The following is a 72,089-nucleotide window of genomic DNA, read 5'->3' on the forward strand; positions in this document are numbered from 1 at the left end:
CGTCAATACCCTACATGTATTCAGGAAACACCTTTCAGGTGCAATGCAAAGCTCAGAAGGGAAGGAGCGCCATATTAATGTGCAAATTTTACTGATATGGTTTGCAGGTCCATGACCCACTGGGAAAGCCCCTGAGGTTCCAGAACAGCAGAACCCCTCTTAGGTAAACCTATTTTCAAACTACACCTCTCAATGAATTCATCTAGGGGGGCAGGGATCATATTGATACCACAGATGTGTCACAGAATTTTATACCATTGGGCAGAGAAGAAAAAGCAATTAAATTTTTACCACCAAAATTCAGTTTTAGCCCCAGATTTTACATTTTACAGTGGGCAAAAATGGCATGAATATGTGTCCCACAATTTCTGCTGAATGTGGCAATACCACATATGAAGCTGTACAGTACTGCTTACCCATACAGTGAGACTCTGGAGGGATGGAGCACTATTTGCCTCCCTGAGAGCAGATTGTCATAGAATAGTTTGTGGCCTCCACATGTTGAACCTCTAATGCTAGAAGAGCAGAATTTCCCCCAATTTTGAAAATTACCGTATTTTCCGGCGTACAAGACGACTTTTTAACCCCTGAAAATCTTCTTAAAAGTCGGGGGTCGTCTTGTACGCCGGGAATCGCCTTGTACGCCGGGTGTATATGGTGGGTGGGGGGGGGAGTGATCCTGATGACGACGAGGGGGCGTCTCACAGAAAAGTGAGTATCCCCCATTACCTTATCATAGCGCTGCAGCGTGGGGTCTCTGTGCTGGGAGCGGCGGCGGCTGCTGTGCTGTGGCGGCTCCTCTTCTGCAGTGTGGGGCCTGTGGGGCGGTGGCGGCGGCGGCGTATCTTCATGCAGTCGGGGCTCCTCCGGCATCTCAGCCTGGAAGCCCCGCCGGCAACTCCATCGGTACAATGCGCTGGCCTCCGGGAAAATGGCCGCTGCTTAGATTCAGATCTCGTTGAGATCTGAATCTGAGCATGCGCAGCCCCCAGCGGCCGGGCCACCGCATCGCACCTATTGAGCTGCCTCCGGGAAAATGGCCACTGCTCAGATTCAGATCTCGTCTCCCGAGATCTCGGGACGAGATCTGAATCTGAGCAGCGGCCATTTTCCCGGAGGCCACCTGACCGCATTGTACCCATGGAGTTGCCGGCGGGGCTTCCAGTCTTTGAGATGCCGGAGGAGCCCCGACTGCATGAAGATACGCCGCCGCCGCCACCGCCCCACAGCACCAGAGGCCCCACACTGCAGAAGAGGAGCCGCCACAGCACAGCACAGCAGCCACCGCTCCCAGCACAGAGACCCCACGCTGCAGCGCTATGATAAGGTAATGGGGGATACTCACTTTCCTGTGAGACGCCCCCTCGTCCTCATCAGGATCACTCCCCCCCCCCCAAAAGGCACATATTCACCGGCCCTATAAGACGACATAGGGTGTATAAGAAGACCCCCGACTTTTAAGAAGATTTTATTTTTTAACTGGTAAAGTTGGGGGGTCGTCTTATACGCCCAGTCGTCTTATACGCCGGAAAATACGGTATATCCCTTTGGGAATTTTTCTAAAGATGCAGTGACAATTTTGACTTCATGGGTGCTTTCCAGAAACAAGCAGCAATGGATATTGTTGAGTGAAAATTGAAAATTACTGTTGTAGGGCTCAGTATGTTGTAGTGACTAGCACGTGGTTCTGCCCAGCTCTTGCTTCTGGGGTCAAGCACCTGTAAATTAGGTGAGCTCTCATCATTACAGAAGTGCCAAACATGTGGACGCTAAATGTGGTTTAGGCACACTGTGGGGATAATAAGGGATGGGGCATTTGAATTTGGGAGAGCATAATTCATTGGATTTCTTTTGGGGGGCGAGGAGCCCTAGTGGTTTTCTAGAGCCTTTGTACTACCAGTAATGTTTCCATTATTTCTATTAACAGATGACAGTCGTGTGCAAGGGTTTTTTTTGTGGATTGAGTTGAAGCTTTTATTTTGGACATTTTGCATAATGTTTGGGATCATGTTTATCCTTTGCTCTACGATGAGCTCTTATGTCAGGGTTTCAATTTAAATCTAAAATTACATGATTCAGATGAAAACCCGAAGGGCCAATTCACTAGAATGAGGCAGCAGAGTTCCTCAAGACTCAATCTGACCACGGTTTAGCGTTGTCCTTTTTTTCATAGGTGCACAAAAGTATGACCAGCCGCACTTTAAAGCATGCTAAGGAAGACAGACCCCACCAGATCATAGGCTGGACAGCATCCACAGTGTGTCTATTTGCCTCACTATAGGGTATTTTTCACTGGGAGTTCCGTCTTAATCACATATTTCATAGATTTGCATGGAAATGCGGGTGTAAGAACTCAACATAGAGCTCAGAATAAATTAGAGCCGAACCTTACTGCAATCTTTGGGAGGCAGAATGAACAAATCAACAGCAGGTGAAGAATTGGTTTGTTTTATTTGTTATACCAGAGTATTAGCCCAGATGTTTTTTTTATTATGAAATCTGTCCTGGTGCCTGCACCAGTATATTAGCCCAAATTATTTGGATTATGAAATGTGGCCTGGTGCCTACACCACAGTATTAGCACAAAGGGTTTATGTATAGAAATGTTGGCTGGCACCTACACACACTATATTAGCCGAAATTATTTTGATTATGAAATGTGGGCTAATGCCTGCAACAGAGCATTAGAATAAATGATTTTGATTATGAAATGTAGCCTGGTGCCTGCACCAGAGTATTATCCCAAACAATTTTGATTATAAAATGTGGCCTGGTGCCTTCACCAAAGTACTAGCCCAAATCAATTTGATTATGAAATGAGGCCTGTTGCCTATACCACAGTATTACCATGATGGTTTTATGTTATGAAATGTGGGCTGGTGCCTGCACACACATTATTAGCCCAAATGATTTTGCAATATGAAATGTGGGCCAATGCCTGAAATGATTTTGATTATGAAATGAGGCATGGTGCCAGCACCAGAGTATAAGGCCAAACATTTTTGATTATGAAGTGAGGCCTGGTGTCTGCACCACAGTGTTAGCACAAAGGATTTATATTATGAAATGTGAGCTAGCGCATGCACACACTATATTAGCCCAAACGATTATGATTATGAAATGTGGGCTAATGCCTGCACCAGAGTATTAGGCCAAAATATTTTGATTATGAAGTGAAGCATTGTGCTTGCACAAGAGTATTAGCCCCAATGATTTTCATTATGAAATAATTCCTGGTGCCTGCACCAGAGTATTAGCCAAAGCAATTTTGGTTATGAAATGCGGACTGGTGCTGGCAACAGAGTATTAGCCCAAAATGTTTTGATTATGAAATGTGGCCTGGATCCTGCACCTGAGTAAAAGACCATATGATTTTGATTAGGAAATTTTTCTCCTGCCTGCACCACACTATTAGCACAAATGAGTTAGATGCTGGAAGGTCAATTTCACACAGGATCCTATATAGCTCAACTAACTGACAACAAACCACCTATGTAACTATCTGATTACGTTCATAAGCAGCAGGAGCAGCTTTTCTGCATTGTTACACTGACAAAATGGCACAAAAACATAACCTTGGATTTTATATGGAGAGGGAGATGGGACTTCAGCAGCCAATGACAGAATCCCTTGTGTCTGGTTGTTGTGGATGTTTTTTTTGCCCTGATTGGCTGCCAGAATCTCCATAACAAAAGCATTAGAGGAAATGCGATTATTTACTGAACTGTGTCTGTCTTTTGCCGGCTTTGAGGAAAAATGCCTGGGAACCCGTGCACAAATCCGAATAAACTACGTTCGTGCCAAATTCGCTCATCCCTAGTTATATATCACCCTAGAAATCACCTAGTACTCTATGGGTGACTAATTGAATCCAGAAAAAAATGTTAGAACTTTTTTTGATTGTTAAATACTTATGAAATGTAACAAAAAGCACCTAGTACTCTATGGATGAATAATTGAATCCAGAAAAAAATGTCAATGATTTGTCAATTAGTGACAAAATTTTATAGAAAGCAGCTAATAAGGTATGAATGACTAATTGAACCCAGACTATATTTTCAAAATTTTCAATGCTTTTTGGAGTGTTATATACAGCTGTGCTCAAAAGTTTACATAAATAATATCAGCTGAAATACAGAATTCTCTGAAAACTAATGGTGTGGCTGTTTCAAGATGCATAATAAGGAGGCACTTGAGGAAGAATGGGCTGCATGGTTGAGTCACCAGAAGAAAGCCATTACTGTGTAAATGCCACAAAGTATCTTGCCTACAATATGCAAAACAGCACAGCACAAACTTCTTGAACAGGGTAATATGGAGTGATGAGACGAAATTGAACTTTTTGGCCACAACCATAAAAGTTACATTTGGAGAAAGGTCAACAAGGCCTATGATGAACAGAACATCATTCCTACTGTAAAGCACAGAGGTGGATCGGTGATGTTTTGGGGATATGTGAGGTACAAAGGCACAACAAACTTGGTCAAAGTTGAAGGAAATATGAATGCAGCATGTTATCAGCAAATACTGGAGGCAAATTTTCACTCATCAGCCCAGAAGCTGCACATGGGACGTACTTAGACGTTCCAACATAACAATGATCCAAAACACAAGGCCAAATCGACCTGTCATTGGCTGCAGCAGAACAAAGTGAAGGTTATGGAGTGACCATCTCAGTCTACTGACCTCACTATCATTGAGTCATTCTGGGGAGATTTCAAGCATGCAGTTCATGCTAGGCTGTCCAGGAATTTACAGGAACTGGAGGTTTTTGTCAAGAAGAGTGAGCAGCTTTAACATCTAAGAAAATAAAGAACCTCATCCACAACTACCACAAAATACTTCAAGCTGTCATTGATGTTAGAGGGGGCAAAAGACGGTATTTAGAAATGAGGTATATGAACTTTTGGTCATGGTCATTTGGATGTTTTGGGTTGTCATTATGATTTAAAAAGAAAAAACACAGTGGTTTGACAATAAATGGCTTCTCCCCGCCACTAACCATGGGTGTAAAATAAATTTTGGTGTTATCATTTATATTATCTGAAAATAGCCAAGAAAGCCAAAATTCTGCCGGAGTATGTAAACTTTTGAGCACAACTGTACCACTGAAATTTAAAACAAAGCACATAATACTCTATGGATGATTAATTGAGTCTAGACCAATTTTTCAATGCTTTTTTTGGAGTGTTACATACCACTGTAATGTAGCAACAATCATTTTAAACTGTATGCATGGCTAATTGAATCCAGAAATCCTTCTCGGATTATAGTCTCCATATATTAGCGATATTACCTCTCCATTTTGAGGAACGTGATCCTGGTTCCAGCCACCAGATCTTGCAGCCTTCGAGTCAAGTGTTCCATCTCTACTGCCTGCTGGTTGAATGAGATGTGATGACAGGATGCAAACTCTTTGATTGACACCTATCTCCTTTGCTGGTCATAGGTAACAACCTCCCCTGGGATGCCAACTCTCAGTAACGTGAAACTACAGGGCATCTCTCCAGCCTTGTAGTGGCTGGCCTCCTTGTCTCTATGGACCAGCCTAGGCCCCAAAGTCTGCTCACCAGCTCCTGGATCCTGGTTCTCTCATCCGCAGTCCTCAAGTACCCCAGCGGTGAAGGCTGCAGCTTGGGTTCGAGTATTGCTGGTTCCGGTACAGCGGCCATTTATGGACTACAGGCTCCTACCACCTCCGCTATCACACCACCTTGGTCTAGCTCCAATATTCCTCTGGTCACTACTTGAGTGTCTAGCGGTTTTGCCATCTTTGATGCCCACTAAGCACGTTACAGTTTATGGATGGTTAATTTAATCCAGAAAGATGTAACAATACTTTTTCGGAGTGTTTTATGCCAGTAAAAGCACACAATGAAAGAACCAGGAAGGGGTTCAAAAGACAAAAAAACCTAAACCGCAAAAAAAACCTTAACGATATATGTTTTATTAATAATTATTAAAAAAGTATTCAAAAAACAACTCAAGCTAGGGTAATGACAAGGAATCAGGGAAGTCGTCTATCAATACATATAATATTGAGTTAACTCTATCTTCCCCTGGTAGGCTCTGAGATCTGATGGCCTACCTGTCAGCAAAGGTTGGCACCCTGAATTTGCGATGTGGCGCCCTTGCTCCACGATGGCTGTCCCTTCATTCCCTGTCAATCCCTATAAAATGTATATATACACAGAAACAAAACAAACATACAGATACACTTAGACCCATAGAATGGATCAAGTGCTTTTGTGAGTCCCAGTGATAGTCACACCTAACTAGTGATAGGTAATGAGTATATTGTATATATCAGTAGTCGGACTAAGTTTAGGATATTAGAGAGTTACATATATTGTATATATCCCAATCCCATAGATTCTGGATATAGCCCTTAATGGCCCTAGATGGAAGCTGTACTGTTCTTATTAGTAAAGAAGTGGTGTAGTACCACAGTCTATAAATGTTATCACATGTAGTATAGACCTATTCATACACAATAAGTGTGGGGATATTCAATGATGCATATATATTCATATTCAGCAAGGGAGCATAACACTGCAATCTGAAGTTGCTGATCCATGGATCCATCTATCAATGATGTGTGTCAGATCCAAATAGTCTAATACAACCACAAATGATGCTTACTGGTTCTATTAAAGTGCTCTTGTGCATATGTAAGAAACTGTTCAACCATAAAATCCTAGTGGGTTCAACGCAATATATTGACCTCTATGTAGGATACCAGCCAGCTAATTTGTGATACAGGCAATGATGAAAAATAAACCCAAGAGGGCACAGAGACTATCTACAAGGGGTGGATTGACACCCTCCTTCAGCTCATGCACCTATTGAGGTTCTCCAGAACCTGATGAACCCCCAAGGAAAAGATACGGGGGGAGAAACGCATTGGGACAAGGGATAAGCTGTGAAAATACAGCTGGGACGAGGGATGAGCCTTGAAAATTCTGCTAAGTTTTTACTTTCTTAGTCTGAGTCTCATAACATTTGAGCACACCTGTACTTTAACAACTGGGTTTATTTTTCATCACTGCCATCCTCTGCTGATAGGTTAGCCATCAAATCTCAAGGCCTACCATTGGGAGATAGAGTTAACCCAACATTATATGTATTGACAGACCGCTTCCCTGATTCTTTTTCATTAACCTCACTTGGGTTGTTTTTTTAACAGTTGTTATTTTTTTTTAATAATAATTATTAACAAAACAAATATATTTCTATAACAAGGAGGGAGAGGGAAATCGAAGTCAGCTCACGACTTTTAGAAGTGCCTTGCTTGGTTGTGTGCAGCCGCACGGCGCCATCTCAGTCCAGAGATAAATAAATAAAGAAGGATGGTTTATCAGGATACACAAAACACACCATGATTAAGGCCTCTAGATGGCCAAATTTTATATTTATAATGATGATACAATAAAGGTGAACATTTTTATACAACTGGAACTTCCATTTTTTAATTGGACACATGCCGCTGGAAAACCCTCCTTCTTTCTTTGTTGATATATATTTTTAAGTTTTTTTTTGCTCTTTAGGATTTTTTGAGTGTTATGTACCACCAGTATGTACCACAAAGCATGTAATACTGTATGGACAAGTAAGTGAATCCAGCACATTTTTTCAACGCTTTTTTGTAGTGTTATATACCACCAAAATGTATCACAGAGCACATAATACTGTATGGATAAGTAATTGAATCCCCCAAAAATTGTCACCACTTTTTTTGACTATTATATAACACAGAAATGTACCACAAATCACATAATACTGTATGGATGAATAATTGAATCTAGAAAAACGTTACCACACTTTTTTGTAGTGAAAGCACATAATACTCTATGGATGAGTAATTGAAGCAAAAAAGAAATTACAACACTTTTTTGTAGTGTTATATACCATCAAAATATACCAAAAAGAACATAATACTGTATGGATGAGTGTTGTGATCCTAATGGCAGAGGATCTCAGGGTCTTCAGCAAAGTCTGCAAACATAAAAACTAGCTCTTAGGGAGGTGGTAACTGAGCTGACCACATACCTGATCCTAGCCCACAAATAATAGCAGCCGGGGAACGTGCCTACGTTGGTTCTAGACGTCTCGCGCCAGCCGGAGATCTAACTAACCCTTTCAGAGAAAATACAGACCTCACTTGCCTCCAGAGAAAGATACCCCAAAGTAGATACAGGCCCCCAACAAATAATAACGGTGAGGTAAGAGGAAAGGACAAACGTAAGTATGAACTAGATTCAGCAAAGAGAGGCCCACTAAATAATAGCAGAAATATAGAAAGCGGACTTATGTGGTCAGCGAAAAACCCTACTAAAATATCCACGCTGAATATCCAAGAACCCCCGTACCGACTAACGGTATGGGGGGAGAATATCAGCCCCCTAAGAGCTTGCAGCAAAATCAGGAATCACATTATGAACAAGCTGGACAAAAAACAGAATAATACAAATAAACAAAAAACAAGAAAGCAGGACTTAGCTAATTTTGCAAAAATCAGGACCAGTAGACAAGAGCAACCAGACAAGGACTGATTACATGGATGCCAGGCAATGAACTAAGACTCCAGGAAGTTTAAATAGAAACACCCAGAGTCTTAACGAACAGGTGACTACCAAGCTGAGGAAAGAGAATCCAAGAGCCATACCGCGAGTGACCACAAGAGGGAGCCCAAAAGTATAGTTCATAACAGTACCCCCCCTTTAAGGAGGGGTCACCGAACCCTCACTACGACCACCAGGGCGATCAGGATGGGCAGCGTGAAAAGCACGAACCAAATCGGCCGCATGAACATCAGAGGCGACCACCCAGGAATTATCCTCCTGACCATAGCCCTTCCATTTGACCAGATACTGAAGCCTCCGTCTAGAGAGACGAGAATCTAAGATCTTCTCCACCACATACTCCAACTCGCCCTCAACCAAGACCGGAGCAGGAGGGTCAACAGCAGGAACCATAGGCACAATGTACCACCGCAACAAAGACCTATGGAACACATTGTGAATGGCAAATGACGCAGGAAGATCCAAACGAAAAGACACCGGATTAAGGACCTCCAAAATTCTATAAGGACCAATAAAGCGAGGCTTAAACTTAGGAGAGGAAACCTTCAGAGGGACAAACTGAGAAGACAACCAAACCAAATCCCCAACACGAAGTCGGGGACCCACACCGCGGCGGCGGTTGGCAAAACGCTGAGCCTTCTCCTGTGACAACTTCAAGTTGTCCACCACATGATTCCAAGTCCGCTGCAACCTATCAACCACAGAATCCACCCCAGGACAGTCAGAAGGCTCAACATGACCCGAGGAGAAACGAGGATGAAAACCAGAGTTGCAGAAAAATGGCGAAACCAAAGTAGCGGAACTAGCCCGATTATTGAGGGCAAACTCAGCCAATGGCAAGAAGGTCACCCAATCATCCTGATCCGCAGAAACAAAACATCTCAAATAAGCCTCCAGCGTCTGATTAGTTCGCTCCGTTTGGCCATTAGTCTGAGGATGAAAGGCAGATGAGAACGACAGATCAATGCCCATCTTAGCACAAAAAGATCGCCAGAATCTGGACACAAACTGGGATCCTCTGTCAGACACGATATTCTCAGGAATGCCGTGCAAACGAACCACATTCTGAAAAAACAAAGGAACCAGATCGGAAGAGGAAGGCAACTTAGGCAAGGGCACCAAATGGACCATCTTGGAAAAACGATCACACACCACCCAGATGACAGACATTCCCTGAGACACCGGAAGATCTGAAATGAAATCCATGGAAATGTGTGTCCAAGGTCTCTTCGGGACGGGCAAGGGCAAAAGCAACCCGCTGGCACGAGAACAGCAAGGCTTAGCCCAAGCACAAGTCCCACAGGACTGCACAAAAGCACGCACATCCCGTGACAAGGAAGGCCACCAAAAGGACCTAGCCACCAAATCTCTGGTACCAAAAATCCCAGGATGCCCTGCCAACACCGAGGAATGAACCTCGGAAATAACTCTGCTGGTCCATTTATCAGGAACAAACAGTCTATCAGGTGGACAAGAGTCAGGTCTACCAGCCTGAAATCTCTGCAACACACGTCGCAAATCAGGAGAAATGGCCGACAAAATCACTCCCTCTTTAAGAATACCAGCCGGCTCTGAGACTCCTGGAGAATCAGGCACAAAGCTCCTAGAGAGAGCATCAGCCTTCACATTTTTCGAACCAGGCAGGTATGAGACCACAAAGTCAAAACGGGAGAAAAACAATGACCAACGGGCCTGTCTAGGATTCAGGCGTTTAGCAGACTCGAGATACATCAGGTTCTTGTGATCAGTCAAGACCACCACACGATGCTTAGCTCCCTCGAGCCAATGACGCCACTCCTCAAATGCCCACTTCATGGCCAAGAACTCCCGATTACCAACATCATAGTTCCGCTCAGCCGGCGAAAACTTCCTGGAAAAGAAAGCACATGGTTTCATCATAGAGCAACCAGAGCCTCTCTGCGACAAAACAGCTCCTGCACCAATCTCAGAAGCATCCACTTCAACCTGAAAGGGAAGTGAGACATCAGGCTGGCACAAAACAGGCGCCGAAGTAAACCGGCGCTTCAGCTCCCGGAAGGCCTCAATGGCCGCAGAAGCCCAATTAGCGACATCAGAACCTTTCTTGGTCATATCCGTCAGAGGTTTAACAACGCTAGAAAAGTTAGCAATAAAACGACGGTAGAAATTAGCAAAACCCAAAAACTTCTGAAGACTCTTAACAGACGTGGGTTGAGTCCAATCATGAATAGCTCGGACCTTGACTGGGTCCATCTCCACAGCAGAAGGGGAAAAGATAAAACCCAAAAATGAAACCTTCTGCACTCCAAAGAGACACTTTGAGCCCTTCACAAACAAAGCATTATGACGCAAAACCTGAAACACCATCCTGACCTGCTTTACATGAGAATCCCAATCATCAGAAAAAACTAAAATGTCATCCAGATAAACAATCACAAATTTATCTAGATACTTCCGGAAGATGTCATGCATAAAGGACTGAAACACTGAAGGAGCATTAGAGAGCCCAAAAGGCATCACCAAGTACTCAAAATGACCTTCGGGCGTATTAAATGCAGTTTTCCATTCATCTCCCTGCCTAATGCGCACAAGGTTGTACGCACCACGAAGATCTATCTTGGTGAACCAACAGGCACCCTTAATCCGAGCAAACAAGTCCGACAATAGTGGCAGAGGGTACTGAAATTTAACTGTGATTTTATTCAGAAGCCGATAGTCTATACAAGGTCTCAAAGATCCGTCTTTCTTGGCCACAAAAAAGAATCCCGCACCAAGAGGGGAAGAGGATGGACGAATATGTCCTTTCTCCAAAGACTCCTTTATATAAGAACGCATCGCGGCATGCTCAGGTACCGACAGATTAAATAATCGTCCCTTAGGAAACTTGCTACCAGGAATCAAATCTATAGCGCAGTCACAGTCCCTATGAGGAGGAAGAGCACTGGACCTGGACTCACTGAACACATCCTGATAGTCAAGCAAAAACTCAGGAACTTCTGAAGGAGTGGGGGAAGCAATAGACACCGATGGGGAATCACAATGAATTCCCTGACAACCCCAACTTGACACAGACATAGCCCTCCAATCCAGAACAGGATTATGAGCCTGTAACCATGGCAGACCCAAAACGACCAAATCATGCATTTTATGCAGAACAAGAAAACGAATCACCTCCCGATGTTCAGGAGTCATGCACATGGTCACTTGTGTCCAATATTGCGGTTTATTCTCTGCCAATGGCGTAGCATCAATTCCTCTAAGAGGAATAGGATTTTCTAAAGGCTCCAGGACAAAACCACAGCGCCTGGCAAATGACAAGTCCATAAGACTCAGGGCAGCGCCTGAATCCACAAACGCCATAACAGGGTAGGAAGACAATGAGCAAATTAAAGTCACAGGTCACAGACAAAATAAATTTAGGCTGCAAGTTACCAACGGCGACAGGACTAACAAACTTTGTTAGGCGTTTAGAGCATGCTAATATAACATGTGTAGAATCACCACAGCAAAAACACAACCCATTCTGACGTCTATGATTTTGCCGTTCAGTTCTAGTCTGAATTCTATCACATTGCATTAAATCAGGCGTCTGTTCAGACAACACCGCCAAAGGATTAGCGGATTTGCGCTCCCGCAAACGCCGATCAATCTGAATGGCCAGCGTCATAGAATCATTCAGACTTGTAGGAATGGGAAAGCCCACCATCACATTCTTAATAGTTTCAGAAAGGCCATTTCTGAAATTTGCGGCCAGAGCACACTCATTCCACTGAGTAAGCACGGACCATTTCCGAAATTTTTGGCAATAAACTTCGGCTTCATCCTGGCCCTGAGAAATAGCCAGCAAAGCCTTCTCTGCCTGAATTTCAAGATTGGGCTCCTCATAAAGCAATCCGAGCGCCAGAAAAAACGCATCAACATTCGCCAATGCCGGATCTCCTGGCGCCAATGAGAAAGCCCAATCCTGAGGGTCGCCTCGCAAGAAGGAGATAACAATTTTAACTTGCTGAGCAGAGTCTCCAGACGAACGAGGTCTCAAAGATAGAAACAATTTACAATTATTCCTAAAATTCCTAAATTTAAATCGATCTCCAGAGAACAGCTCAGGAATAGGAATCTTAGGCTCTGACATAGGACTGCCAATAACAAAATCCTGAATGCTCTGCACACGAGCAGCAAGCTGATCCACACTAGTAATCAGAGTTTGCACATTCATGTCTGCAGCAGAGTTTCAAGCCATTCAGAGGTAAAGGGGAAGGAAGAAAAAAAAAATAAAAACTCAGAACTTCTTTTTTCTTTTAATCCCACTTCTGCAATGCATTAACTATTCAGTGGCCTGGCATACTGTTGTGATCCTAATGGCAGAGGATCTCAGGGTCTTCAGCAAAGTCTGCAAACATAAAAACTAGCTCTTAGGGAGGTGGTAACTGAGCTGACCACATACCTGATCCTAGCCCACAAATAATAGCAGCCGGGGAACGTGCCTACGTTGGTTCTAGACGTCTCGCGCCAGCCGGAGATCTAACTAACCCTTTCAGAGAAAATACAGACCTCACTTGCCTCCAGAGAAAGATACCCCAAAGTAGATACAGGCCCCCAACAAATAATAACGGTGAGGTAAGAGGAAAGGACAAACGTAAGTATGAACTAGATTCAGCAAAGAGAGGCCCACTAAATAATAGCAGAAATATAGAAAGCGGACTTATGTGGTCAGTAGTGTTGAGCGATACCGTCCGATACTTGAAAGTATCGGTATCGGAAAGTATCGGCCGATACCGGCAAAATATCGGATCCAATCCGATACCGATACCCGATACCAATACAAGTCAATGGGACTCAAGTATCGGACGGTATTCCTGATGGTTCCCAGGGTCTGAAGGAGAGGAAACTCTCCTTCAGGCCCTGGGAACCATATTAATGTGTAAAAGAAAGAATTAAAATAAAAAATATTGCTATACTCACCTGTCCGACGCAGCCGGGACCTCGGCGATTGTAAGCGGCAGCGTTGTTTCTTTAAAATTCGCGCTTTTACTTGCTTACGTGAATTCCCGGCTTCTGATTGGTCAGGGCGGCCATGTTGCCGGGACTCGGACCAATCACAGCAAGCCGTGACGAAATTACGTCACGGCTTGCTGTGATTGGTCCGCGTCCCGGCAATATGGCGCCGTGACCAATCACAAGCCGTGACGTCACGGGAGGCTGGACACGCGCGCTTTTCAAAATAAGCGCGTGTCCAGCCTCCCGTGACGTCACGGCTTGTGATTGGTTAATGGCGGCCATGTTCCTGGGACGCGGACCAATCACAGCAAGCCGTGACGTAATTTCGTCACGGCTTGCTGTGATTGGTCCGCATCCCGGCAATATGGCGCCGTGACCAATCACAAGCCGTGACGTCACGGGAGGCTGGACACGCGCGCTTTTCAAAATAAGCGCGTGTCCAGCCTCCCGTGACGTCACGGCTTATGATTGGTTAATGGCGGCCATGTTGCCGGGACGCGGACCAATCACAGCAAGCCGTGACGTAATTTCGTCACGGCTTGCTGTGATTGGTCCGAGTCCCGGCAACATGGCCGCCCTGACCAATCAGAAGCCGGGAATTCACGTAAGCAAGTAAAAGCGCGAATTTTAAAGAAACAACGCTGCCGCTTACAATCGCCGAGGTCCCGGCTGCGTCGGACAGGTGAGTATAGCGATTTTTTTTATTTTAATTCTTTCTTTTACACCTTTTTACATTAATGTTGTTTCGATACCGATATCCGATATTACAAAAATATCGGATCTCGGTATCGGAAATTCCGATACAGCAAGTATCGGCCGATACCCGATACTTGCAGCATCGGAATGCTCAACACTAGTGGTCAGCGAAAAACCCTACTAAAATATCCACGCTGAATATCCAAGAACCCCCGTACTGACTAACGGTATGGGGGGAGAATATCAGCCCCCTAAGAGCTTGCAGCAAAATCAGGAATCACATTATGAACAAGCTGGACAAAAAACAGAATAATACAAATAAACAAAAAACAAGAAAGCAGGACTTAGCTAATGTTGCAAAAATCAGGACCAGTAGACAAGAGCAACCAGACAAGGACTGATTACATGGATGCCAGGCAATGAACTAAGACTCCAGGAAGTTTAAATAGAAACACCCAGAGTCTTAACGAACAGGTGACTACCAAGCTGAGGAAAGAGAATCCAAGAGCCATACCGCGAGTGACCACAAGAGGGAGCCCAAAAGTATAGTTCATAACAGATGAGCAATTGAATCCAGAATAATTTTCAAAACTTTTTTGGAGTGCTATGTACCACATAAATGTACCACAATGCTTGTATTACTGTAGGGATGAAAATATAGTAAATGTTTTCACCCCCCCCCAAAAAAAAAATGTGGTCACGTACATGATACATACACTGCTCAAAAAAATAAAGGGAACATTTAAACAACATAATATAACTCCAAGTAAATCAAACTCCTGTGATATCAAACTGTCCAATTAGGAAGCAACGCTGTTTGACAATTAATTTCACATGCTGTTGTGCAAATGGAATAGACAACAGATGGAAATTATTGGCAATTATCAAGACACACTCAATAAAGGAGTGGTTCTGCAGGTGGGGACCACAAACTACATCTCAGTACCAATGCTTTCTGGCTGATGTTTTGGTCATGTTTAAATGTTGCTTGTGCTTTCACATTCGTGGCTCAGGTAATGCACCTCATCCAGGATGGCACATCAATGCGAGCTGTGGCAAGAAGGTTTGCTGTGTCTGTCAGCGTAGTGTTCAGAGGCTGGAGGTACTACCAGGAGACAGGCCAGTACACTAGGATACGTGGAGGGGGCCATAGAAGGACAACAACCCAGCAACAGGACCGCTACCTCAGCCTTTGTGCAAGGAGGAACAGGAGGAGCACTGCCAGAGCCCTGCAAAACATCCCGCAGGCCACAAATGTGCATGTGTCTGCACAAACAGTTAGAAACTGACTCCATGAGGATGGACTGAGTGCCTGACATCCACAGATGGGGGTTGTGCTTACAGCCCAGCACCATGCAGGATGCTTGGCATTTGCCACAGAACACCAGGATTGGAAAATTCGCCACTGGTGCCCTGTCCTCTTCACAGATGAAAGCAGATTCACACTGAGCACATGTGACAGATGTGACGGAGTCTGAAGATGTCATGGAGAGTGATCTGCCTGCAACATCCTTCAGCATGACCGGTTTGGCAGTGGGTCAGTAATGGTGTGGGGTGACATTTCTTTGGAGGGCCGCACAGCCCTCCATGTGCTCACCAGTGGTAGCCTGACTGCCATTAGGTACCAAGATGAGATCCTCAGACCCCTTGTGAGACCATATGCTGGTGCGGTTGGCCCTGTGTTCCTCCTAATGCAGGACAATTCCAGACTACATGTGGCAGGAGTGTTTCAGCAGTTTCTTCAAGATGAAGGCATTGAAGCTATGGACTGGCCTGCCTGATCCCCAGACCTGAATCTGATTGAAGACATCTATGACATCATGTCTCACACCATCCACCAACGTCACGTTGCACCACAGACTGTCCAGGAGTTGGTGGATGCTTTAGTCCAGGTCTGGGAAGAGATCCCTCAGGTTTTACGGAACAGCAACACAGAACTAGAATAGAAGGGGGAAAACTGACCCTGTACTGAGAACAGGCTGATACCCTACGATGGAGTGGGTGACCCATTCCTTGCTAATAGACACACCGACGATACTAGTTTAATCTCAAGCAAAGACCTATAGATAGGGGAAAGTAGGTCCCTGAAAGATCTAAGGACTGGGTATAAAAACAGGTCAGCTCCAAATAGAAAACACAGAAATGGCTGCAGAAACCAACTGAAAACAGAAACTAAGGATAGCAGAACCAGAAAGACCAGAACTGCACAATATTAAACACAGAAAGCTATCAAAGCACCTAGCCAGAATTCTAGCGGGTTAACACTGTTGTCCAGCAAGGAATGGGAGGCAGGTGCTGGATAAATAAAGGGTGATACAATCACCTGACCTAAGACAACCCAGCACCCAGAGAAATAGACCAGCAGCCAGAAAACCACAACAAGATGGCGGATGGTCAAAAAACAAAACAGATTCTAACATCAGGAGACCATCCGTCACCTCATCAGGAGCATGCCCAGGCATTGTAGGGAAGTCATACAGGCACTTGGAGGCCACACACACTACTGAGCATCATTTCCTTTTCTTGAGGCATTTCCACTTCAGTTGGATCAGCCTGTAACTTCATTTTACACTTTGATTTTGAGCATCATTCCAACTCCAGACCTCGTGGGATATTAGTTGTGATTTATGTTGATCATTTTTAGGTTTCGCTGTTCTCAACACATTTCACTATGTAATGAATAAACGTTTACAACTGGAATATTTCATTCAGTGATATCTAGGATGTGGGATTTTAGCATTCCCTTTATTTTTTTGAGCAGTGTATATTTAGCAACTGACTGCAAACCCTAAACCCTGCCTAGAGAATGTATTCTGTTGCTCTTCTTGCTCCTGCAACAGTACCTCCCTAGGTTAAATGCAGAATGCATGCATCTGATACAAACAGTAAAGCAGATATTTAGCCCTTAGAAGGACTGTTAATATGATGGTTCAGAATTAGCACCAGTATCAATGCTAGAGGACTGTGATTTGTTAAATTGTGCACACACAGCCCTAGACAAGCACTCTTTTTCTCCTATAAGAACTGTCGCTGAGCTATGCAATTTCGTCAGTGTGCCGAGCGCGATGATGCCTGTTCTTTTATAACCTCTGTTGATGTCATTCGGACAGCCAATCACAGTAATGCCACTACCAAGATGGCCACAAGATTACAGTGGCTCACAGGCAATCCCCACATGCTAATTGGCTGTGTAATATGTGCCAAAAATGTAGGGATTTGAGTTTCAAATTCGAGCCCCAGCTAATGTTTGCCTAGTGCCGAGCACAATCGAGCACCCAGATACTCGAGTGATATCCGAATTTCATAGAGCACATTCACCCATCCCTAATGCTAGTTACAAAATTGTCCAGTATATGAAATAAAGTGTCTCTTTAAGTTGAGTCTCATTTTAAAATGTAAATGTCCAAATTTTTATTGTACATCTAAAAAAAAATTAAAATAACAAGATATAATTGGACTTTGTACAGTATAATCATCATGAAAAAGTTTAAGGACATGTACACTGTACTGAAAGATGTGACGCTAAGGAGCTGTTTACTTTGGGGATAAAGCACTTTAGAGGTGGCCTAATTAATTTCCACAAATAGATTACATTGAATTAAACAGGTCAATCTAGAAACCTACTGATCACTGACTGTTTCAGTAACTGGAAGTCAAGTAATACATCTGGAAGAAAGGGCTGAGGATTTTACTCAGGATTTTACTGGAAACTTATGAAATGTTTTTGTCTCTGTTAAGAAAGTTAGAGTAGATATTTGAATGCAAGAGTGGATGCTTCCTTTTTGTAATGGTGTCAATAACACAACTAAATAAATGAGTCAGAACACATGTTGTTATGAGTGCATTGTGCAGGTGCACATTCACACTGGAGCCATTAGCAGATGAAACATAGGATAAAAACAAAATGAGCAGCCAGAAGACCTCAAAATAGACTGGAGCAGAGCAGTACTTAGACCTGACAGTATAAAAACCTGCCCATGGAGCGCTATACATGGACTAAATGCACAGCCTAAATGTAGAGCCACACCCCTGTATGTACAAAGTACAAAAAATCAAAGCAAAGCCAAAGAAATGAGCCAGAACATATGTTTTGTCTATTAATGTCCACAGTGTGAACATGCACCTACACATTGTTCTCATAGCAAACTGTGTTCCCGTTCCCTTCATTTCTTTTGCTTTAATTTTTTGTTCTTTGTACATATAGTGTCGTGGCTCCCGCTATTTGGGCTGTACATTTAGTCTATATAACTTTCCACGGGCAGGTGTTTAAACAGTCTCTATGTGCCAGCATGCCTGTCTACTTTGAGGACAGTTGGCACATAGAGCGATGCACTACAAGAGCTATGGAACATTCTGACTGAGTTCATTTTGACATGGTGGGGTGGCTTTTATCCTTTTTTTTTATTAAATAGTGTCAAATAGGTAATGCACTCAATACTTGGTCTTGTCTCCTTTGGCATCAATTACTGCATCAATGCAGTGTGACAAAGAGGCGATCAGCCTCTGGCAGTGCTGAGGTGTTATGGAACCCCAGGTTGCTTTGATAGCAGTCTTCAGCAGCCTTGTCTGCATTGTTGCATTTGATGTCTCTCATCTTCCTCTTGACAATACCCCATAGATTCTCTATGGTGTTAAGGTCAGGAGAGTTTGCTAGCAAATCAAGCACAGTGACACTGTTGTTTTAAAACCAGGTATTGGTACTTTTGGCAGTGTGGACAGTTGCAATGTCCTGCTGGATAATGAATTTTCCATCTCAAGAAAGCTTGTCAGAAGAGGGAAGCATGAAGTGCTCTAACATTTCGTGTTAGACGGCTTTGCTGACTTTGGTCTTGATAAAATACAGTGCACCTACACCAGGAGATGACATGGCTCCCCAAACCATCACTGATTGTGGAAACTTCACACTAGAGTACTTCACATTCAAGTAGCTTGGATTGTGTGCCTCACCACTCTTCCTCCAGATTCTTGACCTTGAATTCCAAATAAAATGCAAAATTTACTTTGATCTGAAAACACCACCTTGAACCACTGAGCAACAGTCCAGTTCATTTTTTCCTTGGCCCAGGTAAGACACTTCTGGTGTTGTCTATTGGTCATGAGTGGCTTGACACAAGGAATGCTTACACTTGTAACCCATGTCCTGGATATGTCTGTGTGTTGTGGCTCTTGAAGCAATGACTACAGCAGCTGTCCTCTCCTTGTGACTCTCCCCAAAAAATTTGAATGGCCCTTTCTTAACAATGCTCTCAAGGCTGCAGTTATCCCGGTTGCTTGTGCACATTTTTCTACCACACTTTTTCCTTCCACTCAACTTTCCATTAATATGCTTGGATAAAGCACTCTGTGAACAGCCAGCTTCTAAAGCAACTGCCCATTGTGGCTTACCCTCCTTTTGGAGAGTAACAATAGCTGCCTTCTGGACATCTGTCAAGTCAGCAGTCTTCCGCATGATTGCGGAGCCTACTGAAACAGATTAAGGGACCTTTTTAAATGCTTAGGAAGCCTTTGCAGGTGTATTTTGCAAATTATTCTAATTTACTGAGATAATAACTTTTGGGTTTTCATTGACTGTAAGCCATAATCATCAACATTAACGCTTTTCTGACGTCTGACGTACTATCTCGCCCATGTGTCCTGGGCCAGTCTGACCATTGATGGGATAGTACATTGTAGCCGATCGGTGTGCGCGGCTGATCCAGACCGGGTGTCAGCTGACACCCGGCACTAAGTGCTAGGAGCGGTCACAGACCACTCCTGGCACATTAACCTCTGGAACACTGCGATCAAACATCATTGCAGCATTCTGGAGCCAGCACAGGGGCTGACAGCCCCTCTGCCTTTGAGAGACTTCCTAACATGCGCAATGCATGTCAGGAACTCTGTAAGGTCAGTGTACAGAATATGCTGTGCCGACAGATTCTATCGCATGTAGATCTGCATGCTATAGAAGCGATCAGCCTGCACAAAATGATTGTACTATAGTGGGAGAAAGTAAGAATAAAAAAAATGTTTTTTAAATACACTGTGTTCCAAATTATTATGCAAATTGGATTTAAGTGTCACAAAGATTTAATTGTTTTGTTTTTCCCAAAAAATCGTAGATGGTATTGTGTCTCAGGGCTCAATGGATCACTGAAATCAATCTTAAACACATTTCACATTATTAAGCAGGCCACAGGTTTCAAGCAATATGGGAAATAAAAAGGATCTCTCTGCTGCTGAAAAGTGATAAATAGTGCAATACCTTGGACAAGGTATGAAAAAATTAGATATTCCACGAAAACTGAAGAGTGATCATCATACTGTGAAGAGATTTGTGAATGAAACAGAGCACAGACAGAGTTCATGCAGATAAAAGTATAATGAGAAAGGTTTCTGCCAGACAAATTCATTGGATTAAGAGAGCAGCTGCCAAAATACCATTACAAAGCAGCAAACAGTTATTTGAAGCTGCTGGTGCCTCTGGAGTCCCTCGAACTTCAAAGTGTAGGATCCTTCAAAGGCTTGCTATGGTGCATAAACCTACTATGCAGCCACCACTTAACACTGTTCACAATTAGAAACGGTTGCAGTGGGCCCAGACATACATGAAGAATTTTCAACACTCTTGTTTACTGATGAGTGTCGAGCAACCCTGGATGGTCCAGATGGATGGAGTAGTGGATGGTTGGTGGATGGCCACTATGTCTCAACAAGGTTGCAACATCAGCAAGGAGGTGGAGGAGTCATGTTTTGGACCGGAATAATGGGGAAACAGCTGGTAGGGCCCTTTAAGGTTCCTGAAGGTGTGAAAATGACCTTTGCAAAGTATATAGAGTTTCTGACTGACAATTCTCTTTCATTGCATAAAAAGCAGAAACGTGCCTTCAGGAGCAAAATCATCTTCATGCATGACAATGCACCATGTCATGCTGCAAAGAATACCTCTGAGTCATTGACTGCTATGGGCATAAAAGGAGATAAACTCATGGTGTGGCAACCATCTTCCCCTAACCTCAACCCTATAGAGAACCTTTCGAGTATCATCAAGCATAAGATCTATGAGGGTGGGAGGCAGTTCACATCAAAACAGCAGCTCTGGGAGGCTATTCTGACTTCATGCAAAGAAATACAAGCAGAGACTCTCCAAAAACTCACAAGTTCAATGGATGCAAGAATTGTGAAGGTGATATCAAAGAAGGGTTCCTATATTAACATGTAACTTGGCCCGTTAGGATGTTTTGGAGTTAAATAGCTTTTTTGTTCAGTGAATGTGACCTCCTAATGCTGCAAAATCCACAAATGAGCATTTTCAGTTATTTAAAACATATCAAATGTTTAGAAATTCTACTGTGCCTAATAATTTGGAACAGTGCATTTTGAGTTTTTATTCATTTTGGAAATTATACTGTTATCACTCAGAGGTATCTTCAATAAAATTTGATGTATTCTCTAACGGGTGATGACTTTTATTAGACTGATTGTCATTTGCACCAACCATTTAGGAAAATCCGATAAAAATGTCATTTGCATAATAATTTGGAACATGGTGTAATTGTAAAATTATTTTTAAAAATAATAAAAAATAATAATAAAAAATCAATATCTATTCTATCAATGAATAAATATTTAAATGAAAAAAAATCTAAACAATAAAATTACACATATTTGGCATTGCCGCATCCGTAATGACCTGACCTATAAAACTGTCCCACTAGTTAACCCCTTTAGTGAACACCATAAAAAAACAAGGCAAAAAACAATGCTTTATCATCACACCGCCAAGCAAAATGTGGAATAGCACGCAATCAAAAAGACGGATATAAATAAACATGATACCGCTGAAAACGTAATTTTGTCCCACAAAAAACAAACCCCCAGACAGCTCCATCAGTGGAAAAGTAAAAATGTTACAGCTCTCAGAATAAAGCCATCCATAAATAATAATTTTTTATACAAAATAGTTTTTATTGTACAAAAGCACCAAAACATAAAAAAAATATAAATGAGGTATTGCTGTAGTCGTACTAACCTGAAGAATAAAACTGCTTTATCAATTTTTCCACATGCAGAACAGTATAAATGCCCCCCAAAAGAAATGTATGAATTGCTGATTTTTGTTCCTTCTGCCTCCCAAATATCATAATATAAAGCGAACAAAAAAAATTTCATGTGCCCGAAAATATTACCAATAAAAATGACAAGACCTCACATGACTCTGTGGGCCAAGATATGGAAAAATTATATCTCTCAAAATATGGTGATACAGAAACTATTTTTTTTTAAATAAAAAGAGTCTTTTGTGACAGTAGTGTCTTTCACACACTCTGATATTTCTGGTACCGGAGATGTCAGTGTCCCTGTGTGTAATACTTGTTGCACACGTGTGGCATGCATGTGCCGCATCAGTACCACAAGGACAGGAGCCAGGGAAGAAACGTTATGGTAAGTACTGTTCCTTGGCGCCGGGTGCTGAACACAGCTCTCATAATTCTCCCCTGCTCTGCTGGTGATCGGCACAAGCAGGGTAGAATCATTCTCCCCTGCATGTGCTGATCACTGGCAGAGCAGGGGAGAATGATGAGAGCCATGTTCAGCATACGGCGCCAGGGAACAGCACTTACTGTAATGCTTCTTCTCCAGCGCCGATATGTGTCACATGGATGACATCCATGTGTTATGCATATGCACGTGTGCTGGATAATTTGTGGCCCGTGCAGACATTAAAAAATGGACATGTCAGGGTGTTTTGCCCATGGGCACACGGTCCGTGGAAACACACTTGACATATGCACAGGCCCATTCACTTGAATAGGCAAATAGCGCTCCATTCCTCCCGAGTCTCTCCGCATGGCTGCCAAATGGTATAAAATTCTGTGACACACCCATGGTGTCAATATTTTCAATGCACCCCTAGATTAATTAATTGAGAGATGTAATTTGTAAAATGGGGTCACTTATAGGGGGTTCTGCTGTTTTGGCACCTCATGGGCTCTCCCAGTGGGTCATGGCACCTGCAAACTATAACAGTAAAATCTGATGCTCCTTTCCTTCTGAGCTCTGCCATGTGGTTTACCCCCACATATTGGGTATCAGCTTACTCAGGACCAACTGCACAATAACTCTTGGGGTCCAATTTCTTCTGTTACCCTTGGGAAACTAAAAAGTTGGGGGCGAAAAATAATTTTTGTGGAAAAACATTATTTAATTTTTACGGATCTACGTTATAAACTTCTGTGAAGAACTTGGGGGTTCAGAGTGCTCACCACACAACTATATACAATCGTGTTCAAAAGTCCTGCATAGGCGTGAAAAAAACTATATGTTTCATATTTCTGCATCTCTACAGTGAAACTGGTGGAACATATATGTTTTTGTAATCCCTCATTGTATGCCAAGTGTATAAATTGTTATGGTATGCGCATTTTTGATAATTTGTTTTACAGCATAACTATACCTACACCAGTACAGTGTGTAGAATGGTGAACAGGTTTCTAAGTTCATTAACTTCCATTGCAAGTTCACACGGTCTTAAATTTAACTTTTTAAGATTTATTATTTTTTATTTAATTCAGAGTCCTGAAAAGGGCCTTTTGAGTGTATCTTTAGCTTCAAATACTTTATTGGCCAGCCTTTGCTCTTGAGCACCAGCTTGCATCTCTGTGGCATTGAGTGAACAAGCTTCTGCAGATGTTCACGAGTGATGATGTGGTTCCAGGCCTGTATCAGAGCCTCAATCAATTCACTCTTGGTCCTTGGCTGTTTTCTAGATATGTCTAATGATACCTTGTGCCACAAATTTTCAATTGGATTGAGGTCCGGGGACTGAGCTGGCCAGTCAATAGTAGCCACCTTGTTCTTCCAACACCATTGGCTGCCATACAGCTCCAGACCATTACTTTAATCGGATGTTTCACAGAGAAGCTCAAACACTGTGGCTTGTACTCTTCATGTGGGAACCTTCTCACATAAGACTTGCCATCATTTCCTAAAATGCAAAAAGTGCTTTCATCACTAAATAGCACTTTTTCCCACTCCTCCTTCCTCCATTATAAATATTTCAATGCCCACAGTTTTCGCCTTTGTCTTTGTATAACTGTCATAAATGGCTTCTTTCGGGCCTTGCACCCTCTCAATCCTGCTTCCAAACATCTAATCTTAACAGTTGATGTTGCTACCTCAATATTGCACTTTTCTTGCCATTCTCGCAGAAGCTGAGGAGAGGTGAGCTTTCGATTGGCAAGGGATGTTCTTATCAGTACTCTATCCTCCCTTTTAGTTGACTTTCTGGGCCAACCAGATCTGTGCCTGTCCTGGGTAATTCCAAGCTGCTTATGTTTCTGCAAAATTCTTACGACTGTACTCTGATTACAGCCAACCTTCCTTGCGATCTGGGGGCCAGTATAACACTCTTCATGTAGCACCACAACTCCCACATGATCCTCCGCTGACAAAAATCTGAAGGCTTCCATCATAAAACTCTTGTCACGGCGCCCGGGTATCTATGCTGCAGGGGAAGCTGCACACAGCAGCTGAGCAAGACGCTAAGTTACTAACCTGAACCCACGGGACCTTTGACATGAAACAGAGTGTACAGGTAATGAACAGGACCTTAGACCATGTGACAGAGTGGGAGGAGGAAAGGGGCGGAGCCAGACGCCGAGGAAACAGAGAAGGGACGAGCACTAAAGAATAATCAAACAAGCAGAAGTCGTAGCCAGGAGATTACGAGGTACCAAAACGGAGAGACAGGGGATCGTCAGAAGCAAAGCCAAAGTTCAGAAGCCAGGAACACAAACAGGGTAAAGCACTGAAAGCAAGACAACACTATACAAGCCGGGCACACACTCCAGGAGTCACGCATACAGACAGAAACAGAATCTATAGCTGACAGAGAAGCCAGGTTAGGAGCGAGTATAAATACCCCTCCCATTTTGGAAAAGAGGCTAGCAAAATTAACCTTGACAGGACATAACCATGTCCTGACCATGACAGTACCCCCCTTAACAGGGGGCCATTGGACCCCCAGGCTTCTCAGGGTATCTTGCATGAAAAGCCTGCACCAGTCGATCAGCAACTGTAACATATAGGCCACCGGGTTGATCACCTCAATAATCTTGTATGGACCTAACTGGGGCCCAACTTCATGGAGGGAATCTTAAGTTTGATGTTACGGGTAGACAGCCACACCTTCTCCTCCACAGTCAGTGTGAGAACTGACCCCCTCCTCCTGTCCGCAAAATGTTTGTACCTCTTTTGGGCTTTGGAGATGTTCGCCTGAACCTCCCTCCAAAGGATTCTTAACTGTTGCACAAAACCCTCGGCACCAGGGCAACCAGAATCCATGTGGGAAAATTCTCCAAACTGCGGAACAAACCCATAATTGACTTGAAAGGGAGATTTGCCAGTAGACTGATTAATATGACAATTGAACGCAAATTCAGCCATGGGTAAAACCTCACACCAGTCCTCCTGTCTGGAAGAGGCCAGGCATCTCAAAATCTGTTCCAATGACTGGTTGGTGCGTTCAGTCTGTCCGTTGGATTACGGGTGATAAGCAGAGGAGAAAGACAACGTAACCACCAATTTCTTACAAAAAGCCCTGCAAAACCTGGCCACAAACTGCACACCTCTGTCAGATACCACATTCACAAGAACTCGATGCAACCAAACTATATGCTTAATAAACAAGCGAGCCAAGATTTCAGCAGAAGGCAATGCAGGTAACGGCACAAAATGGGCTTGCTTCGAAAACCTATCAACCACAACCCAAACCACAGAGTTGCCCTTGGAAGACGGAAGATTAGTGATAAAATCCATGGACAGGTGTGCCCAGGGTTTATCCGGAATTGGCAAATGTACCAATTCCCCGGCCGGCCGGACCAGAGAGCTCTTAGAACGAGCACACACCCCACAAGAATTCACAAACTTTTTGATATCAGAATCCATAGAAGGCCACCAAAAGTTCCTAGCAACTGCTTCCCGGGTAGCTGCAATCCCAGGGTGTGCACTCAACAAAGAGTCATGAAATTCTTGCAGAAGTGTGAGATGGAAATGATCGGGTACAAACAGTTTACCTTGGAGTTTATTCCTGGGAGCTTGTGCTTGTGCATCCAAAATCTCCCTCTGTAACTCAGATGAGACTTCAGCCACAACCACTCCAGTTTGAAGAATGGAGGAAGGAGGTTCAGGAGGGGACACAGAATCAAAACTTCAGGATAAGGCATCCACCTTTACATTTTTAGACCCTGGTCGGAATGTAATGGTAAAATGAAACCGAGAAAAAAAAGTGCCCATTGAGCCTGTCTGGGGGTCAGTCTCTTAGCGGACTCGATATAGGCCAAATTTTTATGATCAGTTATGACCGTAATGGGATGAACAGCCCCCTTCAGAAAATGCCTCCATTCTTCGAAGGCCAATTTAATTGCTAACAATTCTCTGTTGCCGACATCATAATTTCTCTCAGCCGAATAAATTTTTTTAGAGAAAAAGGCACAGGGTTTAAGGTTAGTAAGGGTGGTCGGGCCCTGAGACAACACTGCTCCCACCCCCACCTCTGAGGCGTCAACCTCCATGATAAAAGGTCTCGATGGATTGGGTTGTATCAACACGGGTGCTGAAGTGAAACATTTCTTCAGTGTCAGAAAGGAGTTTTTTGCGGCCATGGACCAATTTTTTACATCTGCCCCTTTGAGTGTGAGGTCCGTCAAGGGTTTCACTACCTGCGAAAACCCTTTAATGAACTTCCTATAATAATTAGCGAAGCCCAGAAATCGTTGCAACCCCTTCAGATCCTGAGGTTGCACCCAATCAGAAATGGCATGAACCTTCCCAGGATCCATGCGGAATCCTTCCCCAGATACAATTAATCCCAGAAAAGATAGTTCTTGCATAAAGAACAAGCAATTCTCCAGTTTAGCATATAAATGGTTCTCCCTGAGTCTCACAAGAACCGAATGAAGATGGTGTAAGTGTGACTGACCGTCCTCTGAGTATATCAAGATGTCATCCAGGTAAATGACAACATAACGCCCAATCAGGTCAGAAAACACAACATTAATGAAACTCTGGAAAACAGCAGGAGCATTGGTGAGACCGAAGGGCATGAACAAATTTTCAAACAAGCCCTCGGTCGTCAGAAATGCTGTTTTCCATTCATCCCCCTCTCGGATTCTTATCAGGTTATAAGCCCCTCGTAAGTCAAGCTTGGAAAACCACTTGGCCCCAGTGAGTTGATTACATAAATCAGGAATCAGAGGAAGAGGATACATGTTTTTTACAGTAATCTTATTTAGTTCTTGAAAGTTGAGGCACGGTCCCAAACCACCATCTTTTTTCTTGACAAAGAAAAACCCTGCTGCAATGGGTGAGACAGAGGGCTGAATATTCCCCCGTGCGGAGGCTCTCTGTGATGTACTCTTTCATAGACTGGCGCTCAGGCCCAGACAAATTGTATAGACGAGCCTTGGGTAATTTGGCTCCCGGGATTAAATCATTTGCACAATCACCGGGTCGATGTGGTGGAAGCGCCTCAGCCTCACTTTCGGAAAACACGTCTTCGAAGTCTTTCAGGTACTCCGGAATACCCTCCAGACCGACAGACGACACAGATACAGACTTAATCGGGTTAACAAGAGGTCCCAGGTTACAACATGGACCATTACCCTTACATCTCCATTGAGTGATCTCCCCCGCCACCCAATCAATGACAGGATTGTGGCGTTGCAGCCAGGGCATTCCCAGTACCAGTCCTGCAGGTAGATTATTCATTACAAAGCAACTTAATTTTTCCACGTGAGTGGAACCCACTTTCAGAGAAAAAACATCAGTCCCGAAACAAATTCCATCTCGGGTAAGATGGGATGAATCAACAGCCACAACTTTAACAGGGTCTTTCAGCCTGACTGCCCCTATCTTATTATGAGTCACAACTTGGGCATCAATCAAATTAATGGAAGAACCACAGTCAACAAAGGTGGTGGTCACCACAGGACCACCAGCAAGTTCCAATTCCACTTGAAGCAATATTTTGGCAAGTGAGAAAACATGTACCTGTGAGTCTGGACAACCTCCTCGAATGTTGCCCAGACTCAGTCGTTTCTCAGACGGTTTCACAGAAGAAGGGCAGGATGGACAGTTCCTTTTCCAATGTCCAGAGGCTCCACAGTAAAAGCACAATCGATTGTCTCTCCGGCGCTTCCTTTCTTTCTCCATAACCAAAACTGACCCAATCTCCATGGGTTCAGATACAGGTGCAGCGTCACGCAATTTGGAAAACAAGGAAGTCTGTTGCTGCATCACTCCTCTAGCATGGAGTCTCCAGTCCATTCGAACTGCCTGAGTCATGGCATCCTCCAGGGTATTAGGAGGAGGATGAAGTGCCAGAGCATCCTTCAGATGGTCAGACAGACCCATGCGGAACAACCCCCTCAGGGCTGCATCATTCCAAGAAATTTCAGCTGCCCAGTGTCTAAACTCTGAGTAGAACCATTCAGCGGAGTGCTTCCCTTGTGTCAAACTCATAACCATATCCTCTGCCAAATGCACTCTATCAGGTTCATCATAAATGAGCCCCAGGGACTCAAAAAACAGGTTCACAGACATGCGTTCAGGAGCAGAGGGAGAGAGAGAGAAAGCCCATGCCTGTGGGGACCCCCTTAATAAAGACATAACTACCCCCACCCTCTGCCTTTCATTTCCCGAGGCCCGGGGACGCAACTCAAAAAACAACCTGCACCGCTCCCTAAAGACCCTGAACAACTTTTTATCTCCAGAAAAAGAATCAGGTAACTTTACAGGTGGTTCGGGGTCCACCAGGGATACATCAGTGGTGCCCCCCTCCCGGGACCGCAAGGAAGCAGACATATGTAAAGCACCTGCCTTATCTTTCTGCACCTGTTGGTGCGAGTGGACCAGGGCTTGCTGTTCCACAGACACCTTCTGCAACAACTGGGAGAGCTCATTAATCTGCCCTGTGAGAACCTGTACAGGATCCATGGCATACCAACACCCCTCCCACCAGGGAAAAAGACTGTATGGTCAGCTATAATGTCACGGCGCCCGGGTATCTATGCTGCAGGGGAAGCTGCAAAAAGCAGCTGAGCAAGACGCCAAGTTACTAACCTGAACCCACGGGACCTTTGACATGAAACGGAGTGTACAGGTAATGAACAGGACCTTAGACCATGTGACAGAGTGGGAGGAGGAAAGGGGGCGGAGCCAGACGCAGAGGAAACAGAGAAGGGACGAGCACTAAAGAATAATCAAACAAGCAGAAGTCGTAGCCAGGAGATTACGAGGTACCAAAACGGAGAGACAGGGGATCGTCAGAAGCAAAGCCAGAGTTCAGAAGCCAGGAACACAAACAGGGTAAAGCACTGAAAGCAAGACAACACTATGCAAGCCAGGCATACACTCCAGGAGTCACGCATACGGACAGAAACAGAATCTATAGCTGACAGAGAAACCAGGTTAGGAGCGAGTATAAATACCCCTCCCATTTTGGAAAAGAGGCTAGCAAAATTAACCCTGACAGGACATAACCATGTCCTGACCATGACAACTCTACAGTATGATTCACTAGATAGACCAACAGATAAAACAAACAAACAAAGCAGCAGATGTGATGCAATTTAATGCAATGTGATTGGCTGCCATATCCAGGTTATGATTGGTCACAAGAACCTCATCTGTGATTGGCTAATTTCGGATCTTAAGCTGTACAATATTTAGTTGTGCTTTCAATTCCCATATTGTTGCAATAATTTCAGGCAAAACTGCTTCAAAAGCTAAAAATATTACAGGGAGAGAGTGCAAAATTGTATTCTGAACAAAACCATATATAATATGTCATATTAGCATCGAAGATATTCGACAGAAAACGTTTAAAACTTGAAAAATCAATTTATCCTATGCAGGACATTTGAACACCACTGTAAGTTCCTTGGGAGGTCTAGTTTCCACAATGGGGCCACTTGTGGGAGTTTTCACTGTTTAGGCACATCAGGGGCTCTCCAAACACGACATGACACCCGCAGACCTTCCATCAAAGTCTGCATTACAAAACATCACTACTTCCCTTCCGAGCCCTGATGTTTGCTCATACAGTAGTTTTCTCCCACATATGAGGTATCAGAGTACTCAGCACAAATTGGGCAACAAGTTTTGGCATCCAATTTCTTCACTTACTCTTGGGAAAATAAAAAATTGGAGACTAATAGCTCATGTTTGTGGAAAAAGTATGATTTTCTTATTTTCATGCCTGGGTTTTATAAACTTTAGTGAAACACCTGGGGCTTCAAAGTTCTCACCACACAGGTAGACAGGTTCCTTGGGGAATCTAGTTTCCAAAATGGTGTCATTTGAGAGTGATTTCCACTGCTTAGGCACATCAGAAGCTCTCCAAACGTGTCATGGTGTCCGATCTCAATTGCAGCCAATTTTGTATTGAAAAAGTCAAATGGTGCTCCTTCCTTTCTGAGCACTGCCATACGCCCAAACTGTGGTTTACCCCCACATATGGGGTATCAGCATACTCAGGACAAATTGCAAAATAACTTTTGCAACCCAATTTCTCCTATTACCCTTGGGAAATTAAAAAAAAAATGGATCTGAAGTAATTTTTTTTGTGAAAAAAAGTTAAATATTCATTTTTTTAAAACATTCCAAAAATTCCTGTGAAGCACTAGAAGGGTTAATACACTTCTATAATGTGGTTTTGTGCACCTTGAGGGGTGCAGTTTTTAGAATGGTTTAACTTTTTGGTATTTACTATCATATAGACCCCTCAAAGTGACTTCAAATGTGATGTGGTCCCTAAACAAAATGGTGTTGTAAAAATTAGAAATTGCTGGTCAATGTTTAACCCTTATAACTCCCTAACAAAAAAAATGTTGTTCCAAAAATGTTCTGATGTATAGTAGACATGTGGGAAATGTTAAGTAACACCCCATGAGTTCAGTTACCACAATGGTATTGCCTTCCTCTCAGGGAGAGTAATGCCATGCCTGGAGACAGGAGGAATCCCTTTGACAGGCAACCTTACATGCAACACATTCTGACTCCAGGCCAGAAGGGGAAGCTGTAAACCCAGCTGAAGGGGAACTTCCCTATAAACATCCTGGCCTGGAGGAGGAGTCAGTTAGTCTGGTGCAGACAAGCAGGCAGTTGGCTGTCGGTAGCAGACAGCGAAGGAGTTTAGAAGGACGTAGGAGCTAGAGAAAGGCTGCGACTGAGCCTTTCTAAGCTGAGCACAGAAACCGGGCACCAGGAGCACGAGTTCGTGAGGAGCTACAGGTCCCACGGTAGAACAGGAGGGTAGGAAACTAAAAGGGACTTGCCCACATAATGCCTGAGGCACAGCAGAATTCAGAGTCTGGAGTTAGCGTGGACAGAGACCCAAAGAAATGGCTCAAGTTGCCTACCGTGCAGGTACTGTCCCTGGACAAGGGAAGAAGGAGGACATTGTTAGACAGCTACAGGCAGCAAGGGACTACAGACCAGCACATAGTGAAAGGTTCCCAAACTGACCTGTCAAAGGGATTTCCACTTGTCTTCAGGCTGCTTGGACTCCATCTACACATGTTGGCAGTACCCTGGACTGACGCTGCTTAACACCAGTAAACCAGGTAAAGACTGCGTCCTCGATTTATTTGCCAGCATTCACCATCCCTGACAAATACACCGCGAGCTCTGGGGACACTGCTTCACCTGTGGGAAGTGATACCATCTTTGCTGCAGCACCATCACCACCAGAGGACCCCTTTAAGCAGTGTCAGTCATCGCTGACCGAGAACCACAGGTGGCGTCATGAACTTTCATTATTTCCACAACCCCTTTAAAGACCGTCCCTTTTACTTGGGTGCCAGGGCCATGGACCAGATTGCTGCCACCGTGACCACTCCTTTAATTGCTCCCGGACAAAGTACCGAGTACCCCACTGCCCTGACGGGCGACTCAACTACTTATTAAGTATTTGCGTTACATATCTGTGTGATTTAAGGGCATGAAAATTCAAAGTTGGAAAACTGCAAAATTTTCAAAATTTTCACCAAATTTCCATTTTTTTCAAAAATAAATGCAAGTCATATCAAAGTAATTTCATCACTATCATGATCAAGTACAATATGTCATGAGAAAACAATGTCAGAATTACTGGGAAGCGTTCCAGAGTTATAACCTCATAAAGGGACAATGGTCAGAATTGTAAAAATTGGCCCGGTCATTAACACGCAAATCACCCATGGGGTAAAGGGGTTAACAGAAATAACCACTTGAGATAGATCACAATAGATCACTCTGTTTGCAATGACTCTATATAATAAATGAGTTTCACTTGTTGTATTGAAGAAGTGAAATAAATTATCTTTTTGATTTTCTAATTGTAAAGAATTAACGTGCTTAGTGTTACATTGCAGTGCTATATAAAACTATTTTATTTTTTTTTTTCTGGATTCAATTAGTAACCCATATAGTTTAACATGTTCAATATTACATTACAGTGGTATATAAAACTCCAAAATAGCTTTCCAATTTTTTTCTAGATTCAATTAGTTATCCATACATTGTAACGTGGTTAGTGTTGCATTACGGTGTAAAACTCAAAAAAAAAAAAAAAAAAATTCAGGGTGCAAATAGTCATCCATAGAGTTTGATGTGCTATGTGTAAAATTATGGTGGTTTAAATTTTTTCAAAACCGCTTGGCCTGCTATAGTTGACCAAAATCTGGGGTTAATTAAGAATGTTTAAGTAATGTATGCAGTAAGGGATGGGAAGTGTAAGTGCTGATGAAGGTGCACATAGACGGCGAGGACATGGGGTAGGTGCGACTACACTTGTTGCTGGAACACAAGAAACACTCCCATCCATGGCACATAGCTTCCTATCCCACTTTGCAGGGAGGCACGGGACACCACTTCTTAAGCCACACTAGTGTGAACAGGTAGTCGGCTGTATAGTAGATAATGCATCCAGCATGCTTGGCAGCACCACCCAGTCTTCCACACAGTCCAGTCTCATCAGCCAACAGTCTGGATCACTTAACAATCACCCTGATCCTCACTCTTCCCACTGTGTTGAGTCCAAGGAGACAAGTGATCCAAATTAGGACTCTCTGAGGACCTCTTTACAACATATTTCTTGATTTTAGCCTCTCACCCTGCATTTTCCAAGAGGGACAGAAGGAGATGCAAAAATTTAAGAATAGCCACAGTCACAAGAAGATGACGTGGGGAATGGCAAATTTTGTCTAAGAAGGTAGATGATGACAAGACACAGTTTTAACTTAGATATAAAAAACCCGGCACTCAACTTCAATCAAACTTTGCGGTTTTTTATTCCGTAGTACCAAACAAACGTTTCGGCCTAGTGTGGCCTTCGTCAGTTATGTACACTAGGGTGGCTGGAAATGCGCTCAGTGAGCGTGATGGATCCGTAGGTAATCACTTGTAAATAGTCCGCTATAGGAATAATGCTGCTGTGAGCTTATGTGGTCCGGGTCCTGACGCGGTGTCCACCGCTGTGGCATTCACGCCGACAGCGGTGGACACCGCGTCAGGACCCGGACCACATAAGCTCACAGCAGCATTATTCCTATAGCGGACTATTTACAAGTGATTACCTAGGGATCCATCACGCTCACTGAGCGCATTTCCAGCCACCCTAGTGTACGTAACTGACGAAGGCCACACTAGGCCGAAACGTTTGTTTGGTACTACGGAATAAAAAACCGCAAAGTTTGATTGAAGTTGAGTGCCGGGTTTTTTATATCTATGCATATAAGGTGTGGGAACCTACCCGTGCACCTCTGTAGCAGTGCTCATGTCTTTTGATTCACAGTTTTAACTTAGTCAGGTTGTTTTTAACTCATCAAGTCAGGAGGACCAGGGTGCAATGGTGGAAAATGAGGTGGTTGATGACAAAGTCACTGACCCAACCTGGGAAGCTGTCATGCAGAGTGAGGCCAGCAGCGCTTAAGGGGAGGGATAAGCAGCACTGAAACAGGCAAAAAGAGGCAGTGGGGTGACCAGAGGTAGAATGCGAGCAATTGTTCCACAGAGCACCGACACAAGTGAATTTCTATGTCAAAGAGTTAGGTGTTCCCCAGTCTGGGACTTTTTTTAAAGAGAGTTCCGAGACCAAAAAATTGCCACTTACAACCTGTGTCACCACCAGCATGATCAGGTGCAAGTCATCTAATCATCTTACTCAGTAGGACGAACACTTGGGTTCGGTGATTGGTGCCAGCAAGTGACGCCACTGCCTCTTCCCCTGTGCTAGGTGCTTCCTGATCCCCTTTCCATGACACAGGCGCAGATGCCTCCACCCTGCACCAACCTGTCCTTGCAGATTATGAGGCACTATCATCAAACAATTCCAAAAACTTGTCACAGCACAGGGTTTAGCTGTCCCTACCCAGGTTTTGAAACAAAAAAGAAAGTTCCCAGTATCTCACCCACAGGCCCAAATGCTAAACGGGCAAATTTCCTGGCTGCTTGCCATGTAAATGATGAAGTTTAAGCTTGTAGACACAGAGAATTTCCACCGAATAATGGCGACAGCCATCCCTTGTTATTCGGCAGCATGTGTCCAGGAACATCACCGGTACTCTTACCAACGCAGTTACTGAGATTGTACACTTTACAACCGACACATGGACAAGTGCTTTGTGGCCAGTGATGCTACATTTCCCTAATGGCACACTGGGTGAACATTGTGGAGGACGAGGCCGAGTCCCACCCTGGCAAGGCACATCTGCTACCAATGCCAGGATTGGTGACCCTACTTCTATCAGGGTATCCTCAACTTCCCACATCAGTTACTGCACCCCCTCCTTCTCCTCCTCATATGCCTCCCATTTGGTATCTCAGAGCATGTTTAGCTATTTTCTCTAGGAGACAATCCACATACCATGGCAGAGTTATTGAAAGGAATAACAAAACAGACAGATCTGTGGCTCTCGCCGCTGAACCTCCAACCAGGCATTGTCGCATGTGATAATGGCAGCAATCTGGTGGTGGATGTGAAGCTTGGCTCAAACATGTATCAGGCTTGGCCCACATGCTCTACTTGGTAGTTCAGCAGTTTCTGAAAACCTACACAGAGTTGCTAGAACTTAATGTCCAGGTACGCAGCATCAGCACCCATTTCCACAAGTCAGTTACAGCTGCTGCTGCTCTAGCAGTGCTGCAGCAGTGCATGCAAATGCCAGCTTACCTACTTGTGTGCGACTTCACCATGGCTTTGTGAGCAGCAGAGGACATTTGTTGAATACCAGCTTCAACACAATGTTGGTATTCTTGGCAGCCTCCACACATAACATTTGAAGAGTGGGCATTGATGTCTAACATTTGTTTGGTTCTCCAAGACTTTGAGGATTGCACAAAGATGGTGAGTAGCGACAACAACGTAATCAGCGAAACGATCCCTTTTCTGTGCCCACTAAAACAGTCGCTGGTTACAATTAAAAGTAAAGATTGCATACATACCAGATGGAGATGGATGAAGACATGGCATAGGCAGAAACTACCCAGCCCAGCCTCATCTCATCTGCTCAGTATGGATTTTATAACAATGAAGAGGTGGAGGCTGAGAAGGAGTAGGAGGAAAAGGAGATGGTGGCTAAGCTATAATCCACACCAGCTTCATCCCGTCTCTCCTATGTGGATCGACTGAAGAGGGGAATGAGGAGGATGAGATGGACCAGGAGGAGATGGAGAGCAGTCGTGATGGTGGAGATATGGAAATGTTGGCTGTATGGAACTTGGCACATATAGCTGACTTTATGTACTGCTGCTCTTCCCGTGACCCTCATATTATATTCATCTTTACCAACAAAGAGTACTGGTTGTTCACCCTGCCAGATCCAAACTAAAATGAAAACCTCATATCTCCTCTTCCTGTGTGGAGAGGTCTACTAAAATAGTGCTATTACATAAGGCCATTGTGGAAAATATGTTGAAAAAATTCCCATCAGAAAATGTTAACGGCAGGAGGCAAGCTTCCATGTCCAACCAAAGAGGACAGGTGTAACGCCTCCTAGAGTGGACCCTCTGGGATGCATTACCAAACTCTCCTTGTGTGAGCTATCCTAGTGGAACTGACCTCTATACAGGGATCGTCAGAGGCAGGCCCAGGGAGGATGAATACCATGACAGCCGGTAGCCAAGTGCCGCTCATAGGAGACTAGGAAATAATGTGTGAAACTTGTGGGAATAGAAAGGGCATCGGGGGACAGGGAAACAAGGAAGAAGGGCAACAGTAATGAGAGAGGAGAAATGGGAATATTAAGCACGTCCATCCAGTGTGAGTAAAATAACCAAAATTTATTAGAACATTTTAAAAAACAATTTTAAAAAAAGAGATAAGAACCCTCTTTGCCTGACGCGTTTCTGGCGCACCACAGCGCCCTTAGTCATAGGAACTAATACAACATGGATAAACAGGTTTATATGTGACAGGGAACCAATCACAGACATAGCAATCAATTACATTGGAAAAGGCTGCAGTTAGACTCACATAACAGAACTTTATCTTATTTTTCTCCAAATATATTGAAAATACATGAATATATGTTTTAAATATCCACAAAATCTGTTTGTCAATTCAATATATGTAAAAAAGATCATTTTTGTAATTCATACCGTGTGGATATTTGGTGTATAAAGTTAGAATCCAAAAGGCTTCCCGCAGAGCTAATTGCTTCCTCCAATCTCCACCTCTAGGTGACTGAAAAACCCTTTCAATACCAAAAAAAGAAAAATCTGATAGATCGCCTTTGTGCACAGAAATAAAATGTTGCCATTTTCTGATACCCGTAGCGTCTCCAATTTTCGTGATCTGGGGTCGGTTGAGGGCTTATTTTTTGTGTGCCGAGCTGATGTTTTTAATTATACCATTTCAGCGCAGATGTGTTCTTTTGATCGCCCGTTATTGCATTTTAATGCAATGTCGCGGCGACCAAAAAAACGTAATTCGATCAGGTTAATGCTTTTTTTATTTGATAGATCGGGCGATTCTGAACGCGGCGATACCAAATATGTGTAGGTTTGATTTTTTTTTTATTGTTTTATTTAGGATGGGGCGAAAGGGGGGTGATTTAAACTTTTATATTTTTAATATTTTTTTCACATTTTTAAAAACTTTTTTTTTTTCACTTTTGCCATGCTTCAATAGCCTCCAAGGGAGGCTAGAAGCAGGCACAGCCCGATCGGCTCTGCTACATAACAGCGATCATCAGATCGCTGCTATGCAGCAGAAATGCAGGTGTGCTGTGAGCGCCGACCAGCGCTCACAGCAGGCCGGCATCAGTAACCATAGAGGTCTCAAGGACCTCTATGGTTACCTTCCTGATGTATCGCCGACCCTCGATCATGTGACGGGGGTCGGCGATGACGTCATTTCCGGCCGCCCGGCCGGATGCGGTAGTTAAATGCCGCTGTCTGCATTTGACAGCGGCATTTAACAGGTTAATAGCGGCGGGTGAATAGCGATTTCACCCGCCGCTATTGCGCGCACATGTCAGCTGTACAAAACAGCTGACATGTCGCAACTTTGATGTGCGCTCACCGCCGGAGTGCACATCAAAGCAGGGGACCCGACATGCGCTGTACATGTACGGCGCATGTCGCGAAAGGGTTAAAATTGTTTTTTAAAATGTTCTAATAAATTTTGGTTATTTTACTCACACTGGATGGACGTGCTGAATATTCCCATTTCTCCTCTCTTCTACTTCAGCTGAAAATCACCAGCAGGTACGGCACCCACCAGTTACATTAACTTGCAACGGCTCTCAGATGTATGTCTCGGCGTGTCAAGCTTCAACCCTTCCCCCTCCCCCCTCCCCCCTCCTCTTTTTTCTGAACTGGCAACAGTAATGCTAAATCCAGAGGTAGAACTAGGAAATGGGCACTGGGGACTAGAGTCAGAGGGAAATTAGAAAAACCCAGAACCTCCAGGGACTAAGGCGAAGACAGGCATTGGAGGAGAAAAAGCAAGGAAGGATGAACCAAGAGCTAGACAAGGACATGGGGGAGTACACAGGGACCAGAGCACAAAGACGGACACTCAGGGTGGCACACAGAGACCAGAGTAGTGAAACAAGCACAATGAGGGGTACACAGGGACTAGATAGTGAAACAAGCACACTGGGGTACACAGGGACCAGAGAAATGACAAGCACCAAAACAGCACTTAGAGCAATAATCAGGCGCCTCCTCCATCCTCCATGAGGAAGCTGCCTGATATACCTGACAGATGCCACCCATTGGCAGAAAAGCACTACTGGTTCAGGACACCACCGCAATGTAAGAAGCAGAAGGCATGTGGCTGCATCTTAAACTGGCGAGATAGCATGCGTGGACAGCGGGATCCCTGGGACAGCCGAGAGACAGGAAGTGCTGGTGTGATGCAATGAGATCCCTGCCAGGCAGCACGCCGGGACACCGGTGCAAGTGGATCAGAGTAAGGCTAAGTTCACATTTGCGTATGCGTCCACAGCGTATCGTCTGCATGCGCAAACGCATGCAAAAACGCATGCAAACGCATGTGTACGCAGCTTTTTTATCCGCATGCTCTTATGCATGCCATAAAAAACACTGCGATTGCATGCGTTTGTATGTATTTTTGCATGTCTTTGCATTGTTTATGAGCATGCGTATGGTATTTCCCAGTGGGCATAGCTTATCGGTTTGCTATATATAGAGACACTGCACATCTGAAATCCACTTCTTTGGATGCTGGATGCTGCTGCAAGATGGATAGCATGGACAACTTCAATCTGAATCTGGATTTATCTTTGAAATTGGCTTTTGCTTTCGCTGTGGCTTGAGAAGAAGAAAGGAGAAGAGAAAGAAGGAGAAGACGTCGTTGTCGCTTTTGGCTACACTCCATTGTTGAACTCTGACAGAGCTTTAGAGCCTACCACTCATTGTACACAGAGCTTCGTGAAAACCCATCTAAATTTTTGACTACACCAGGATGTCAGAACAGAGCTTCAATGACTTGCTGCAACATGTCCGAGGATCCATCAGCGGGCAGGACACCCAACTACGTAGAGCAATTCCTGCTGCGGAACGTCTGTTGGTGACTATAAGGTATGTAATTTTGAACAATAAAACACCTGTCATTACTATTATTGTTAGAAAAGCCATGTACTGATTAATTTGTTCCTTTGTCTGTTCCGCAGATTCCTGGCTACAGGAGAAACCTTAAGATCTCTACATTTTCAGTTTAGGATTGGACTGTCCACCCTTTCTGGGATTATTGGATACACCTGCTGTGCAATGTATGATGTTCTGCATGCAGATTTCCTCCCCCAACCCACAGCTAAACTGTGGCTGCAAAATGCAGCAAAATTCAATGAAGTGTGTAATTTTCCTAACTGTGTGGGGGCTGTGGACAGCAAACATATTCAGATTCTGAAACCTGCAGGAAGTGGATCCAAGTACTTCAGCTATAAAAAAATACTTTTCAATTGTTCTCATGGCGACTGCAGATGCAGATTGTTGATTTGTCGCCATTGAGGTTGGCTAATTTGGACAAGGAACTGCCTCACAGACTTTCAATAACTTTGACATGGTACAACGATTGTATGGGAATGATTTTAATTTTCCCCGCCACAACCGCTTCCTAACACTGAAGGACCGCCAATGTCATTTCTTATTTTTGGGGATGAGGTCTTTCAAATGTGTGTCAACCTAATTAAACCGTACTCAAGTCAGGACTTGAGTCACACAAAAAGGATTTTCAACTACCGAGTGACAAGGGCACGAAGAACTGTGGAGTGTGCCTTTTGTTTGCTGGCATCTAGATGGAGCATTTGGGAACAACCACCAATCTAGAAATAGAGACAATTGATGAGTTTGTGAAGGCATGTGTTGTTCTGCAAAACTACATCATGTCAAAAGAGCAAGCCCACTTTGAACTTGAGGAAACTGTTAATACCACATTACAGGATAACCAGATCACCCTCTGAGGGCTACAGTCAAAGTTACCCAAATGAAAGATGTATTTGCAGCCTATTTTGTTTCTGATATTGGACATGTGTCATGGTGAGATGAAGTGGTTTAAGCTGAAAATAACGTGTACCTGTAATCTTATGTACCTGTAACGTTATGTACCTGTAATCTTATGTACCTGTAACATTATGTACCTGTAATCTTATGTACCTGTAATGTTTTTCTGACTCTAATATTAACTTTTTGAATGTAACTTGTATAATAAACACCTTAACTGTTAAACCCATTCATACTTCACTCAACAATACACACATGGTGAGACCGGTATTGTGAAACAAAACAATTTTTACTAACAAAATTAAATAATTTACAATTTTTGTAATAAACAGGAAAAATGATTATTTACTTTAGGGGTCTGTGGGAAGGAGTAACATGGTGGACCAGGGTGGTGTCGGGCTGTGATGGTAGGTTAGGAGTGGTTGGGGAAGTTGTTACAGGCAAAGTGGAAGAAAATTGGAAGATTAGGTCAGACACAGTAGGGGAAGAGGACACATTAGGTGTGGAAAACAAGTTGGAAGGGATTGACACATTGAATGGGAAAGAACCAAGCGAAGGTGTGGACAGACTAGAAAACACAGATATATTAGGAGGTGAGGGTTGAGGGGGTGTGTTTAATTTATTTTTCCTGGTATGCCTCCTCTGCAACTTTGTTTTTGCCACTTTCTTTTCATGGTGCTGCATTGGTGTAGTAGAAGTGTGGGCTGCTGCATTTGGCTTGATGGTGGAACAGGACGGCTGGGCTGCTGCACTAGGCTGCGTGGTGGTGGATTTGGATGGCTGGCTGCTGCATGGTGAAGCTGGGTATTCTTAGTAGATAAGTCCCTCGGCAAGTCTGTGCTGGCAGATTCTGCCACAGCTGCTGTCCTGGAGAACTTTGGTCCTGCTGCTGATATCGGGACTGCTGCATGTCCTCGGTATAAGCATCCTGAAGGGCCTGCATCACAAACAGCTGGAGATCAGGACTAAGGTTTTCTGTCATGCCCCGTTCTAGAGTAGAAAAATAATGTTGCGCCGGTCTATTAAGGTTGCCTTCCAGGCGGCCAAGGTGTTTGTGGACTTCCTGGAACAGGGTGTTCACATGAGTGAACCCACTCTCCATTCTATCCACAACTGCCTTCATCCCAGCCTGGAAGATTGAGCTTAAGTGAATAAAATTGTGCATGACTGACCTCTCCCAGACCCTCTGCCACTGGTGAGCATACCCAAGTAAATTAATGGCAGAGGGCTGGAAGAAGGGAAAACCAGAAGGACCAACTTCCTTCTCCCCAGTCTGTGAAGCCTGCCTGGCTGCTGCATCACTGGTGGATGATTGGGATGGTGCAATTTAGTTGGCTGGTCATTGAGGGGCAGCTCCAACAGAGGATGATCCAGGTTCTACAATGCTGCTCCAGGTTCTGTGTGGAAATTAAATAAAAAAAGATTATTCCAAAAAAAGAAAAAATTAAATAATAGTGAAAGACAACACAAAAGGTACTCCCGTTCGCTGAGCAACCGCTGGCTTCAGAAAAGAAAGCAGGTTAAGATACTTGTAATTTCTGATTTTTCAAGCTGCACTACTTCGAACCCGAATCTCCTCTCTCATGTTGTTATTGAAGCGATCCTTCATTGAATGACAACAAACTTTTACTCTCTTCTCTGTGAAGGGAGAAGAGAAAAACTTGTTAAAAGATAGCAAAATTTACAGAAAAACAGATGAGACAAAATTGCAATACTTACCAAAATCCTTTCAGACTTTTAGCATTGCATGGTCCCAATCATCCAGCAGCTATCTGGCCACTTCTTCCCAGAGTCGTCGGATCAAGTCGGAGTCAGAATGATTCCAATCACTGGGGTCCCACAATGTTGCTCGCTCTTGCACAAGTTGAATAAGGACATCATTATCGATATCACGTTGTCCTTCCTCATGTTGTGGAACCTGTAGATGAAATACAAAAAAATAATTTTTAAGTAAAACTGAAAACAAATTCAATTACAACTCTGATAAAGTCTACTTATACCCCATCTTTCTTCCTCAGCAACTTGAGGCCGATGACCCTGGGAAGAATCATTTCAACTAGACTGTTCCTGCACTTCTGCAGTGTTAGTTACCTGTAAAGAGAATACATGATTTAACACATGTCTAGTATTGACAGTCAATACATACCAATCAGTACATCAAATGTGATTACATAATCCGTGTCATGGCCACTTTCGGAACCTTCAGTGGAGGACATATTGTAAGAGCAGGCAGCAGTCCAGTGAAACACTAGAGAGAAAAAAAAAGACAAATGTATCTTGGTAAAAGCCAAACACAATGTAGCACAAAAAAATGGACACCAATACTTACATTACATGCAGTAGTCCAAACACACAGCAGGCAGGAACCACACAACATGAACCACAGCACAGCACCAGGACTGACTGAATAACAGCACCAGGACAGCAGCATTAGGACCAAGACAGCAACACCTAACCTACAAGGAATAGAATAAAAATCTGTACAGAGTGCAAAGACAGAGACATTTTCAAAGCTTCCATACTTACATAGACGGCAGCACTGGGATCAAGACAGCACCACCTGGACCAGGACAGCAGCACCAGGACAGCAGCATCTAATCTACAAGGAATGGGGAAAAAATCTGTACAAAGTACAGATTGCAAAGACAGAAAGACGTTTTCAAAGCTTGTATACTTACATAGATGGCAACACTAGACAAAGACAACAGCACCAGGACCAAGACAGCAGCACTGGGACCAAGACAAGAGCACCGGGACCAAGACAGGAGCAACGGGACCAAAACAGCAGCACCGGGATGGCAGCAACAAACAGTGCAGAAGCAACAGAAAAAAACATAAGTACAGAGTACAGAATGCAGTGAGAGACAGACAGACATTTTCAAGGCTTCTATGCTTGCATCCAGAGTCTTCTGCCTTCATCCAATGTCCTGTGGCTGCATCAAGAGTCTTGAGAGTAATGGACTACCTGTCTCCACACCCCGTTTTATACATCAGTTATATTGCAGGTGGTAACGTAGATTCCTGGACATGATTAGTGTGAAGTACACATTGCATTTTGAATGTATGCGTACGCATGACTGTTGTGAATTCTGCTCTTGGGCTCGATCCGGTGGTTATAAGTGGTAGTGCTGCTGTCTCTGGATCGCAGCATTCATCAGGTGTGTCCACTTTTTGTAATTCTGACTGGGCTATTTAGTCTTGCTTGACCCTTTAGTCAGTGCCAGTTGTCCATTGTTCCTGGAGGATTCACATTCCTGCCTGGTCTCTTCTGCTTTGCTGTTCATTTCAACAAAGATAAGTTCTGGCCTTGATTTTTTGCTGTCCACATGCTGTGGGCCTTATTGTTCAGTTCTTTTCTATGTTTTTGTCTAGTCCAGCTTGGTCTGTATAAGGATTTGTTTAGCCAAGCTGGTATCTCTTGGAGATGCAGATATACCCTCCATATCTTTAGTTAGATGTGGAGATTTTGTATTTTCTGTGGTGGATATTTTCTAGTGTTTTAATACTGACCGCATATTACTCTGTCCTGTCCTTTCTATTTAGCTAGAAGTGGCCTCCTTTGCTAAATTCTGATTTCAGTCTGTGTATGTTTTTTCCCTCTCCTCTCACAGTCAATATTTGTGGGGGGCTGTCTATCCTTTGGGGATTTTCTCTGAGGCAAGATAGTTTTCCCATTTCTATCTCTATGGGTAATTAGTCCTCCGGCTGTGTCGAGATGTCTAGGGAGTGAAAGGTACATTCCATGGCTACTGTTGTGAATTTGGTTTGTGGGCTCCCCCGGTGGTCTGTTATGGTAGTGTCTCTTATTTGCCTTCCTCCATCTCTGATTACCTGTCGCCACCCTCTTGGGGAGTTTCCTATTTAAGGCTGCTTGGCTGTTAGTCACATGCCGGCCAACAATGTGCTAGTAGCATTCTGTTGCATTCACCTGCCTCAAGTTCCAGTTCAGCTAAGTTGAATTTTGTTTCTTGTTTTGCTATTTTTGTCCAGCTATCTGCAATGTGACTCTTCAGTGCTGGAAGCTCTTGTGGACAGAAAATTACTACTCCAGTGGCATGAGTTGTCACTGGAGTTTAAAGTAATTTCTGGATGGTGTTTTTGAATAGTGATTTTTAGGTCGACCGTGAAGTAACTCTTTCCTGTCCTTCTGCTATCTAGTAAGCGGACCTCACTGTGCTAAATCTGCTGTTCATCCTACGTATGTCATTTCCTCTGAACTCACCGTCAATATCTGTGGGGGCCTACTATCATCTTTTGGGGTTCCTCACTGGAGGTAAGGCAGGCCTGTATGTTCCTCTTATAGGGGTAGTTAGATCTCCGGCTGGCGCGTGGTGTCTAGGGCATCGTAGGTACATCCCCCGGCTACTGTAAGTGTTGGGTCAGGTTCAGGTCACGGTCGACCTTAGTTTCCATCACCCGAGAGCTAGTCCGTTTTGTATTTTTTTCCCATGGTCATTGGGGTAACCACAACAGTTTGGCCGGCCAATAAAAAATCTATGTGTTAAAATATGCACTAAAGTAGGAAGGAGAAGAAAAGGTTTTTTTTTTTTTTTTCTGTGTTTGAAAGTGCACCTCAGTTTGATCATTTGTATTCCTTGCTTAAACTGCAGTCTTCAGCCTTTTTTTTTCTCCTCTCCTCTTAACCTCTGAATGCTTGGGTTACACCCATTTGAAACATGGATCCACAGAGTTTAGTTGCGGGTTTGAATAACCTTGCGACAAAAGTACAGAACCTACAAGATTTTGTTATACGTGCTCCAATGTCTGAACCTAAGATTCCTCTGCCTGAATACTTTACCGGAGACAGATCCCGGTTTTTGAGTTTCAGAGAAAATTGCAAATTGTTTTTGTCTCTGAGATCTCACTCTGCTGGTGATCAGACTCAACAAGTTAAAATTGTTATCTCTCTACTGCGCGGCGACCCACAAAGTTGGGCATTTGCATTATCGCCAGGGGATCCTGCGTTGTTAAATGTAGATGCGTTTTTTCAGGCTTTGGGGTTGCTTTATGAAGAACCTAATTTGGAGACTTTGGCTGAGAAAGCCTTGATAGCTCTTTCCCAAGGGCAAGATGAAGCTGAGATATACTGCCAGAAATTCCGTAAATGGTCGGTGCTTACTAAATGGAATGAGTGCGCTTTAGCAGCTAATTTCAGAGAAGGTCTCTCTGATGCCGTGAAGGATGTCATGGTGGGGTTCCCTGTGCCTACAGGTCTGAATGATGCCATGAAATTGGCTATCCAGATTGATCGGCGTTTGCGGGAGCGCAAATCTGTGCACCATATGGCGGGGTCTTCTGAGGAAGAATCTGTGCACCATATGGCGGTATCTTCTGAGCAAAAACCTGTGCACCATATGGCGGTGTCTTCTGAGCAAAGACCTGTGCACCATTTGGCGGTGACCTCTGAAAAGGCATTAGAGCATATGCAATGCGATCGTGTTTTGTCTAGAGGCGAACGTCAAAATTACAGGCGCAAAAATGGATTGTGCTTCTACTGTGGAGATCCAGCTCATGTTATATCAGCATGCTCTAAACGTATAAATAAGGTTGATAAAAAGGTTGATAAATCTTTTTCTACAGGTACCTTGCAGTCAAAATTTCTTTTGTCCGTGACATTGATTTGTACCTTATCATCTGTGACTGTGAATGCTTATGTGGATTCTGGCGCCGCTCTGAGTCTCATGGATTGGTCCTTTGCCAAGCGTTGTGGGTTTGATTTGGAGCCGTTGGAAGTTTCTATTCCCCTGAAGGGTATTGATTCTACACCTTTGGCTAGCAATAAACCACAATATTGGACACAAGTGACTATGCGTCTTACCCCAGACCATCAGGAGATTATTCGTTTCCTTGTATTATATAACCTACATGATGTCTTAGTGCTTGGATTACCATGGTTACAGATTCATAATCCCGTCTTGGACTGGAAATCTATGTCTGTGTTGAGCTGGGGATGTCGGGGTATTCATGGGGATGCACCTTTGGTTCCTATTTCTTCATCTACTCCCTCTGAGATCCCAGCATTTCTGTCAGATTTTTATGATGTCTTTCAAGAGCCTAAAGTTGATTCTCTCCCTCCCCACAGAGAGTGTGACTGCGCTATTGAATTGATCCCCGGTAGTAAGTTTCCTAAGGGTCGCTTGTTTAATTTGTCTGTACCTGAACATACTGCTATGCGGGAGTATATCAGAGAATCCTTGGAAAAGGGTCATATTCGCCCCTCGTTGTCTCCACTAGGGGCAGGATTTTTCTTTGTAGGTAAAAAGGATGGTTCATTGAGACCTTGTATCGACTATCGACTTTTGAATAAGATTACAGTTAAATACCAGTACCCGTTACCTTTACTGACTGATCTGTTTGCTCGTATAAAGGGGGCTAAGTGGTTCACTAAGATCGATCTACGTGGTGCGTATAATTTGGTGCGGATTAAGCAGGGGGATGAGTGGAAGACCGCATTTAATACGCCTGAAGGCCATTTTGAGTATTTGGTAATGCCTTTCGGTCTCGCAAATGCCCCTTCCGTTTTTCAGTCCTTTATGCACGATATTTTCCGTGAATATCTGGATAAGTTTATGATTGTGTATTTGGATGATATTCTTGTTTTTTCGGAGGACTGGGAATCTCACGTTCAACAGGTCAGGAGAGTTTTTCAGGTTTTGCGAGCTAATTCTCTTTTTGTAAAGGGCTCAAAGTGTAGTTTTGGAGTTCAGAGAATTTCCTTTTTGGGATATATTTTTTCCCCTTCATCTATGGAGATGGACCCTGTCAAGGTCCAGGCTATTTGTGATTGGATGCAACCTACTTCTTTGAAGAGTCTGCAAAAGTTCTTGGGTTTTGCTAATTTCTATCGCCGATTTATAGCGGGTTTTTCTGCCATTGCTAAACCTTTGACTGATTTGACCAAAAAGGGTGCTGATGTTGCTAATTGGTCCTCTGCGGCTGTGGAGGCCTTTCAAGAGCTTAAGCGCCGCTTTTTTTCCGCTCCTGTGTTGCGCCAACCTGATGTGTTACTTCCGTTCCAGGTTGAGGTGGATGCTTCGAAGATCGGAGCAGGTGCAGTTTTGTCGCAGAAAGATCCTGACTGCTCAGTAATGAGACCATGTGCGTTTTTCTCCCGAAAATTTTCGCCCGCTGAGCGAAATTATGATGTGGGAAATCGGGAACTTCTGGCCATGAAGTGGGCGTTTGAGGAGTGGCGTCATTGGCTTGAGGGTGCTAGACACCAGGTGGTGGTCCTCACTGACCACAAGAATCTAATTTATCTTGAGTCGGCCAGGCGTCTGAATCCTAGACAGGCGCGCTGGTCGTTGTTTTTCTCCCGATTTAACTTTGTGGTGTCATATCTGCCTGGGTCCAAGAATGTGAAGGCGGATGCCCTCTCTAGGAGTTTTGAGCCTGACTCGCCTGGTGATTCTGAACCTACCGGCATCCTGAAGGATGGGGTGATATTGTCAGCTGTCTCCCCAGACCTGCGGCGTTCTTTGCAGGAGTTTCAGGTGGATAGGCCTGATCGCTGTCCGCCTGGTAGACTGTTTGTCCCTGATGATTGGACCAGTAGAGTTATCTCGGAGGTTCATTCTTCCGCGTTGACAGGTCATCCTGGAATTTTTGGCACCAGGGATTTGGTGTCTAGGTCCTTCTGGTGGCCTTCTTTGTCTCGAGATGTGCGCATGTTTGTGCAGTCTTGTGATGTTTGTGCTCGGGCCAAGCCCTGCTGTTCTAGGGCCAGTGGGTTGTTGTTGCCCTTGCCTATTCCTAAGAGGCCTTGGACGCACATCTCTATGGACTTTATTTCTGACCTTCCGGTTTCTCGTAGGATGTCTGTCATCTGGGTGATTTGTGACCGTTTTTCCAAGATGGTTCATTTGGTACCTTTACCCAAATTGCCCTCCTCCTCTGAGTTGGTTCCTCTATTTTTTCAGAATGTGGTGCGTTTGCATGGTATTCCTGAGAATATAGTGTCTGACAGGGGTACTCAGTTTGTGTCTAGATTTTGGCGGACGTTCTGTGCCAGGATGGGTATCGATTTGTCTTTTTCGTCTGCATTCCATCCTCAGACTAATGGCCAGACTGAGCGTACTAATCAGACCTTGGAGACTTACTTGAGGTGTTTTGTGTCCGCTGATCAGGATGATTGGCTTGACTTTTTGCCATTGGCAGAGTTTGCCCTTAACAATCGGGCTAGTTCTGCCACTTTGGTTTCTCCATTTTTTTGTAATTCAGGGTTTCACCCTCGGTTTTCGTCCGGTCAATTGGAGTCTTCGGATTGTCCTGGAGTGGATGCTGTGGTTGATAGGATGCATCAGATTTGGGGACAGGTTGTGGACAATCTGAAGTTGTCCCAGGAGAAGACTCAACAGTTCACTAATCGTCATCGGCGTATTGGTCCTCGTCTTTGTGTTGGGGACCTGGTGTGGCTGTCTTCTCGATTTGTTCCTATGAAGGTCTCGTCTCCTAAGTTTAAGCCTCGGTTTATCGGCCCTTATAGGATTCTGGAGGCTCTTAATCCTGTGTCCTTTCGTTTGGACCTCCCAGCATCTTTTAATATCCATAATGTTTTCCATCGGTCATTATTGCGGAGGTATGAGGTACCGGTTGTTCCTTCTGCTGATCCACCTGCTCCTGTGTTGGTTGAGGGTGAATTGGAGTATGTGGTGGAAAAGATCTTGGACTCCCGTGTTTCCAGACGGAAACTTCAGTATCTGGTTAAGTGGAAAGGTTATGGCCAGGAGGATAATTCTTGGGTGACAGCATCCGATGTTCATGCTCCCGATTTGGTTCGTGCATTTCATAGTGCTCATCCAGGTCGCCCTGGTGGTTCTGGTGAGGGTTCGGTGCCCCCTCCTTAAGGGGGGGTACTGTTGTGAATTCGGTTTGTGGGCTCCCCCGGTAGTCTGTTATGGTAGTGTCTCTTATTTGCCTTCCTCCATCTCTGATTACCTGTCGCCACCCTCTTGGGGAGTTTCCTATTTAAGGCTGCTTGGCTGTTAGTCACATGCCGGCCAACAATGTGCTAGTAGCATTCTGTTGCATTCACCTGCCTCAAGTTCCAGTTCAGCTAAGTTGAATTTTGTTTCTTGTTTTGCTATTTTTGTCCAGCTATCTGCAATGTGACTCTTCAGTGCTGGAAGCTCTTGTGGACAGAAAATTACTACTCCAGTGGCATGAGTTGTCACTGGAGTTTAAAGTAATTTCTGGATGGTGTTTTTGAATAGTGATTTTTAGGTCGACCGTGAAGTAACTCTTTCCTGTCCTTCTGCTATCTAGTAAGCGGACCTCACTGTGCTAAATCTGCTGTTCATCCTACGTATGTCATTTCCTCTGAACTCACCGTCAATATCTGTGGGGGCCTACTATCATCTTTTGGGGTTCCTCACTGGAGGTAAGGCAGGCCTGTATGTTCCTCTTATAGGGGTAGTTAGATCTCCGGCTGGCGCGTGGTGTCTAGGGCATCGTAGGTACATCCCCCGGCTACTGTAAGTGTTGGGTCAGGTTCAGGTCACGGTCGACCTTAGTTTCCATCACCCGAGAGCTAGTCCGTTTTGTATTTTTTTCCCATGGTCATTGGGGTAACCACAACAGCTACTTCTAGTTGCGGTGTTAAGTTCAGGGTCTGCGGTCAGTACAGGTTCCACCTTCTCCAGAGTACGTCCCATGCTGCTCTTACGCCACCAGATCATAACACATGACCTTGTGTTTCAATGCGGTCCCATAAACAGTAATGTGTTTTTTGATGCAACTATCCGCAATCGCCCACATGCGGACAATTGAGAAATATTTGACGTCTCAAAAAATGCAACATGTTGCGTTCGCCGGACCCCGCCGCACACCTCAAAATTACGCATGCATACGCATCCGCAAGCACGCTCATGCAAAATATGTCCCTGCGTACACAATGTTAAAGATATGGATGCACGACGCCTGCGGATTGATGCAGATTATATGCTGCACACACAGGCGCAAATGTGAACCTGGCCTAAGTAAGACAGGACCCGGAGGACAGGGCTGTAACAAGAGGTGAGGAAGACACACACCTGGTACAGCCGAGGCAGGGATACACTGTCAATGGCCTGGGCCAATTTAATGTCACCCTCCTAGTGTACTTGCTCTGATGACAGGGTATTTTTGACAATTAGGGAAACATTTTTAAAGATGATCAAGCAACACCTGGTCAACAAAACCAGCGTACACCCCAATTCCTCTGCAACCTTCATATTTTGAGTCTCAAAACTGAACACCTGGCATGAGTTGTCCCTCTATGATTTGGAGGTGTTGTGCTGCCCTGCTGCTAGCATCTTGTCTAGGTGGGTTTTAGTACTGCCAGGAGGGTTATAACAGACAGGCGCTTTTGGCTGTCAAGCAGAAAATGCTCACTATGAACAAAATAAACAAGGCGTGAATTAGCCCAGACTTTTCCACAGCACCAGATTACAGCAGAGCAAGTTTTTAATCTTCAATATTTGATTGAGGCCAACCAGTTGTTGCCTTCAATGGTCTATGGGTAACTTCATGACCCTACTTTAAAGGTTTTCATAGCTTTACACTTTGTGCAAAGCCTTTATGAGTGTTAAGGTTCCACAAGTAAACTTTCTATGCTTTTTTATGAGTCACTCCTATTGGTGCCTTCAGTAGTGTATGAATGACCTTCCTTATAATTTATTTCTGGCTTTGCACTTTTTCAGAGCCTATGTGAGTGTAGGATTACTACAACTACACTATCTTAATATTTAAATGAGGTACTATTGGTGAATTCAAGGGTGTATGGAAAACGCTGCTTGTAATTTTTAGCAGGCTTTGCATAGTGCAGACCTCTTATGAGTGTGGTAGTACCACAAGTACAATTTGTTCACAATATTTTAATGAGAAACTAATGTTGGTGCCTAGAAGGTGTATGGATGACTCTGCTTGTAATTTTTATCAGCCATTGCACTGTCTGCAGAGCTTTTTTGAGTGCAGAAGTACCACAACTACACTTTGCTCACAATATTTGAAAGAGGCACTGCAATTGCTGCCTTCAAGGGTTTAGGGATGATCCTACTTGTAATTTTTGGCAGGAAGACTTTGCACTTACTGCACAGCATTTAGGAATCTAGGCGTACAATTACATGACAATTTGAACAGAATGTGCTTAAGGCCCTCCTATATGTCCAATACATATGAGTCCTTCTGAGTCCTGGTGGTGGAGCGGCCAGTTCTGTTCCCAAAGTCCCCTGGTCTCAGTGTGGCCAGAGCATGAACACTATTCCCCATCAGTGAGTGACCTAACCATGACTGAATCCTTGTGAACTAAGCTCTAAAGCAGTGTCAGCAAACCTGACCCCCTCAGTACAGCAGCTGCAGTACCGGGTTCCTCCCAGGACTGGAACCTGGTGGCTACCTGCCACACAAGCCTGATCTCACCACTAGAGGCTCCAGTGAACACCAAGGTAGCCACTTAGTTATGCTCCTTTCTGGGTAGGCTTGGTCCTGTGGCACAGTGGGTCCAAATATCCATGTGCTCCATGAATAGGCTTAGCAGTGTGCTTGGCCCAGCCATGATGGCAACAGTTTGCTTAGTCATGGGCATTGCTGGCTCCCAGTTTTTTCTGTTTTCGGAGCTGTGTCAGTAGCTTTGCAACCAGTGAGAAGGCCAGGAAAAAAAATGTGCTGGTTCTGATGACACTAGATGCCATACTGAAAGCCCTGACATCTAGTCAGCATGAAACTTGTGCTCCTGTAATGGAACTCATCCAGTCTTATACACCTCAGTACTAAGGGGATCCAAAGCAATGACGTAGGTTCCTGGAGCAGTGCATGCAGCAATTTGAAGTTTTCAGCCAGCAATTTTCCTCAGATTGGGCCAAGGTGAGATTCTGATGTCCCACCTATCAGGAGATGACATGGCATGGCTCATTTACCAGTGGGAGAAAGGGGATCCTATTATCTGAGACCTGCAGGCCTTCCTGGTGGCCTTCCGTATGGTCTTCCATGAGCCAAACCAAGAATCTCTTAGAAAACTTCCCTTCCTAGCTTCCAAGAGCAGCCCAGATGGGTGATACATGTGAGGAAACCGTCATTTCTGACCCTGTCCTTTCAAAAACAACCCATTCACCAGCCTGTTGTGTCAACTACCATTGTATTATTCGTGAAGGTCAACCATGTTTGTCAGGCTAAGCAGAAGCCATAACTCATCCATGAGATGGAATTGCTGTGATTGCTGTGTTTGTGTGGAACATTCTGATGGTCTTTGTCCAGTGAAGCTTAAATTCAAAAACCTTGGGACATTGGTAAAGGCTGCCCTTAGTGGTAGTACTACCTCTCCATAGATGTGACTACATCCATGTCAAGTTTAGGTTTTAGTTCGGCAGGAAAGTTTGTGCTGCAAGAAGTGAAGACTTGGTGTCAAACTCCCATCCGACAGCTCCAGAATCTAGTGAGGGTGATGCCAGGTGAAGGACGAGCTCTACTCAGAAGCAGTCAAGTCATGTCTGAGCACCTTAAGCATCAGCTCAGAGCATTAAACAAGGAGAAGATCGCCTTCCATGTGATGTCTGGAATTACCATCGGTCGTCCAGAGCTGAGAACTCAGGTGCTCATTCTAGTCTAGAGACCCTGCATGGTGCTTCGTTGAGGACAGTTCTGTCACAAGAGGTGTCAGGTCCCCATATGTCCAGGTCGGCCAGCTGTGTCGTCATCTTATCCATCATCCATCATGTGTGTTAGTCGCCGAACTACTGTGTACTAGTGCCTCCGAGAAAAGGGAAGCAGAAGCGATGTCCAAACACAGTCCTGACGATTGTTTCAATGATTTGACCCCAGGAACCTCCCTGCTTGGTGGACATGTTGTCTTGAAGACCTGGCAAAAGATGTACCCAGGCCAGGAATCTTCTGTTTCTACTAGGTCTGGTGAAGAGAACGTCAAGTCGGTGACATCTTCCAAGTCTTTGCAATCCACCAACCAGGAGGAGGAACTCCAGTCAGTCCTTAAATTTCTTGGGTGGTAGCTGACTTCAATGTAGAGAGAGACTTCCCAATGCCCAGTTTCTGGCAGTACGCCCGCTTTGTCCCATGCTGAGGATTGCTTGATTGAGAGAAGCATGGTGAGAGATGTCACTTTTCTTCTAGTGGACAGAAGTCGTGCTCCTGAAGAGAAGTCATGGGAGTCCGTGAAGAGGTGTTGGCCTATAACTTCTGTGCGAAGAGTCCTAGTGGGCTTGAAGAAGAGGGGGTGTAAGAGTGGTACTGTAATGCTGCTGCCAGAGCATCTGCATGATGCCCCCTTTCTCCTTCATGCAGGGATGCCGACTTACTCACCACCTCAGCCCCATGGCATGGCCCCCAGTGTTCTTCTGCTTCTCGGTCTGTGTGTGCGCTAGCAATTCGGTGGCATGCCTAGTATGAGTGTGGCCGCATTTCCCTGTTTTTAAAGGGGCAGCGAGCGCATTATGCTAAATGCTCTCAGCTTACTTTTGAGAGGCATTAAGGATATGTGGTATACATGCAAGATGGCTCCCAGCCAATAGCTGGGAGGCATCTTGTATAAATGACTCCCTCTCCCCTAGGGTGTCACAAAGCAACGTAATGAATCACTAGTTAGTAAAGTGTACTTCTAGTGTGTAGTTAGATCCCCTGGTCCCGGTGTGCCCAGAGCCTGAAAGTTATACCCTGGTCCCAGTGGGGCCAGTCCTGTGTATGTAGTTCCTTGGTCCCATTGTGGCCAGTTCTGCATCTTCTTCCACAGGTCCCGAAGTGACCAGTGTTTGAACATCATCCCATGTCTCAGAACCATTGCTTGAAACTCCTACCCTGGCCCTGGAGAAGCCAGAGTCTGAACCTCATCCCCCGGTCCAGAGCAGACAGTGCCTGAACCCTGACCCCTGGTTTGGAAGCAGTCAGTGCATGAAAATTGTCTTCTGGTCCTTGAGCGGCTAGGACTGTCCTGGAAGTCCACTGGTCCCAGTGAGGTCAGTGCATGAACAATATTTTCCGCTGCTGGAGTGGCATAAATCTGATTCTGAATTATAGACTGGCATGTCTGAACCCAGCCAGATGCAAACATGCCCACAAATGCATGTGTGATGCACAGTGTCTGACTTACAGCCTATTGATTACATTGATACTATTAGATGATCATCATGTTTAAAACTACACATTCACCCCTTCCATGAATTAGTAGATTTGTCAGTGGCTGTTTACTTCAGTATTTTGCATTTGTGCTGCCTTCGTTTTTGTCATGGGGTCTGCTGCATCCTGCTGGTGCATTGGTGACTTAACCTGATGTTGGTAAGGCTGTATCTTTTTTCTGTGATGCTTTTTTGAAATGTGCTATATTAGCCACTGTTAATGCAACCTAAGGCCAAATGCCTACCAGAGAGCGTGAACCCCTACAATATTTTTATATATATACACTGCTCATAAAAATAAAGGGAACACTCAAATCCCACATCCTAGATATCACTGAATGAAATATTCGAGTTGTAAATCTTTATTCATTACATAGTGAAATGTGTTGAGAACAATAAAACCTAAAAATTATCAAAGTAAATCACAACTAATATCCCACAGAGGTCTAGAGTTGGAATGATGCTCAAAATCAAAGTGGAAAATGAAGTTACACGCTGATCCAACTTCAGTGGAAATGCCTCAAGACAAGGAAATGATGCTCAGTAGTGTGTGTGGCCTCCACGTGCTTGTATGACCTCCCTACAACACGTGGGCATGCTCCTGATGAGGCAGCGGATGATCACCAGAGGGATCTCCTCCCAGACCTGGACTAAAGCATCCGTTAACTCCTGGACAGTCTGTGGTGCAATGTGACATTGTTGGATGGTGTGAGACATGATGTCCCAGGTGTGTTCTGGGGACCGGGGGGAGCAGTCAATAGCTTCAATGCCTTTATCTTGCAGAAACTGGTTACACACTCCAGCCACATGAGGTCTGGCATTGTCCTGCATTAGGAGGAACTCAGGGCACACCATAAAAAGCATATGGTCTAACAAGTGGTCTGAGGATCTCATCTCAGTACCTAATGGCTGTGCGGCCCTCCAACGAAATGCCACCCCCACATTATTACTGACTCACTGCCAAACCAGTCATGATGAAGGAAGTTGCAGGCAGCAGATCATTCTCCACTGCATCTACAGACTCTGTCACATCTGTCATGTGTTCAGTGTGAACCTGCTTTCATTTGTGAAAAGTACAGGGTGCCAGTGGCGAATTTGCCAATCCTGGTGTTCTGTAGCAAGTTCCAAGCATCCTGCACGGTATAGGGCTGTGAGCACAACCCCTGTCTGTGGATGTCGGACACTCAGACCATCCTCATGGAGTCTGTTTCTAACTATTTGTGAAGACACATGCACATTTGGAGGTCATTTTGCAGGGCTCTGGCAGTGCTCCTCCTCTTCCTCCTTGCATAAAGGCTGAGGTAGTGGTCCTGCTGCTGGGTTGTTGCTCTCCTATGGCCTTCTCCATGTCTCCTGGTGTTCTGGCCTGTCTCCTGGTAGCACCTCCAGCCTCTGGATGCTACGCTGACAGACACAGCAAACCTTCTTGCCACAGCTGGCATTGATGTGCCATCCTGGATGAGCAGCATTACCTGAGCCACTGGTGTGGGATGTGGAGTCCGTCTCATGCTACTAAGAGTGTGAAAGCACAACCAACATTCAAAAGTGACCAAAACATCAGCCAGAAAGCATTGGTACTAAGATGTGGTCTGTGGTCCCCACCTGCAGAACCACTCCTTTATTGAGTGTGTCTTGATATTTGCCAATAATTTCCATCTGTTGTCCATTCCATTTGCACAACAGCATGTGAAATTGATTGTCAAGCAGTGTTTCTTCCTAAGTGGACAGCTTGATTTCACAAAAGTTTGATTTACTTGTAGTTATATTCTGTTGTTTAAAGGGAAGGTGCCACCAGTTTTCTTGTAGTTTGTTTTTTTGTGAAATTAAGCTTAAAATAGTAAATAAAATGTACTAATGCAATGTTTGCACTGTTTGCAAACATTTCTGTATGAAAAATATTATATATTTTCTTACAAATATATATATTGACCACTAGGGGGAGCATTTTCCGTTTTAGACCTCAAGCAGCTATAGTAAGACTTACCAGCTTTACTGTTAGCTGGAAAATTGGGGCAGTAACTGCTGACATCACCATTTCCCTCCCTTTTGGGTGGTCTAATATCCCTGGGGCAGAATGAAGAGCAGCATCACAGGGCAGAGCCATTTTGTGTGTGACTGACCTGTGATCTGCTATCACCAGCAGTTACTGCATCAGAAGCACAGTTAGTTTCTGTGGTGTGTATGGAGCAGCATTGTCTGTGCAGAGCTGTCTGTGACTCATCCCTCAGTAAGATAAGAAGGAGCTCCAGGTCTGCAGTGAATGGCCAGGCATTGTGGAGGGAGGGGAGAGATACATTGTATGGCTGAGAGAGGTGTCAGGTGTCACCTCTCTCTGCAGGCTGGGAATGCAGCTTAATGGAGTGAATGGAGCTCCTGTGATAGAGAGTAAGTGGAGCTGGGCAGAGAGCACTGGGCTATAATAAAATGGCTGCTAGTCACACCTACAGCAGTGAGTTGTGCAGCCCACAGAGGCGTGCCCAGCTCACTGCTAACGCCTCTCCAATGTTAAAGATAGGGTCCTCGCCGGTCTATTAGCTCCTATGTCCATGGGGTGCTGTAAAATGACACTGTTAGTGTTGTGAACTGCTGTGAAACCAAGATGTCAGCCCCCAGTTCCTTCTTTAAACACATATAACACATGAAATCTGTTTCACATGCATTTAAAACTTGGTTATAGCAGCATGTTATGCTACATTACAGTGATTTAATAATGATCTACAAACGCGGTACCTTACCTTTAAGTGTTCCCTTTATTTTTTGAGCAGTGTTTACAATTATATATATTGTGGGCCTGGCTTGCAAACTTTTTGCCATCCCAGTGTTCAGTCAGTGGACCACTGCTATCGACAGAAGCTTTGAAAGCATTTGCTGCAATCTCTTGATGCCGGTGACAAGCCAATCTGATAGATTCCCTTTTCAATGTGAAACTATCTTGATCATGGCCAAGAAACTGAGAAGCAGCAGCAAGCAGGTAGGTCACATTTCTACCACTGGCATTAGTTCGGAATAGAACTGCAGCAATTTCTGGAACTACAATGTTCACAGATCTTACTATGTAAGGTTTCTTGGGACTAAAATGCAATTCGCCCTCATCAGTATCATTGCCGGAAGCGCTGCTTTTGCTATAACTGCTACTACAACTGCAAAAGACACATGGAAGTGGTATAGGCTGCTGCGTAAATATTTAGAGATTAGGCTTACCTAAAACAATGAATAATACTGAATTTGTCTGTAATCTGGCAAGTTTACTTTGAAATAGGAAATATAAACTAATATTAACCCCTTCATGACCTAGAGACCTTTTTCCGTGTTCGTTTTTCACTCCAGTCCTTCCCAGAGCCATAACTTTTTTATTTTTCCATCAATATGGCCATGTGAGGGCTTACTTTTTGCGAAACACGTTGTACTTTTGAACGACATCATTGGTTTTACCCTGTCATGTACTAGAAAACAGGAAAAAAATTTTTGTTTGGATTTTTTGCTAGGTTCATTACATGCTAAAACTGACCTGTCACTATGATTCTCCAGGTCATTACGAGTTCATAGACACCTAACATGGTTCTCTTTTATCTAAGTGGTGAAAAAAAATTCCAAACTTTGTTAAAAAATTTTAAAAAAGTGTGCCATTTTCCGATATCCATAGTGTCTCTATTTTTCATGATCTGGGGTCGGTTGAGGGCTTATTTTTTGCATGCCGAGCTGTCGTTTTTAATGATACCACATTTGTGCAGATACATTCTTTTGATCACCCATTATTGCATTTTAGTGCAATGTCGCAGCGACCAAAAAAACATAATTCTGGCGGTTTAAATTTTTTTTTCACTATGCCATTTAGCGATCAGGTTAACCCTTTTTTATTGATAGATTGGGCTATTCTGAATATGGCGATACTAAACATATGTAGGTTTGATTTTTTTTTTTTAATATTTTGTTTTGAATGGGGTGAAAGCGGTGTGATTTAAACTTTAATATTTTTTTTAATTTTTTCACATTTTTTAATTTTTTTTATTACTTTAGCCATGCTTCAATAGCCTCCATGGGAGGCTAGAAGCTGGCACAACTTGATCGGTCAGCTACATGGGAGCGATCATCAGATCACTCCTATGTAGCTGAAATCCTGCATTGCTATGAGTGCCGACCACATGGTGGCGCTCAAAGATATCCAGCATCAGTAACCATAGAGGTCTCAAGGACCTCTATGGTTACTATGCAGATGCATCGCTGACCCCCGATCATGTGACGGGGGTCGGCGATGCGCTCATTTCCTGCCCGATGGCTGGAAGCGCCGGTTAAATGCCGCTGTCAGCGTTTGACAGTGGCATTTAGCTAGTTAATAGCAGCAGGTGGATCGCGATTCCACCCGTCGCTATTGCGGGCACATGTCAGCTTTTCAAAACAGCTGACATGTCCCGGATTTGATGCGGGCTCACCGCCGGAGCCCGCATCAAAGCGGGGATTCTGACCTCGGACGTACTATCCCGTCCAAGGTCAGAAAGGGGTTAATAATGTTAAATATTCTTTACAAATTACAAATAAGTAAATTGGAGCAGTGGTGCCATTATTGCTGCTCTATATTAAAAATACCCAAATCCAATTTCACGACTATTAAGTGTGCAAGGACTGACATTGAGCCACCTTTTCAACACATCCAAAAGAAACTATTTTTGTTTAAAGGATAATACAGATCATTATGTATAACAGTTATAGGGTGTGAGTCTTTGAATAAAGCTCATTTTTACTTTTTATATAGAACACATTTTGCAGTGAGAAATAAGTATTTGATCCCTGTGGCAAACAAGACTTAATACTTGGTGGCAAAACCCTTGTTGGCAAGCACAGCAGTCAGATGTTTTTTGTAGTTTATGATGAGAGTTGCGCACACGTCAGGAGGAATTTTGGTCCACTGCTCTTTACAGATCATCTCTTAATCAGTAAGATTTTGAGGCTGTCGCTTGACAACTCGGAGCTTCAACTCCCTCCATGAGTTTTCTATGGCATTAACCCCTTCAAGTTGTGGCCCTTTTTCATTTTTGCGTTTTTGTTTTTCAATTCCCTCCTTCCCAGAGCCATAACTTTTTTATTTTTCCATCAATATGGTCATGTGAGGGCGTATTTTTTGCGGGACGGGTTGTACTTTTGAATGACACCATTGGTTTTACCATGTCTTTTACTAGAAAAAGGGAAAAAAATTCCAAGTGCCGTGAAATTGCAAAAAAAGTGCAATCCCACACTTGTTTTTTGTTTGGCTTTTTTGCTAGGTTCACTAAATCCTAAAACTAACGTGCTATTTTGATTCTCTAGGTCATTTCGAGTTCATAGACACCTAACATGTCTAGGTTATTTTTTATCCAAGTGGTGAAAAAAAATTCAAAACTTTGCTTTAAAAAAAAAAAAAAAGTGCCATTTTCCGATACCTGAAGCGCCTCCATTTTTCGTGATCTGGGGTCGGTTGAGGGCTTATTTTTTGCATGCCGAGCTGACGTTTTTAATAATATCACTTTTGTGCAGATACATTCTTTTGATCGCCCGTTATTGCATTTTAATGCAATGTTGCGGTGACCAAAAAAACGTAATTCTGGCGTTTCAAATTTTTTTTTCGCTACGCTGTTCAGCGATCAGGTTAATGCTTTTTTTATTCATAGATCGGGCGATTCTGAACGCGGCGATACCAAATACGTGTAGGTTTGATTTTTTTTGTATTGTTTTATTTAGGATGGGGCGAAAGGGGGGTGATTTAAACTTTTATATTTTTTATATTTTTTTCATATTTTTAAAAACATTTTTTTTTACTGGTGCCATGCTTCAATAGCCTCCATGGGAGGCTGGAAGCTGGCACCACTCGATTGGCTCTGCTACATAGCAGCGATCATGAGATCGCTGCTAGGTAGCTGAATTGCAGGTGTGCTGTGAGCGCCAACCAAAGGGGGCGCTCACAGCAGGCCAGCATTAGTAACCATAGAGGTCTCAAGGACCTCTATGGTTACCATCCTGATGCATCGCTGACCCCCGATCATGTGACGGGGTCGGCGATGACGTCAATTCCGGACGCCCGGCCGGAAGCACCGGTTAAATGCCGCTGTCTGCGTTTGACAGCGGCATTTAACAGGTTAATAGCGGCAGGTGAATAGCGATTTCACCCACCGCTATTGCGCGCACATGTCAGCTGTATAAAACAGCTGACATGTCGCGACTTTGATGTGGGCTCACCGCCGGAGCCCACATCAAAGGGGGAGACACGACATGCGCAGTACATGTACGGCGCATGTCGTGAAAGGGTTAAGGTCTGGACACTGGCTAGGCCACTCCATGACCTTAATGTGCTTCTTTTTTAGCCACTCCTTTGTTGCCTTGGCTGTATGTTTTGGGTCATTGTTTTGCTGGAAGACCCAGCCACGACCCATTTTTAATGTCCTGGAGGGAAGGAGCTCGTCACTCAGGATTTTACGGTACATGGCTCCATCCATTCTCCCACTGATGCGATAAAGTAGTCCTGTGCCATTAGCAGAGAAACACCCCAAAACATAATGTTTCCACCTCCATGCTTGATGGTGGGGATGGTGTTCTTTGGCTCATAGGCAGCATTTCTCTTCTGCCAAACACGGCGATTTGAGTTAATGCCACAGACATCAATTTTTGTCTCATCTGACCACAGCACCTTCTCACAATCACTCACAGAATCATTCAGGTATTCATTGGCAAACTTCAGATGGGCCTGCACATGTGCCTTCTTGAGCAGGGGGACCTTGTGGGCACTGCAGGATTTTAAACCTTTACGGCATAATGTGTTACCAATGGTTTTCTCGGTGACTGTGGACCTAGCTCATGATCAAGGATACCCCACTAGGTGAGATTTTGAATGGTGCCATTGATCAATGTCAATTGACGGTCATTTTGTATTTCTTACATCTTCTTACTATTGCACAAACAGTTGTTTCCTTCTCACCCAGCATCTTATTTATGGTTTTGTAGCCCATTTCAACTTTGTGCAGGTCTATGATCTTGTCCCTAACATCCTTATAAAGTTCTTTGGTCTTGCCGGTGTTGTAAAGTTTAGAGTCTGATTGATTAATTGAGTCTGTGAACAGGAGTGTTTTATAAAGGTGACTATTAGTGATGAGCGAGCGTGCTTGTTGCTCGGGTTCTCCAGAGAACGCTCGGGTGGTCTCCGAGTATTTGTTAGTGTTCAGAGATTTAGTTTTTGTTGCCGCAGATGAATAATTTGCGACTACTAAACAGCTTGATTACATGTGGGGATTCCCTAGCAACCCCCACATGTACTCAGGCTGGCTAGTAGCTGTAAATAATTCATCTGCAGTGATGAACACTAAATCTCCGAGCATTCATAAATACTCGGATACCACCCGAGTATTGCTCGGGAAAACGTTAAAATTAAACTACCCTTAAAATTATAGACTGTTCATGTCTTTGTCAGTGGGCATACTTACAAGATCAGCAAGGGATCAAATACTTATATATATATATATATATATATATATATATATATATATATATATATATATATATATATATATATATACAGCTCTGGCAAAAATTAAGAGACCACCACATCAAAACCCACCACTTCAAAACCCAGACCACCACATCAAAACCCAGATGGATAGTCACTGGCCATCAAACAAAGAAGAACTGCTTAAATTATTGCACCAGAAGCAGTGTGAAAGACTGGTGGAAAGCATGCCAAGACGCATTAAAGCTGTGATTAAAATCATGGTTATTCCACAAAATATTGATTTCTGAAGTCTTACTGAGTTAAAACATTAGTATATAGTTTTTTAATTATTTTGACCATTTTTCTATGGCAGAAAAAGATACAAAAATTATTGCTTGGAAATTCAGAGACATGTTGTCAGAAGTTTATAGAATAAAAGAACAATTTACATTTTACTCAAAAATATACCTATAAAGAGAAAAATCAGACAAACTGAACATTTTGCCAGAGCTGTATATCCAGGTCTTTACCATTTCAGAATCAGACATCTAGCAGCGTGTCAAGAACTTGAAAAGCTGAACTGCACCTGGCCCAGACAGGATCCACACGTACTGGCTAAAGCAATTAACAGAAGTACATGAACGCATGGCAAAGCAGATGAACCAACTGCTAGAAGCAGGCCACCACCCAGCTTGGCTAACACAAGGAAGAACAGTGCTGTTCATGAAGGATCCTCACAAAGGAACAGTTCCATTCAACTACCACCCAATAACAGACCAGTTTTTCTTTTTTAATAAATTTGCACAAATTACTACATTTCTGTTTTTTTCATTCAAGATGGGGTGAAGAGTGTACATTACTGCGAAAAAAATGAACTTTTTTGAATTTACCAAATGGCTGCAATGAAACAAAGAGTGAAAAATTTAAAGGGCTCTGAATATTTTCTGTACCCACTGTACCTGAAGGTGCCTCGTTCATCTGTGCAAACAGTTATATGCAAGTACAAACAAGATGTTAATGTCCAGCTATCATACTGCTCAGGAAGGAAACGGTTTTGTGTCCCAGAGATGAATGTTCTTTGATCCAACATGTGTATATCAACCCAAGGACAAATGCAAAAGACCTTGTGAAGATGAAAGTGGAAGCTGCTAAGATATGTCAATATCCACGGTGAATCGAGTACTGTATCAGCATGGGCAGAAAGGCCACTCTGCCAGGAAGAAGCCATAACTCCAAAAGAAACATAAAAAGCTAGATTTATGTTTGCAAATGAACACAGGAACAATGACCTTAATTTTTGAAGACGTCCTGTGGTCTGATGAAACTAAAATTCAACTTTTTGGGCATAATTACCATCTTTATGTTTGTAGAAAAAAGGGAGAAGCTTGGGAGCCTAAGAGCACAATCCCAACTGTGAAACACGGGGGTGGCAGCATCATATTGTGGGTTTTTTTCGTTGCAGAAGGGACTTGTGCACTTCACAAAATAGATGGCATCATGAGAAAAGAAAACAACAGCCAAGAATGACCAGAAGCATACTGCCAAAATGGTAACAAAGTGGCTTAAGGATAACAAAGTCAATGTTTGGAGTGGCCATCACAAAGCCCTGATCTCAATCCTATAGAAAATGTATATGCAAAGCTGAAAAGGCCGATGTGTGCAAGGCAACCTACAAACCTGGATCAGTTGTCAGGAGGAATGAGCTCAAATTCTGACCAACTATTGTGAGAAGCTTGTGGAAGGATATCCAAGATGTTTGACCCAAATCATTGAGTTTAAGTGCAATGGTGCCAAATACTAATAAAATGTATGTAAATTTTTGACTTTGCAGAGAGTAATAAAAAATGCCTTAAAACATTCTCCCTCTCATTATTCTGGCATTTGGCAAAAATAAATAATTATGGTAATCCTAATGGACCTATAATGGGAAGTGTTTACTTTGATTTCATGTCAGATATTGAGGAAGAATTTACATATGTGTCTTTTTATACAGTGTATGTAAACTTTTGGTTTCAACTGTAACATTTGGAATATACCCACATATACTTGATCTTATTTAAGACCATTTATATATAGATTTTGGACCCTTGTTGTATATTTTTGTGGGGTTCATATTATGGTTTTCATTATATAAATGTCAGTAATGGGGTTATCTTGGTTTTGATTATTTTTATATTATTGCTTCTATTTTGGTCTAAATAAAATTTGTATACTTTCATACAGTGGTGTAATGCTGTTTTCCTTTTGTTGTATGATATTTTTTGCATACTAATTTAGCACCAGTTTCATTATTAGCTGTGCATCTTTTGTATGTTTCGTCCTCTTCGGCATCTTCACTTCACGCCAGCTTCTAGTGCAGAGTTGGTCTCTAATGTCCCAATGTGTGTCTCGTGGGGGATAGTCAGTGACATAACTTGCATGTCCCAAAGTGCTGAGCAGGTGTGACTGCAGAGAAGCCCAGGTGCAGAGTGAAGATGTAAAAAAGTACATAGTGCACTGGAGGAAAGAAGATGTAGGACAGACTGGAGGAATATACAGCAGACTCTGACGGCAACAGAACAGGTGAGTATGAACTTTTTTACCAGTTTATCGGCAGTTTATAAAGCAGCAAAACATCTGCCATTTTCCTGAATAAACATAAATTAATTAACATAATCACATTTTTTTAAAAAAAAAAATCAAATTTAGGAGAATCCTTTTTTTTCATAATATTTGAGTGAAAATTAAATTAACGCAAATACATCTGCTTATCTATAGTAATTACTTGAATGAAGAGACATAGAAGAAGGGCTAACTCACTCTTTCACTAGCTGAAGTGGAGAAATGTAAAATATTATAGAATTATTTTGGGCAACTAGGAAAATAATAAGAACTGTGAATCAATAATGTAGAATGTAAGTTTTCAATTCAATTATCAAGACAACCGATGTAGTAGGAGTGGTGGAAAATTATAATACATACAATATATACTTCTTTATCAGTACGACTATAAATAAAAAAACACCCAAACACTCAATATTTCAGGCAACAATCAATATCGCTACTTATTCTTATTAGATGTATACACTCGCTGCTGAAGTTTAAGCTCATAAACAATTACTAAAATTTCTAACTTTTATACTGAAGTTATTGGACTTGCCCACAAGGCACATTGTTTGAGCTTTTAGATGTGCAAGATTCTAGATAATTATTATACATGAAAAGAAGAAATCGATCTCAAGCAAACAATTTAAGCTCCAGCACTGTAAATATGATTTCCATGCCCCAGTGTTTTTTTTTAAATCCTTTTCAAGTACAGAATAAACCACAGCAGGAAATCAATATAGGTGAGCCAACCAAGTCCCTGGAGGCAAAGGTATATTGTAAGGGAAAGCGGTTATGCAGGATTCTTTTATTATGTGTAGCACTTGGGTTTCATTGATCATTTTGCAGTTAAAAAGTCTTTATGCTCATAGTTAAACTGACAAGAGTTTCTCATGACCATGACTTCTATGTGTTGTTTTCTAGGCTTTTTATGTAGTTAGTTACTAAAACTGTAGTCTATAAATGGTATCGCTAAATTAAGCAATAGGTGATTTAGAAACTGGGCAATTTCAATTTTATTTCTCCATTTAGATGAAATACAACAATCATCTCAGCTTTCAACCATAGTCCTATCAAGTGTTCTCAACCTTGTAAAATGCCAGTCCCAAAAAATCAGAGATGCTCCAAAAAGTATCCAAGTTATTGTTCTTTGAGATAATGAAAATGAAAATTACTTAAAGATTGTGTATCTATTGATGGAGATACTAATTTGACAAACTAATCTGTGGCTTTTATCCTAAAAACATACAGATAATGATCATGTTGATGATGGTTGATATTTTTAGATTTTATCCATTTACTACATTTTAATTTACTCAGATAATGCAAAACAATACAAGTTTTAATTGGAGTATGTTTTTTTTAAAATGCTCCTATGTGAAGGAATTTGCTTTGCATACTTGCTGCATTCTCTAATGTTCTTTTGAAGCCCTCTCAGACTGAGCTACTCAGCACGTGTGGCCAACAGTAGTGGACCATTTATTGGAGCATTCTAAGGAAAAATCAAGAGAGCACCATGGCTCAAGGTGCAACGCAAGAAGAATCTAACAGCAATATATAAGCAAAGGAGCTATTTTATTAAAAATGTCAAATTAAAATCTTGTCTGTGGTGCGTTTCTAAAAGCCAAAGGGAACTGACAGATGTAAGCCAAGTTTTGCTTGGTACCTGTAAATTACATATCCACACCTACAAAAAAGGCTCCAAATAGATAAAAAGATGGGTACAAGAAAGAACAAAACATCCATGGCTATCATCCGGCTTCATGCAACTTTGAACATGTTAGACATAATTGTCTTCAGGGATTATGGAAGCTCCTTTGTGCAGACAATATTGCAAATGTTGGCCTCCAACCAGAATCTCCTCACCATGACAGGGGTACGGGCCAAGGTTGGCTGCATCAAAGTTAGTGTTGAGCGATACCTTCCGATATACAAAGGTATCAGTATCGGATTGGATCGGCCGATACCCAAAAAGTATCGGATATCGCCGATACCGATACCCGATACCAATGCATATCAATGGGACACAAAATATCGGAATGGTTCCCAGGGTCTGAAGGAGAGGAAACTCTCCTTCAGGCCCTGGGATCCATATTCATGTATAAAATAAAGAATAAAAATAAAAAAATATTGATATACTCACCCCTCTGACTGCCCCGGCTCTCACCGGTCCAAGCGTCTGCATCCGTTCCCTAAGAATGCATAGTGAAGGACCTTCGATGACGTCGCGGCTTGTGATTGGTCATGTGACTGCTCATGTGACTGCTCACGCGACCAATCACAAGCCGCGACGTCATCGCAGGCCCTACACTCACTCATTCTTAGGAACGGAGGCTGCCGGTTACATCGCTAAGGTCCATGGTCTGCCGGAGGGGTGAGTATATCAATATTTTTTATTTTTATTATTTTTTTTTTACATGAATATTGATCGCAGGGCCTGAAGGAGAGTCTCCTCTCCTCCAGACCCTGGGAACCATACGCACCGCACACTTCTGATTCCGATTTCCGATATCGCAAAAATATCGGAACTCGGTATCGGAATTCCGATACAGCAAATATCGGCCGATACCCGATACTTGCAGTATCGGAATGCTCAACACTAATCAAAGTATAAGCTTGCTGAATCACCAAAGAAAGATTCCAAATCCTCTCCAACCTAATTTAGAGGCTCTTGGCATCGGGGCCTGCAGGAAGAAGTTTCACAATTTGGAATTTATAGGCCATCATCACAAAAGCGCTTTCTCTGCCTCTTCTTGGATTTGATTGAACAAAACCGAAGAAAAGACAACGTGTGCATATACCCATATGAAAATCAATAGGTAAAAAAGCAAATGCATTAAATAACATAGGGTATTTAGTATGTTATTTAATGCACTTGCTTTTTTAATTATTTTGCCATGGTTTTGTTTGTTTCCATGGCCAGTGTGAACATGCTTTTACATCATGCATGTTTTCAAGTCATACTCAGGCTCAGTTTTCTGTTTTTCTTTTGGATTTGATTGAGTTAAAGGCTGACCTCTTTTAAAACACACTATATAACTGGAGAATCATTAAAGTTGTTGTCATGAAATATTTCTTTTTTAGTGTAGGTTTCCAGACATAATACATAACAAACATCAATATTCACCTTTTCCAGGGCCAGCACTCTCTCCGCTCCTGCTTGTGCCATCTACATCAGAGTCTCTGCTGAGCCCAACATCACTGAGTTGCAGGGGAACTTAAGTATGCTGAGAAAAATCCATATCTATTATATGATCCTATGATAAAATACATATTATAAGGGCAGACTCAGGGCTCATACTCATTTGCAAGAAAAACGGACAGTGCAATCTGATAAAAAATCAGATTGCACTCTGACCAATGTTATTCAATCAGTTACATCTCATCTGCGATTTTTTTCTCAGCTAAAATAGGACTGAGAAAAAAAATCGCAGCATGCTTCGATTTGCTGCGTATCTCGGACGAGACTCTCCAATGCAAGTCAATGCACCATGCGAGTGTTGTTCGTTTTTATGCACCGGTGTCCTTTGAAAAGCCGGTACTTCATGTGTGGTGTACAGTAAAAACACACTGACAGGTCAGAATAGAATACAAAGAATAGGAATATACACAAAGATAGATAGAAGAAAAGCCGGTAATTCATCTGCCGACTTCTGTAAAATCACTGCAGCATCCGACAAGATAGAAGACATGGTTTACATACAGCATATAGATGCAGAATAGGTACTGTAGATATACAGGTCCTTCTCAAAAAATTAGCATATAGTGTAAAATTTCATTATTTACCATAATGTAATGATTACAATTAAACTTTCATATATTATAGATTCATTATCCACCAACTGAAATTTGTCAGGTCTTTTATTGTTTTAATACTGATGATTTTGGCCTACAACTCCTGATAACCCAAAAAACCTGTCTCAATAAATTAGCATATTTCATCCGTCCAATCAAATAAAAGTGTTTTTTAATAACAAACAAAAAAAACATCAAATAATAATATTCAGTTATGCACTCAATACTTGGTCGGGAATCCTTTGGCAGAAATGACTGCTTCAATGCGGCGTGGCATGGAGGCAATCAGCCTGTGACACTGCTGAGATGTTATGGAGGCCCAGGATGCTTCAATAGCGGCCTTAAGCTCATCCAGAGTGTTGGGTCTTGCGTCTCTCAACTTTCTCTTCACAATATCCCACAGATTCTCTATGGGGTTCAGGTCAGGAGAGTTGGCAGGCCAGTTGAGCACAGTAATACCATGGTCAGTAAACCATTTACCAGTGGTTTTGGCACTGTGAGCAGGTGCCAGGTCGTGCTGAAAAATGAAATCTTCATCTCCATAAAGCATTTCAGCCGATGGAAGCATGAAGTGCTCCAAAATCTCCTGATAGCTAGCTGCATTGACCCTGCCCTTGATGAAACACAGTGGACCAACACCAGCAGCTGACATGGCACCCCACACCATCACTGACTGTGGGTACTTGACACTTGACTTCAGGCATTTTGGCATTTCCTTCTCCCCAGTCTTCCTCCAGACTCTGGCACCTTGATTTCCGAATGACATGCAAAATTCGATTTCATCAGAAAAAAGTACTTGGGACCACTTAGCAACAGTCCAGTGCTGCTTCTCTGTAGCCCAGGTCAGGCGCTTCTGCCGCTGTTTATGGTTCAAAAGTGGCTTGACCTGGGGAAATGCTGAAATGCTTTATGGAGATGAAGATTTCATTTTTCAGCACGACCTGGCACCTGCTCACAGTGCCAAAACCACTGGTAAATGGTTTACTGACCATGGTATTACTGTGCTCAATTGGCCTGCCAACTCTCCTGACCTGAACCCCATAGAGAATCTGTGGGATATTGTGAAGAGAAAGTTGAGAGACTCAAGACCCAACACTCTGGATGAGCTTAAGGCCGCTATTGAAGCATCCTGGGCCTCCATAACATCTCAGCAGTGTCACAGGCTGATTGCCTCCATGCCACGCCGCATTGAAGCAGTCATTTCTGCCAAAGGATTCCCGACCAAGTATTGAGTGCATAACTGAACATTATTATTTGATGTTTTTTTTGTTTGTTATTAAAAAACACTTTTATTTGATTGGACGGGTGAAATATGCTAATTTATTGAGACAGGTTTTTTGGGTTATCAGGAGTTGTATGCCAAAATCATCAGTATTAAAACAATAAAAGACCTGACAAATTTCAGTTGGTGGATAATGAATCTATAATATATGAAAGTTTAATTGTAATCATTACATTATGGTAAATAATGAAATTTTACACTATATGCTAATTTTTTGAGAAGGACCTGTATAGATGTCAGTGACCAATACAATTAGTAGTGTGTGTGCAAATTAGGGGACATGTATGGAATTAATATAAGATTATTTTTGTGGAAAAAAATGGTGTGAGCTCCTGTACAATTTTCGAAATCAGCAGAGGAAAAGCCAGGGACTGAAGGCAAATGTTTATTGCCTGGGAAGAGTTAATACCCATGGAGCTTCCCAGGCTATTAATATCAGCTCACAGCTGTATACTTAGCCTTTACTTGCTATTAAAATGGGGGACACCAAAAAATGACGTATGGTTCCCCCATAGATAATAATCAGCAAAGGCTATGCAGACAGCTGAGGGCTGAAACTAATATCCTAGAAAGTGGCAATGGATATTGCACCCCTGGCTAAAAATGTCAGCACTAAGCCGCCCCAGAAAAGGTGCATCTCTATGATGCGCCAATTCCGGCACTTAGCCTCACTCTTCCCACTTGCCCTGTAGTGGTGGCAAGTGGGTTAATAGTTGTGGGGTTGATGTCACCTTTGTATTGTAAGGTGACATCAAGCCCACGGCTTATTAATGGAGAGGTGTCAATAAGACACCTATTCATTACTAATCCTATAGTTGGTACATATTAAATAAAGATGCAGCCAGAATAAAGTCATTTAATTAAATAAAACACAACACAGTTGTACCATGTTATGGTTACTCCTAATCCATGTGAAGCCCTCAAACTCCTTTAATAAAGACAAAAATAACAAACCAACATTTTACCCATACCTGTCCTAGTTGTGTCCCACGCCGTAATCCATATCTGGGATATATACAGTTGTCAACCAGGATGGTGCCAAGATGCAGCTAAAAACTACTGGTGGATGAGGACATACTGCGACTGGAGCTTCAGTGACAAGCGGTGCTGTCACTGATGCTACGCTGCTTCACAGGCTGACCTGCGCTGAACTGTGGAGTGTGGGAAAATGAACTGGCATTTTTCCATGCTGTAGAGTTCAGCTCAGGTCAGGCTGTGAGGCAGCGCAGCTTCAGTGATGGCACCGCTAGTCACTGAAGCTCCACTTCCAGCATCTCCTCATTCACCAGTAGTATTCAGCCGGGAAAGTCTCATCTTGGCACTGTCCTGGCTGAAATCTCTATATTCCCCAGATATTGATTATGGTGTGGGACAGAATGATGGACAAGTATGGTATATTAGTGCTTTATTATTTTATGTTTATTACAGGAGAACGTGGGCATTACAGGAATAAGGAGTACAATAAAGATGGGAAACTGTGTTGTGCTTGATTTCATTAAAATACTTTATTCTGGCTGAGTCTTTATTTAACATGTACCAACTATAGGATTAGTAATTGATATGGGTCTTATTGACACCTCTCCATTACTAAGCCATGGGCTTGATGTCACCTTTCAATACAAAGGTGACATCAACGCCACAACTATTACCGCACTTGCCACCACTACAGGGCAAGTGGGAAGAGCGAGGCTAAGTGCCAGAATTGGCACATCTTAGAGATGCGCCTGTTCTGGGGTGACTGAGTGCTGATGTTGTTAGCCAGGGGGGACAATATCCATGGCCCCTTCCTAGGCTATTAATATCAGCTCTCAGCTATCTGCATAGCCTCTGCTGGTTATTAATTATGGGGGAACCCAAAATGACTTTTTGGGGGGTCCCCCATTTTAATAGCCAGTAAAGGCTAAGTATACAGGTGTGAGCTGATAATAATAGCCTGGGAAGCTCCATGGGTATTACCCCTTTCCTAGGCTATAAACATCTGCCCTCAGTCACTGGCTTTCCTTCTGCTGGTTCCAATAATTGCGCTGGAGCAATTTTTTCCAACAAAAATAATCTTTTATTAATTACATACATGTCCCCTAATTTGCACACACACTACTAATTGTTTTGGTCACTGACATCTATTTATTCTGCATCTATTTACTGTATTAAACCATGTCTTCTATCATGTCGGCTCCCGCAGTGATTTTACAGAAGCCGACAAATGAATTACCAGCTATTCTTCTATCTATCTCTCTATGAAATATAAAGATATACTGTATATATTTATATATATATGTGTGTATCACATATATATATATATATATATATATATATATATATATACATACAGTATATATATATACATCTTTTCTATGTGTATATATATCTATTCTATCTATTCCATTCTAACCTGTCAGCGTGATTTTACTTTACGCGCTGTTGTGAATTCTGTTCTTGGTGGTTTCTCCGGTGGTTGTTGGTGGTAGTGCAGTTGTCTCTGGGTTGTAATCCAGGGCAGGTGTTTCTGCTGATTGCAGCTCTACTAGGTATTTAGGTGTGCAGGATCCATTAGTCCTTGCCAGTTGTCCATTGTTCTTGGAGGGATTGCATCTCTGTCTGGCTCCTCATGCCCTGCTGTCAATTCAGCTAAG

Source organism: Ranitomeya variabilis, chromosome 5, assembly GCF_051348905.1.
Source record: "Ranitomeya variabilis isolate aRanVar5 chromosome 5, aRanVar5.hap1, whole genome shotgun sequence".
In the NCBI taxonomy this organism is placed as follows: Eukaryota; Metazoa; Chordata; class Amphibia; order Anura; family Dendrobatidae; genus Ranitomeya; species Ranitomeya variabilis.